The 72,089-nt window shown below is 41.2% G+C and overlaps 1 protein-coding gene and 1 long non-coding RNA gene across 4 annotated transcripts; one reads left to right on the top strand and one right to left on the bottom strand.

Moving 5' to 3' along the window:
• Positions 1 to 653: 653 nt before the first annotated feature.
• LOC140504149 (uncharacterized) lies at positions 654 to 5,522 on the bottom strand. 2 transcript variants are annotated; one of them, XR_011966977.1, is made up of 4 exons: positions 5,426 to 5,522; positions 5,183 to 5,247; positions 2,738 to 2,785; positions 654 to 2,609 (listed from the first exon to the last, which is right to left on the bottom strand). It is a non-coding gene; the product is annotated as an uncharacterized lncRNA (long non-coding RNA). The 2 variants fall into 2 exon arrangements; XR_011966976.1 differs by having other exon boundaries at positions 654 to 2,785.
• Positions 5,523 to 54,044: 48,522 nt separating this feature from the next.
• On the top strand, positions 54,045 to 71,595 carry ERRFI1 (ERBB receptor feedback inhibitor 1). Of its 2 annotated transcripts, none has more exons than XM_072608755.1 (4): positions 54,045 to 54,133; positions 67,462 to 67,654; positions 67,772 to 67,848; positions 68,900 to 71,595. In XM_072608755.1, exons 2-4 carry the CDS (start codon positions 67,533 to 67,535, stop codon positions 70,096 to 70,098), a joined length of 1,398 nt encoding a protein of 465 aa, XP_072464856.1. In that variant the 5' UTR covers positions 54,045 to 54,133; positions 67,462 to 67,532; the 3' UTR covers positions 70,099 to 71,595. The 2 variants fall into 2 exon arrangements, with proteins under 2 accessions (XP_072464856.1, XP_072464857.1); XM_072608756.1 differs by lacking the exon at positions 54,045 to 54,133 and adding an exon at positions 65,516 to 65,641.
• The last annotated feature ends 494 nt before the right edge of the window (positions 71,596 to 72,089 follow it).

The raw sequence follows: 72,089 nt of genomic DNA, 5'->3' as shown, positions 1-72,089 counted from the left end.
TCTCTCAGAGGAGATGCCACAATCCTATATAATTCTAGACACAGAAAACCAATACAAGAATACCACAATCATATATAATTATGTACATAATTAATATAAAGGAAATCAATACAAGGAGGAGATCAGAAGAACCAAACAAGCCATCATGCCTGTGTCTGGGCTTTTCCTTAATTGCAAGAAAAGGCAGACTGGAGTAGTATTGGGGTGGGCCACCCTGGAACTTACTGGTATTGTGTCCAGCATAGACAATGAAATCTGTTCCCCTGTGTTATGGATTCTCACTAGCTACTGTTAAGCTTCATGGCATCTAGGCTGTCGAACTGCAAGAGTTGCCCTTACCTTCTAAATTTTGACTTCCTGCGACAAAGTCCCAAGCAACCTGCCCTAGTTATAGCTCTGATATGACCAAAATTTCCTCTGGAAAGATAGAGAGTTGTATATTATGGTTTGCAAAGTATAGTTTGGAAGTGAGGAACCCCAGATGCTCCCTGGGTCGAAAAACTATCAATGTAGGCAAAGTATAGCAAAGAAAGGGGAGCTTCCCACGTGTCACAAAAGAGAAGGGGAGAGAGAGAGAGAGAGAGAGAGAGAAGGAGGGAGAGAGAGAGAGAGAGAGAGAGAGAGAGAGGGAGGGAGGGAGGGAGGGAGGAAGGGAGGATGGCGAGAGAGACAGTGTGGTGCAATGAATAGACCACTGGATTAGGATTCTTGACCCCAGGGTTCCAACTCCAGTTTTGCTGCTTGCTACCCTGGGTGAGCCCTCTGAGTTTGCCTTTATGGGGAGGGGTTCGGATTAAATTGCCTTTACACAAGAACTAGATGATTTCTAAGGGCTCGTCTAACTTGAAATCTGTGAGCTCTGCTCACAGCAATGAGGAGCTATGACTTGGGAGAGATGAAGTTGGGCGGGCTGAAGCTCTATCCACTGTACCATCCAGCTGCCCTTACCACACTTTGGTAATAGAGGGGATAGATTCCAGATGCAATATGAGACGTCCATTTTTGGACACATCGAATGTGGGGATTTGTTGGGCTTAACTACGTATATTTGTTATGGAAATTTTCTTTTTCTTCTTTTATTTTTCAATTAGAAGTTGGAGACAATTGGAAGGAGAGAGAATAAATTCTTGTGTAAGTAATTAGTTAATTAATTTTAAAAGAAAGTTTTATCTCCTCTATGGAATCTTCCCCACTACTCTGACACCAAGTAATCTCTTCCTTCTGAGTAATGTAGTTATAGTTGTGTAGTATTCTCTAAGACTTGTAGGTGGTGCAGAGGAAAGAGTGGAGTCAGGAAGACCCTGAGTTCAAATTCAGCCCAAGATACATCCTACCTGTGGAACCCTGGGTAAGTCACTTCAGCCTGTTTGCCTCAGTTTCCTCATATGTAAAATAAGCTGGAAAAGGAAAGGAAAAGGAAAACCCCCAAAAGGGGTCACACAACTGAAACCAACCAAAGAAGCATTCTCTAATTCCTTATTAAATGTTAGTATCTAGTTAGATTAATAATCCTTCAGAGTAAGTCCTGTGTCTCTTATTGTTCTAGAATCTCCCACAACATATTAACAGTTGATCAACAAACATTTAAATGCTTATTATGGATAGACACAATGCTCTGAGGTTCTGTCACTTACCACCCAAGTGACCTCAGGTAAGTCACATATCTCTGGGTCTCAGTTCTACTATCTGTAAAATGAAGGTACAATATTAATAAGATGTACAAGTGCTTTACGTATGTTATTTCATGTATTCCTCACCACAACTCTGCAAGGAAGGCACTATTATTATCCCCAACTTACAGATGAAGAAACTGAGGCAGAGAAAAGACTAGATGAGTTGCTCAAGGCACTAGTAATGTCTGAGTCAGGATATGGACTTGGGTATTCCTGACTCCAGATCCAACTGCCTCAAGTATTATTATTCTATAAATATTATTATATCCATTTTACAGATGATGAAACAGAGTCTGAAAGAGGTTAGGTGACTTGCTCTGGGTTGCATGGCTAGGAAGTGTTGGGTGCAGGATTGGCACTCAAGTTTTCTTGACTCCCAGTCTAGAGCTCCATCCACTCCTGCATCTAGCTGGTTATAAAGATGATAAGAAAAGTCACCTCCCCCAGTTTGTTGGCAGATATGGAGAGGTTTGGGTGTGGAACAAACATTGCCAGTAACATCAGGACTTCTTTTTTTTTTTAATGTTGGTTAGTTTTGCTGAACGATTCATTTTTTTGTTGTTGTTTTCATCCTTCTAAGAGATGTTGCTCTGAGGGGAGGAGGGAAGGAGATGGGAGATGTGTAGGTGATGTAAAAACAAAACGTATCAATATCACTTTTTTTTTTAAAAAAAAGAGGGATTTCTTTAATTCACACTGGTGCCTTCCCTTCCCTCATGAAAGCAGAACTCTGCTCATTTTCCCCCTGCCTGCTGCTGTCTGAAGCTCCAGATGTTGTGGTGTCCAGTCAATGGGCAGTGACATCTGGCCAGCTGTTACAGGAGGTGGTTCGCTGTATCCTGCCTATGAGTCACCCATGAGCCAAGCTATGCAATTGGGGAGCAGCGTTGTAGGCGCTGAGATCCGGTGTTTGCCATTAGACCGTGGGAGCAAAGACTAACAAAAATGAATAGAAAACAGCTGGGAAATGAATTCCCTCCTGACCAGCTCAGAAGGGGCTACAGTCAAAGTACTTCCCTTCCTGGAAAGATGGGAGGCCCATGAAGAATGGAGGCTTTTCTTACCTCCAGATTCTTGTCTTCTCCTTTTCTCTTAACCCTTCGGTAACTCATCTGCACCAAAAAAAAAACAAAACAAAAAACAAAAACCCAACAACAACAAAGTTCTGACTTTTAAAAATTATTTAGAAAAATTATTTTAAAAAATGAATAGCTTGTCAAAAATTTTAACTGTAAAAGGTTTAAATTAATTCCTTCCCCCCCCCTTATATAGATCAGATTTAGCTAACAAGACCCAAGAAATATACAGACCATAGCTTTAGAGATGGAAGGAACATTAAGTTAACAAGTACTTATTATACACCGATGTGGTGGCAAGTACTGGAGATACAAAGAAGGAAAAAAATCAGTCCCTGTCTTCCAGGATTTATGGGGCCATCTAAGTCAATCCCTTTATTTTATAGGTGAGGAAACTGAGGCCCACAGAAATTAAATGACTTATCCAAAGATATACAGGACCCTTAGAGCAGGAAAGGACCTCAGAAGTCAGTTAGTCCCCCCCCCCCCCCCCTTTTATAAATAAGGAACCTGAAGCCTGCAGGGACATCTGATAAGGGATTTGCGCAAGATTATCCAGTGTTAAAGGTGGGATTTGAACCCTGAGCTTCTGACTCCTGAGCCTGGGCTCTTCATCAACATTAATTGGTAAATTCCTGGGTATATAGTGTATATGCCTCCAGATTCTTTGCACTGTAGGAAAGTAGCTTCATTCTCTTAAAAATGATTAACTTGTAAAATGAAAATGATTTCCTCATTTGCTGTCAGTTCCAGAATCTCATGTAATAATAATTATGTCACATATGAGATGAGAATGAACTCATTGGTAATTTGGTAGATAGAGTACCAACCCTAGAGTCAGGAGGATCTGAGTTCAAATATGACCTCAGACACTTGCCAGTGTCTGGGCAAGTGACCCTGGGCAAGTCACTTAACCCTGATTGCCTCTGGAGAGAGACAGAGACAGACAGAAAGAGACAGAGAGGATGAAATCATTAAGCTCTCTCACACTGTTGGCTGGAGCTGGAATTCTATAAATCTGGAAGATTGCCACCTAACACTTCCTGGGAGAGAGTATGGGACAGAGGAAAGAGCTTTGGCCTAAGAGTCAAAACACCTGGGTTAAAATTCTGGCCCGGTCATGTCATTTCTCCTCTCTGTACCACACGATTCCCATCTGTAAAATAAGGAGGTTGTGCTAAAGTGCCTCTGAGGTCCTTTCCAGCTCTACAACTTTGATCAAATAAGAGAATGAAGAACAAGCAGTCTTTATTTTCATCTGATGCCAACCCGGATTACTTTAGGAGCAAACAAGCCTCCTAGGGAATGTCTCCTGGAAGCTGTTGCTCCTCAATACACTTTGGGAACTGGGAAATCACTGTCTTGTTTTCTCAGAAGTGTTTTCCATTTCCTGGCTATAAAAGAGAGGATCACTGGTGTCACCTGTTTATTGAAATAGTCCTTAAACACACACACACACACACACACACACACACACACACACAGAGTTTCATTTTAATTCCAACCACACAAGACTTAAGTTCAAACAAACTGAAAAGGGTCCTCAGATGTCAACTGCTCCAACCCCTTCACTTTACAGAAAAGGAAACTGAGGCCCAGGGAAATGAAGTGATTTATCAGATCTTAGATTTAGAGTTAGAAGAGACCTCAGAGGCCATCTGCTAACAGTCTTGAAAAAACAAAGGCCCAGAGAGTGATTTTCCCCATTAGATTGTGAGCAGTTTGAGGACAGGGACTCATTCTTTTTTGGTATCCCCAGCACGTATTACCGAGCTTGGCACATAGTAGGTACTTAATAAATGTTACTGACTGACTCTGACTTGTCCAAGAACCCTGTTGGGTAATGACAGAGTTGCCTGAGGGGTCAAGTAACTTCCTCAAGGTCAGAGATGAACCTTGAATCCAGAGCACTCTCATATTCTTGTTTGAAAAGCCATTTAGTGTAATCAACGCAGGGTATTCAGAGCCCATGGAGTAAGGTGCACAGCCTGGGAGGAAGGGACTGCAGAAATATTAGTATGTACAGTTTACAGATAAGGAAACTGAGTCTGAGAGAGGTGAAGTGACTTGTACATATTCAGGAGGACCATGGATTCAAACAGGGTCTTCTGGCTCTGTGGTCCAGCGGTCCTTCCTCTCACCAAGCTACCTCCCAAAGGGGAGCAAATGATTTAAGAGCTATTACAAAGCAATGGAGAGTTCCAAGAACTAAAGTGCCCAAGAGGCCCCGAGGGAGCCTCCTCATTGGGGTTTGCCACCAGATACTGCCCATCCAACCCTGAGCAAGCTCGTCCTCTCCCAGGTCTGTCCCTGACGCCAGGGACTTTGGGTGCCACATGAAGACCTTGCCACAATGCCTCAACTGCCTTCTCACCCTGAAAGATCCCTCCACCCTGCGGCGTCCTTCTTCTATTAGTGAATTTTTCCCCGTACCTCCATTTGAGGAAGTGCTTAGGTCAGCCAGCCTTCGCTGCTCTTTCAGCTCTGCTGCTGACAACCTGTAAATACCAGTAGGACAATTCCAGTTGGGCAACACAGTTCCTTCCCTTCCTCCCTCCCTCCCTCCCTCCCTTCCTTCCTTCCTTCCTTCCTTCCTTCCTTCCTTCCTTCCTTCCTTCCTTCCTTCCTTCCTTCCTTCCTCTCCCTCTGTCCATTTAGGGAAAATCATACCCTTACCTGCAGGTGGTCTGCCAAAGGAATATAAATTTTGATCACTGAAACCTCACAAGATATCTTGGGATTGGCTGGGTCAATTTCTCTTTTAAGGACCATGCCTTAAACCCAAACCCCTCTGGCTCTCCTTGATTGGCCGACAATAGGTCCCAGTCCAGTCTTATTTAGTTATTGTTTGGGTGCAGAGTAAGCATAAATAACAATGGTTTCTGTTTTGGCCAGAAACCCTGAGAGTCTTCCCCTCCCAGATTGATTGCCTTTTATTGACTAGGTAAAAGAGAGCATTCTTTGCCTCATTCTTTTGATCACTGAATGGGGTTTGCTTCAGACAAACTGAGACCTGGAAACAACCTGAGCTTAAAAAAGGCCAAGGTCTTGCACTGCATCCAGGGCCATCTCCCATCATCCTGATATCTATCTAGCCACTGGACCCCGATGGCTCCCTTGGAGAAAGTAAGGCCTCTTAAATCCAATTCGCTTGCAAGTCATGACATCACTTTCCTGGGGTCATGGTCCTGTTCCAGAAAGGACAAACAACAGCTCTGTTCTGACTCTCGGACCGAGACCAGGAAGGTTCTTCCTCCCCACCCTCTTTTCAGCTCCCTTTTAAGAGCGTTCCTTCCCCATCACAATATAAGCTCCTTGAGGGCAGGAACCGACTGTCTTTTTGCTTGTATTTTTATTCTCAGCAGTTAGCATAGTGTTTGCCATACAATAAATGCTCATTCATTTGTTTGAACCACTTCAAGTAAGTTTATGAGACTCCAAGTTCCAGAGTAAGTCGTGGTCTGCATTGGTAGTGGGAACATAGACATATGCATGAGGGCACACCTCACTGTCTCAAAAAAAGTTGATATTCGCTTCCAAATTAACTACAAAGGACCTATGAAGGAAGACGCCATCTGCATCCACAGAAAAAACTGAGGTACAGAATAATTTTACATATGTATTCATATATATATATACATATACATCTATTTATGGCTGTGATAGCAATCTTGGTGGGGGTGGGGGGAGAAAAAAAGGTTACATGATAATTTCTTGTATAATTAAAAGAAATAGCAAGTTGTACATGTTGACCTGAAAACTTGGTTAGAGAAAAGGCAACATGGCTAAATGCATACATTTTACGATTTAATTAATTAATTGATCAATTCCCTATAGGGAATTTAGCCATGTTGCCTTTTCTCTAACCAAGTTTTCAGGTCAACAGTTATGGCGCCCAAACGTGGATTGGAACTGAGGAACCGAATGGACATTTCCTCATCTCGCCAATGCCAGGGCTCCGGCGCCAGTAGGAACTGTTTTTCCTAGAGTTCTGGGCCTTGACCGCTTCCAAAGGACTCAAAAATTCCCTTTAAAGATAACCGCAGGACAGAGACCACTCTGCGTAAAAACGCCTCTGTATTAATTAGGTCTCCTCTGAAGATCGATCTTGGGTAATCAGCTAGCTATGGGTCAGTCAAAAACTAGAAGTAGAAATCCGGCTGACAAGACCCCTGCTTCTTGTGTGTCAAGCCGTTACCAACCTGATGATCACAGGTATTGCTAGCACTAGTGTCAATCAACTAAAGATAGCCCTAAATTACGTTGGCCACCACAGGGCTCTTTTGGACAAGTTATTTTAAGTTTTAAGGCCAACAAAACAACTAGCCAGCAGCGAGGACGTTTCATCCTGGGCTTGCTGAATTGGCTGAGCGAGAACAAAAGACAGGTAGCCTCTTCCCTGTAGGGCTGGGAGCTGCTTCAGCACCTAGCCGTATCCTGGCAAAAATCCTTTCTTCTTCAAGGGCTCCAGTCTGTCCTTCCCTTCACTCCCTCCGTCCTATTTCTTACCCCCTTTCTTCCCTCCCCTTCCCCTTGAAGGCCTCTGATCTGGGGAAACTGACGACACCTAGATGCAATCTTTCCCCCTCGCCTTCCCCTACCTTAGACCTCAGGAAGGCAGCTTCTGTTCAAGCCTCTGTTGCCTCCCTCCTCCCCTTTCCCCCTCCCCGCTTTCCTGTAAGGGCTCTCTGGTCCTGAAGAGGACAGTTACAATCCACCTAAGAACTAAAGGCCTGAACCTATTCCCATGGGGCCTGTTTCTTTAAGACAGTCAGAAACTTTGGGGCACCAAGACTCCCCACCCCTCCAAAGACCTTAGGGGTGCTCTGAGCAAAGACTGCAGGATTCCCCTTTATTATCACACCTTGGATTCTTGCAACATCCTTTCCTCAGAATGATAATAGCCAATTCATGATGGGGATTTCTAGCAAGCTTCTAATTGCCTTCTCTCTCTGGGTTGTTGTTTTTTTTTTTTTTTTGTGAGCTACATTTGTATTTGTCCTGTTGTCAGTTTGTCTGTTGCTGTATGTCCCTGTCCGTATCATGTGTGCTGTGAATGAGTGTGTTATCTTGTAAGATTTAAGTGCAAGCAGCTGCACTTCAAGGGCTGCAGCTAGGGAAATAAACAAACAAAACTTTGAGACTTTTCCTTGTCATTCTGGTCTGGCCAACCTGGAATTACAATGGAAAGTTAGATCATCTTAGGTAAAATCATTTTAGCAGATTTGTATGTTGTGAAATTAATCAGAAATGTTTCGGGAACTGATCATTTGAAATTACTCCTAAGATTGTGAGTAGCCCACCTTTCTAGGTAAAGCATTCCGCCCACCCTGTCCTAGCACCTGCATATCGCCTTAGGGGCTCAGTAAATTCTGTTGCAGTGGGAGGTTGGGGGAAAACGTGGAAGAATCAGGCCTGTAGCGAGCATTCTCTAAACTCTGCCTGCGAAAGTCACCACTGGGACATCAGTTTCTCTGCTCGTGGTAAGCTTCACTTCTTTGTTCTAGTTGCAAAAAAAAGTATTTTATCTCTGTTTGACCCATTTTCTGATTTGTAAAAATAATTATGCTTGTTGTTATGGGATCAAAATGATAAAATGATTGTAAAATGTTTAACATAATGACTGGTATATGTTACATACAGCATTATTATCTTTCTAATGTAATTGTTACCTTTGAAGTGGTTTTAATTGCTAAAAGTAATAAGATCAATAACTTCTGGAAATGCAGATTATACCATCTGTAGTTATTGTTGCGTTAAAACTGTATTTCTAGGATTGTATTTCTGAATTTCTCTTAGATTGTGAAAATTGAGTGACCACTGTAATCTAGAAATAGTGCTAGACAAAGCAATTTTTAATTTTAATTTTGTTGAAACTAAAAGATGTTGGGAAAATTGTGTAACACCAGTTATGTTACTTTATCAGTCCTGCTAACTTTGTCTTATAATGTTTTGTAATTACCATTTAGAAAACCAGGTATTTTCACCCTTGTCTGTTAAAAAAGTTAAAGCTAAAGAATTTGGCTATCTTCTGTGAAGTTGCAGGATTGTTAACTCAGTTTTTTGGGATTACTGTTTTAATACTGAAATCTAAAATTGTTAAGTGATTCCTGTGTATGGAAAGGAGGGAATGGAGGGAAAACTTTATTTCAATTCCTTCTGTTCATTCAGAATAGTCCTCTCATTTCTGTGGGTAAGATCATCAGTCCTAGTAAAGGAATTTGGTTGGTTAATGCAAATTCTAAACAATGAATATTACTTGTGCAGAAGTTATAATAGAGAGAATTTTTAATAATTGGCTTTTACATCAGGACAAGTTTTAAATCTGAGAAGGAAAGATATTAAATGGAATCCCTTACGTGTGTGTGTTCTGGTAAATCTTTATTGTTTATTGTAACTCCAAGAGAGTGGAAATAACTGTTATCTGACTCTAAGCTGTGATTAGTGAGACTTGCTGTTTAAGGTAAAAGGCATTTGGGACCATAACTATTTTTGGTTTTGAGTTTGAATTTGGGTATAGTTGTCTGCATTAAATCAGTATCTGAGACACATGCTACAAAGGAATATTGCTCACCTGACTAAACACTGAGGGGACAATTCTAAACTCAATCTAGGATGGGCTCCCCCTGGCTCAGTTTCCCTATTGTGTTCCTTTAAAAAGGAATGTTTCTCACCTGTCTATTCCTGAGTCTGGCTATGAAACAGATACTGCATGACTGGAGAATTTCACTCGTATCTGAATTCAAACAGAGTAAAGGATGTTTTATCCTGTCGTATTTGGTATGTCACATGTCCCTGCTTTTCCCTTCTATAGCAAATTTCTGTGGTCAATAACAAGTGACCAGCAAAACATGTGAGCCTTTTGTGTAATCTTACTGGGAAATCTAATATTATTTTTATCTGAAATTAGAATATATGCAGGAATTTATGTAAACTACTTAAGACTCACTTTAAGATGTTCCCATTGTTTAAAAGGATTTTAAAAGCAACAGTGTTTTTCTGTGAGTCAGTCTCATATCTAAGAATACTGTAATAATTAAGAATTCAGTTTGTTATAATACTTTGGAAATGCATATTACTTAAGAACATTTTTGTAACAACTCAGCTTTAATGAATTCCAGTTTTAAAGGTTTATTTTTGTTTGAGAAAAAAAAAAAGAGATATCAAGCATTTTAAAAGTTCCCAACTAGTTTTCTTCATAAGAGTTTAGTGAACATCAGAGTAAATTTTAAACTGTTTTTAAAGAAGGGAAACACTTTTTGAAGAAATATTTTGAAAAATCATGTGTGATTCTTAGAAGGCCTACTAAAACTTCAAAATAATATGCTGTTAAATTAAGCTGTTTTGATCTGAATATGTAGTCATTCTATGGCCTAAATTAGAGTTAAAGTTTGCATTTGAATTTATTATGTAAAAAATTTAATTCCTGAAGTATCTCATTCTTCCAGAGTGAGTATAATTAGGGAAGAATAACAACTTATGAAACAAAGACATAATTCCATCAAACTATAAATTTAACCATTAACCTCTTTGTTTTGTTTAAGCTGGAATGAGATTCCAGTACAGTTATTCTAGCAAAAAGTAATAACTTATGAGCTATCTTGTCTTATGGTTAAAATGCAAAGGTAAATGGAATAATCTGGGTAATAGGGTTGAGAGATTTGGAAAGATAAATTAAGTTCTGATTGAAACTATGATAGGTAGATAAGATTTGGGAATAAATATGGGTTATCCAAACCCCTCTTGCTCCTAGACAGTTGTTCTGGATACTTTTGTGTCAGTTTCAGATGGTTTAAAGAGTGAGGAAGTATTTACCTGAGGGATACCAGCCAATATTGATTTTCTATATAAGACTGGGACTGCAATTTACTATTGTTTGAAGCTCTGATTACAGGAATACTTGTCTAAGTTATCATAAAGCCAATTGACATGTGCTGCAGGCTAATGGTGGATGCTTGGAAAGGTTTTGAAGACGACCTTGGACACGGCCTAGGTAGGATCTTCCTAACTTTATTTCCCAAATGTGCTATTTCCTTTCTGAAAAAGGAAATTCCCCACCTGATTATCTCTAAGCCCTGCTTTCAGCACCTTGTAACCTCATGATTACATGTCAGATAATGACTTATTCCTGGAATCAACCAGAACTAAGGAGATCTTTTCCTTCTGTTAACATTGTCCCTCTTTTCTTTTATAGCAAATCTTTGTAATTAAGAAGTTCTGTAAGTACAATACTAATTCAATAAATGGAAATTGGAACATCTCTGAGTTATTATAATGGGGTGCAGGAATGAATAGCTTACAACTTTAACCTATATTCCTGGCCAAATAAATAAATATAAAATAGAGATAACATCGAGGAAATGATTAGATCAGGTAATAAGACAAAGATGTAATGTGATAGATGTCTAATTAGAGTAGCAAATTTTGAGGAAAAAATATGCAAATGGATATGATTGACTTCTAAAATTTGTCATGCTTTGGATAATAAGATCTCAAATTTCGATTTTTGCATAAAACTGGTACAGGATAGTAGTAAAAGTAAGTGAACTTATATCTTCTCTGTTAAAATATCTGTCCAATAAGTTAAAAGGCACATGAGTTCATTATAGAGTTGAACCCTCACATTTTAAAAGATTCTTATTCCAGGTACAAGATTTAGGTAAAGATAGAAACAGTAAATAATGTGAACCGAAATTTTCTGAATTTTCAAAAATGGAGAACAAATTTTAAGAAATTGTGCTAATTTATATTGTCAGAAGTATCTGGGAACTTCTAGATTTGAACCAGAAAGGCAGAATTCTCTTTTTTTGAACTGTCCCAAGAATAAAACCTATTGTCAAAGAAAAGATATCTAGGTATCAGATAACTACATGAGAAATCTGGGATTCAAAGTTTTGTTTAAATGAAAATTAAGAATGGATTACTGGGATACAAGGAACTTAATGTTAATTAACTTTGAAATAATAATTGCATTGATTTGTATGGTTCATGTTTCATTTTCTTGTTTATATTGGTGACATGTAAATCTCCCTTTCAAAACTAGTCTATTGTGAGCCATCTAAGTTTTAATCTGTACCTGACTTAATGTAAAAATATAATTTGTGAATTGTAAAAAAAACTTCACTGTGCTGTTTGAACCTAGCCCTGCATGGCTGGGAAACTGAACTGTTGCTAAGTGCCTTTAGCCATGTTAACTATGTTGTATTGTTTCATCTCAATTATCAAACCATGTTTTCTGGGAGACCCTGTCAAGTTTTCTGTATAGACTCTTGGATCCATCTGTCACCTCCATTGCTCCTGCTCCTGAGTGGATCATGCCCTCCAATTTTGAAGAGGCCTGAAGAAGATGCCATCAGACATAGACAACTTTCCCAAGAGCCTGGACCAGACTTGCATGAAGAGTAAACTGGTTATTTAGAGGTTTTTTTTCATATCTTTGTTGGTCTACAGGCGAAGCCTTCGGCTTGCCTTTGACCAAAAGGAGGGAATGATAATGTTTAATATAAAATTTTGGAATAATCTCTTTGTTCTCTCTGAAGTAAATTCAGAGAGTGCCTCTTCCTATGTCAGCAAAAGCCAGCCAAGGCTGACTCTCCATTCCTTAGGAGACCTTTAACCTAAGACACTATCTTGAATGGTAAAGAAAATATAGACATCTTAGGTCGTAATTTCTATTGAACTTTGTTTACCCTTCCCTATGTCAGTTATCTGTTTAGGGCAGGAAGCCTGCCACTTACTAGTGGTGGGATTTCCTTCTTTATCACCGAGACATGTGTTTACCCAGCTGGAATCCCAAGGTCTGACCAACATTACTTTGTTAATTGTCTTGTCTTACTAAATTTATGATTTGTTCAACTAGGAGAGTTCCTTTCTCACAGCAAAATGTATATAAGCCAGAAGATTTCTGCACTGGGTAGCCAGAACATCTCTGGCTCCATAATGCATTATGTTACCGTTATCTTTAATAGGGAATTGATCAATTAATTAATTAAATCATAAAATGTATGCATTTAGCCATGTTGCCTTTTCTCTAACCAAGTTTTCAGGTCAACATACAAAATACATTTGCAGTTTCACATACAATCACTTTTTTTCTATTCTACGATGTTATGGAAATGCTTGTTTCATTTCTTAAGTTCAAAGAAAATTTTTGATATTTTGTGTTTCATTTTTCTGTTTGTATATTTACAGTTCAGTTGGGTGATTTATTTTAAAAATTGAATTTAGCTCAATATTAGCTTCTTTAGTTTGTTGACTAAAAATAGGTGTCTAGGTGTTACAGAGTTGGACTTGGAGTCAGTAAGTCAGTCAACAAGCATCCATGAAGTGCCTACTATGAGCCAGGTTCAGTGGGATTCAAGGTGCCTAAAACTAAAAAGACTTAAAGATCATTCAGTCATAGGCTTACACGGCTGTAGAGATATAGAAGAGAAATCAAAGGCCACCAAGTCTAACTCCCTCATTTTACAAATGAGGAAACTGAGGAAAGAGGTGTTAGAGACACTTGCCTAAGGTAATATAAGTATTAAGTAAAAAATTCACAATTTGAATCCAGGCTTTTTCACTCTACAGTCCATGCTCTTTCCACTGTGCATTGCTTCTTATCCCCTTTTTTATATAAATGGAAATCATGACCCCCAAAGAGAAATGACTTACCCAAGGTCATGCTGCCAGACCATAACACAGTTAGAATTTGAACTCTGACCCCCTAACAACAGTGCTTTCCTAAACACTTAGGCAGTTCCTGGCACTGAGTAGGCTCTTAACAAATGTTTGTTGGTCAATTAATTGTTTACTAATGATTAGTCATAGAAGACTTCCCGGAGGTGAGTTTTGAGGAAGTTTTTTTTTTTAAATAAAATTTTACTGCTATTTTTTGCTTTAACACCAGCTACATTTATCCCTCTATTTTCCCCTTCCAGAGAGCCATCCCTTATAATGGAGAATTAAAAAGAGAAGGAAAAAAAGTTCAGCAAAAGAAACCAACACATATAAAAAAAAGTCTGATGTGAAATGCAGTATTCCCCATTCCGAGGTGTTTGCTCATATCTCCTCTTTGGAGCCAAAGGTACTGGTTTTAAACTTTTTATGTTTGCTTTCTTTCCATTGTCATTGATGTAGTCATGACATGACTGTTTCTCTGAGTTCATGTTTCTCTGTATTTGTCACATTGGTCATTTCTTACAGCACAGTAACATTCCATTAATAATAATGGTAATAGCTAACATTTATTAAGCACCTACTATGAGCCGGGAACTGTGCTAAGCACTTTACACTTATTATCTCATTAGATTTTTATAACATGAGTCCTTTTTTAAACATTCATTTTTTAAAATTTTCATTTGCAAGTTCTCTTCCCTCTATGCTCTGCAAGCATTATGATACTTATACGTAGGAAGTCATGCAAAACCTATTTCACATTAGCAATCTGCAAAAAAAAAAGCAAGAAAAATGAAGAAAGTGAAAAAATATGCTTCAATCTGCTCTCAGAGTTCATCCTCCAGAGTCTCTGGAGGTAGATAGCATTTTTCATCTTGAGTCCTTTAGAGTTGTTGTGGATCATTGTATTGAACAGAAAAACCAAGTCTTTCATAGTTGGTTTTTGTTACAATTTTGCTATTACTATGTACAACATTCTCCAGGTTCTGCTCACTATATGTTGCATCAGTTCATATAAGTCTTCCTAGGTTTTTCTGAAACCATCCTGCTCATCATTTCTTATAGAACAATAGTATTCCATCACAATCATATAACACAATTTGTTTAGTCATTTCCCAATTTCCAACTCTTTGCCACCACAAAAAAAGCTGTTATAAATATTTTTGTACATATCGGTCTTTTTCCTTTTCCTTTGATCTCTGTTGGTAAAGACCTACTAGGTATAGACCTAGTATGTGTATTGTAAAGCAGGGTTTCTTAATCTGGTATTTTGTTTTTAACTGGTGATCTGGCTTTTTAAACATTTTGATAACTTCATTTCAATGTAATTGGTTTCCTTATGAATTCTATGTATTTTACATTATACATTTAAAAAACATTCTGAGAAGGGGTCAAGAGGCTTTATCAGTTGACCAAAAGCATTGATACAAAAAGAAAATTCAAGAAACTTTGGTAAAGCTCATTTTTGCCTTACTGCCTTCCAGTTTTCCCAACAATACTTGTCAAATAGAAAGTTTGTTCCTAAATGATTTATGGTGGGAGGTGTACTGGACACTGGATTATTGAATTCAACTATTTCTGATTTGCCTACCCCAATCCCTCTTATTCATTCTTATCCTTATGAATTTGGCTTAGGAGCCAAAGTGCAGTCATGAGTCTATCAAGTCTGATCAAGTCTCAGAGATACCTTTGAGCTAAAATTTTCTGATATCTGGTTCATATCATTGATCACCCATACTTTATGCGTTAATATGGGGAAATCTCAGGCAACTGTATTTATTGCTCTTGGCCTTCCTGGCTTTTGTCTCTCATGAATGAAAGACACTCTTCTTCCAACCTTTCTTCTCTGTAACTTATTAGATAAACACAAATAGTTTTCTTCTTTCCTTTCCCTTTTCTGTTTAAAACCCCAAATATGCCCTTACCAGAGTTTGGTGAACTCTGTATCTTACTGAGAACAAAATATTCCCATAGTTTAAGCCATGGTCTAGAGACCCAGAACACATCCTCAGACATCACCTTCTTAGCCAGTTATTTTGCTTCTCACATCAGTCTTTCTGTTCTGAATTCCCTGTCCTAAATTAGCACAACAGATGAAAATATCATCTGGGCTCCCACAGTCCTCGGTCTTTAACCAAGAACTTCATCATCCCTAGCAAGGCTAAGTTTCTTCTGGTGGTATCATTTGTACCCACATGAATCACCTAAAGTGGACAGTAGTGATGTCAGGTCTGATGATTCCCAGGAAGCCTTCTATTACATCTCAGATCGGCTTTTTCTTGGCATCGTGGGAAGACCTGGGCTTAGCTCTCACTTCTGACTTGTCCTGGCCTTGGGACCCTGGGTAAGTCACTTAACGCTCTCAGTGTTCTAGGCAATTCGCAAAGACTCTTAAGTCGTAGCTGGTCTGAGTTGGGAGAGGGAGTTTCTTGATCTGGTGGCTCCTACTTCCAATGAAGTCATCAGCCTCCTCACTCATCCTTGCCTCTGTGAAGAAGGATAAATGAGGTGTCACCATACTATAAATTTCTCTCGATGAGTCACAAATCCTCATCAAATTTTAATGCCTGTTTTGAATTTCTTGAAAATAACATTTTCTGAGTTTGACTGAAGAAACACAGTTCCTTCTTTATAGACACTTCCCTGATAATTATGCTGCAAAACATTAATTATTGAACCTAAGCTGTTATTGAATCAAGATGTAGCAATTCTGTAATGCCCTAGCCGGGAATGGCTACACTGTTGAATTTTCTCTGAAAGGGTAACACTTTCCTTTACTTCAGGGCAAGCATTTTAGTTTTCACTAAACATTTTCACTAAATAGACTAGATGGTTTTAGCTCAGGAATTTCACTTTATTTAAAATGCATGCAATAGACAGTTATTCCCTCGAGTAAATATGTCAAAGAACAGATTAGGAAGCATGCATGAATAGACACAATATATTTTCATGGGGCAGTGGCAGAAAGCATTGAATTTGGAGTCAAAAGACCTGGGATCAAATCCTGATTTTCCCACTAACCCCCTAAGTAACTTTGGGCAAGTCACAACCTCTCAGGGGGTTTACATTTCTGTAATATGAGGTAGGAGCAAGGGATGGAGTAAATGATCTCTGAGCACTGTATCAGGACTCTTTCCCATGATCTTGTTTTTAAAAATCATGCCTTTCTTTGAGCAGGAGATGCTAAATTAATCATTGTTTAGGAAAGCATTTGAAACAGATTTGATCTTATCTATTTTCCCCCAAACCTTCATGATTTAAGGCATTAAACAACATGGTCATATTTACAGTAAGAACAGAGATAAGAATTGTACAGGGTCATGGGACGGAATTAGTCAAAGAAATGTGTCTTGGTGATGGCCCCTGGATGGTATAATTGTTAGAGCTAAGGACTTGAAGTCAGGAAGACCTGAGTTTGAATGCTGCCTCTGACACTTAATAGTTGTGTGACTCCCCTGGGCAAGTCACTTAACTTCTATTTGCCTCAGTTATCTCATCTTTGAAATGGGGATGGTAATAGCACCTACCTCCTAGGGCTGTTGGGAGGATCGAATGAGATAATATTTGTAAAGTACTTTGCAAACCTTAATATTAGCTATTATTAATATTATTTTGCAAATGGATATTTACTGTTGTTCACTGGTGTCTCACTCTTCATGACTCTATTTGGGGTTTCCTTGACAAAGATACTGGAGTGATTTGCCATTGACTTATCCATGAGAAAATGAGGAAAACAGGATTAAGTGACTTGTCCAAGGTGATACAGGTAGTGTCTGAAGCCAGCTTTGAATTTAGGTCTTCCTGATTTCAGATGTGATACTCCATCCACTGAACCACCTAGCCACCCCTGCAAACAGATATGGAACTCCCTAAAATAGAATGGTAAAAAAGACCTTTTCCTGACAGATAGGAAGGTTTACTTAAAAAGCCATCAATGGGTGTGCGTGTATGTGTGTGTGTGTGTGTGTGTGTGTGTGTAGAAATAAATTCAAACCCATTGAACTAATGAGTTGACCTGAAAGCCTGTTGAATCCAATGAAATACCAATAATGAGGTCCCCAAATCAAATTTTGAAATGCCAAGTACCAGCCACGTGCCATAGGACCACAGATGTGGAGCTGGAAGGACCTCAGAGACCACTGGTCCCCTCATCTATTGTTTAGGTGTCTCCTCCATGGTTCTTTCATGCTGTCTCCTGCACAGGAACGTAAGCTCCTCAAGGCCTTGGCTTCCCCATCTCTTTGCATGGTACCTGGAACATGGTGCTTAATAATGCTTGGTGACTGATTTATCCTAACTCCCTCATTTCACAGATGAGGAAACAAGGGCCCTGCTAACGAGTGGCAGGGCCACCTTCAAACCCAAGTACTCTGGCTCCAAATCTATCAAGTTTTCCCCCATATTAAGTTTTCTTTAGGCTCTGATTCAATGCCTTCTTTGCTACTGCATTTATGGTGTTAAGCTTCTCCCCATAGGATTCATTTACTAAGGATAGTCAAAGTCTACTTAAAGGCTTCTAGGTGGTGCCACAGCACACAGAGGGCTGGGTCTTGAGTCAGGAAGACTCATTTTCCTAAGTTCAAATCTGGCCTCTGACACTTCCTAACTTGGTGACCCTGGGCAAGTCACTTAACCCTGTATGCCTCAGTTACCCCATCTGTAAAAATGAGCTGGAGAAGAAAATGGCAAATTATTCCAGTATCTCTGTCAAGAAAACCTCAAACAGAGTCAGAAATGACTGAAAAACGACTCAAAGATGGTGCTCAGAATAAAGCACTGATCCTGGAGTCAGGAAGACCTGAGTTCAGAGCCTGTCTCAGAGACTTACTAACTGTGTGACCCTAAGCGACAAATCACTTAGTCACTGTCTGTCTCCATTTCCTCATCTATAAAAATGGGGATAATAATAGCGTTTGCCTCCCAGGGTTATTGTGAGGATATAATGGAATAATATCTGTAAATACTTTGCAAACCTTAATGCACTGTATAAATGCACTGTATAAATAGCTATTGTTATATTTCTTGATCAGCCCTGGGATGTCATATATATATATAGGGAATAACTTCCTCTCATGAGGTAAATGGTTTCCTTTTCAGTAAAATATATAGTCTTAGAGAGTTGCATAGGGCACTGAGAACTTGTGATGTATCTAGAGTTAGGCAGTCAGTGTATATCATAGATGGTATTTTCATCTAGGATTTGGAGGTTGTCTGGCTTGCCCATAACCCCAAGTTGTCTCAGTGTGCATGCATAAATAAATGAATGAATGATTTATTAAGCATTTACTATGTGCCAAGCACCTTGCTAAGTGCTGGGGATATAAACACAAGTCAGACAGATGGGGGCCCTTATGTTTCAACAGGTGAAGAGGAAACAAAAAGAACTAAAAGAGAGGAGAGGTCTAGATTCCAGGCAAGATAAGACAAAGGCTTATCAACATCTTCCCTTAATGTCCCTCTATGATAGTTCATTGAACCCGCAATTATTATATTTCTTGAGAACTGTCCATCTCTCATCGCTATGCCTTTGCACTTGCTGTTCCCCACGCCTAGAATGTCTTCCTTCCTTTCTTCTGTCTCTTGGTTTCTTCTGGCATTCTTCAAGTGCAAACTCAAGTCCTCCCTTATTCAGATCTACCCCAGTCCCCCACCCTGTCCCCCACTCAATTCCTTTCTCACATTACCTTTCATTTATATCTCATATATACTTAATTTCACACTATCTCCTCCATTAGAATTTTCAAGAGCAAGGACTATTTTTTTTCTTTCTTTGTATCCCCGGTGCTAAACACAGTACCTGGCACACAATAGGTGCTTCACTTTTACCAGATCCAGGTTCTCTGGTTCTCACACAATTATTGTGTGAAATATTACCATAAAGGAGTTTGAGGAAGGGGAATATCAAAAGGAAGACCTTTGAGTAGGATTTGAACCCAGACCTTTCCCCTCTAGGACCAGGACTCTAACAGCTGCCACACTAATGCAAAAGACTTAAAGAACTAAGTGCAAATGAAAGGACTGAAATGCTCCAGGTCTTGTGTTCCCTGCGCCTGCCTGGGGCATTTACACACTGGGTATTATCCTCTTCAAGAATGTTATCTGCATTTGTCCAGTGGCCACAAAACTTTTCTGGGGTCAACTGGAGGCTTTGCAGGAAGGAAGGGTCAAAGAAACAGCAGGAAAATGCAGTTCATTTCTCTGTCCTTTTTCCATCTAGGCGGTACCACTGTTAGAGAGCATGAAGCACCATACTTCTTTGCCCACCGCATCAAAGGTTACAGTCAAACCAATTGTAGGAAATCCATTCCAAGGTAGCAGCCAGCTGAGGGAGGAGACGAACTCCTGAGGCCCCCAAAGATCCTAAAACTGGCATTCACATAATATTTTAAGGTTTTCAAAGTGCTCCATAGTCATGATCTCCTTAGAGCCCCGTGGAGTTTGTGCCATAGATATCATTTTTCATTTTACAGAAAAGGAACGGAGGTACGCAGAGGTTAGGTAACCTATCCAGGTTTACAAGGCTAGTGAGCGTCTGAGGTTGGAGTCAAACCACACAGGCTGTTGGCTTCTCTCAAATGAAACAAGGAAAAAAATAATCACCTAGAAATTTTTAAAAGGCAGTTAATGTTGAGGGCCATTTTACTTTTTTAAATGCCTTTCCTGTTCTCCCCAGTTATAAGTGCCTTCTTTTCTCTAATTAATTACTCAGACAAACCGAAATCTGGGAAAGATCTTAGCTTAAAAAGGTCCGAGTCTCCTACATCCGGGGCCATTGCTAGCCATCCTACCTTATGACTTGCTACTGGGCTCCAATGGCTCTGGAGGAGAGAGTGAGGTTGGTGACTTTTCACAGCCCTGCCTCACTTAAATCCCATTCACTTCCAAGTCAAGACATCCTTCTCCTGATGTCATTGGTCTTAATAACAAATACCTTCCACCTATGCTGTATCTAACTTTTCTATGTTTCTCCCCTATTAGACCGTAAGCATTGTGAGGGCTAGAAGTGGTTTTATCTTTTTTTGAAAACCCATTTAGCATTTAGTAATTGCTTAACCTATGCTGACCGACTAACACATACCAGATGACCCCATGTGGAATGACACAGACTGATTAGCCCTTATTCCTACTCACAGACTCTACCTGACAAATCAAACTAGCCTCCCTGTGCTATTTCCCATGAATGATCTGTCTCCTACCTCCATGCTTTGGCCAGCTGTCTCTCCCTGTCCTGTCCCACCTCCCAACTGCCTCATTCCTCTCCAGCTCTGCTTCTTGGGAATCCCTAGCTCCCGTAGGGGCCCAGCTCAAATACCATCTCCTTCCTACACTTGGCTTTTCCCAATCCTCCCATTCCCTCTTCCTTATTTCCCAACCAAAAATACTATAGCTTCTTTTTGTATAGAATTTATATGAATTTATCTGAGTACATTTTGCTTTTCTCCTGTAGTAGAATGTAAGATTGTTAAGGTTATGTATTCTTTCATTTTGACAGTCAACTGATGTTTATAAGCACCTACTAGGTGTCAGAGACACTATGCAAAGCACCAGAGAAATGCTTCAGGTAGTCCCCTCCTTCAAAGGAAGTTTTGTCTCTGTAGCCCTGGTCCCAACTCACTTGCAGAGACAGGCCACAGTATATTGGGAGGGGAGTTTCCTCACCTGGGAGTTCCCTGTTCCAATGAGATCATACATGTCCAGGCCCAATTCCCTATCCCTATCCCCAAGGCCTAGACCAGTAACTGGCACATAATAGGCACTTGAATGAATGAATACTAAGCATTTATTAAGCACCAGGCATTGTGATCATGGAACTGAATAATGAGACAGATTTCCCATCACCACCCTTCTGATTCCCATTCCTGAGGCTCCTCTGGGTGCCCATAGTGCCAGGCCCTTCCCTTTTCATGACTGTAATTAGAAATAATCTCCTTAGGAAAACAGGAATCCTGTTGTCTCAGCCTCACAGGGTGAAGTCTGTTCTAAGGCCCAGTGCCTCACTTTCCAGCGTTAAACAAAGTCGACGGTTCATGGGCCACCCCAGGCCTGTCTGTGAGAAAGAGCAGGCTGATCTAAAGCCTTTTTTTTTTTCTCTCTTGGGAACAAAGGAGCAGCCACCCCCCAGGTCCAGCCCAACCTGAAAGACCAGATTTGCTAATTAGAAGTCAGGCGGGAGGTCCCATCCACCCTCCCTCAGCTCCTGACTTTAACCTCTTCCTTCCCTCCAGTCTTAAGGGCTGCTAACCTGCAGTGCACTGCAAAGATGGTTTGACTCCATCAAAAACAAACCAAACCAAACCAAATCTAAATGCTTTCTCCCCACCCATCCCCCCTTTGGCATTCCCAACACTGACCTGTTTCCAGGTGAGTCTCTCCTTCCTGTGTATGAATCAAAGTCAGTGCAGAGACACAGTAACAAGTCTCATGATTCATGGCCACATGAAGTCCCTTGAGTCTGTGCACCTTTTGCTAGATGAACAGGACTTTTTAAGCAGAAGTGTCATTTTTTTCAGTTTTATCAATAAGAAGACAAACAATATTTTTCCATGCAAAGAACTGATAAAGAGGATTGCATTTGAGACTTTGATAACAAAACTCAGCTCTATTATATAATTATAATATATTCTATTATATAATGTTATTATACTATACTATACTATACTATATTATATTAGGCTTGGGGTTTTTTTTTCCATCTCATATGGTAGTTTCAACATTGCCCTGCTAATCTCTGTCCCCTTCAGAAATTTATTGTTTTCTTTTTTTAAAAGAAAATGTATTGATATCTTTAAAATAAAAAAACTTTATGGATGTCTACTGTTCCCTCTGTTTTATTCAGTGTATTTTAGGTGACATTTTGGTGCTCTTTTTTTGCATTAATCCTACTATCTCCTCCCAGTAACTCTCCCCTGCCCCCCAACCCACAGAAACCCCTTTAACATCAATCATTGTCAAGAAAGATAAGTCCACATGTTGGCTGTTTGAAAGTATCCCTCTTATTCTGCATTCTGGGTTATCACTTCTCTTCCAAGAGGTAAGAAGCATCATTTTTCTTCAGTCTATAGGACCCATGACTGGTCATCCAGCCAGAGGAACCCACTACACCAAGAGACATCCCATCACACCTCCCAACACCTCTTACAGATGAATGGATCAATGATAGATATGTAGAGAGATAAGACTGATTAGATTGTGAGTCCCTTGAGGGCAGGGACTGTCTTTTACCTTTCTTTATATCCCCAGCTTAGCGTAGTGCCTAATAGGTCATTGTTGTTTGTCCTTCAATCTGGAAGAGGACCATGACAGCAGGAAGGTGATACCATGACTTTGCAAGTGAATTGGATTTAAGTGAGGCAGGGCTGTACAGAGTCACCAGCCTCACTTTCTCTTCCAGAGCTATCTGTGTGCAGTGATGCGATACAGATCAGAACAGCTGGAGATGGCCCTGGATGCAGTGGGAGACCTTAGTCTTTTCAAGCTAATGTCTATAACAGGTCTCAGTCTGACTGAGACAATGCCCTTTCAGTGATTAAGGCTAGGTAGGAACTGAGACAGAGAATGGTCTTTTTTACCTAGTGATAAAATAAAACCAAGCAAAACAAAAAGCACAAAACAATCTGGGAAGGGAAGGGAAGACTCTCAAGGTTTCTGGCCAAAACAGAAACAATTGCTATTTCCATTTACTCTGAGCCAATCAGGACCCAAACAATAAACAAGTGTGCCTTGACCTGGGACCTATTGTTGGACACATAGGAGGTGCTTAATAAATGCCGGTTGGCTAACTAGACAGAGACTATAGTCAACATTTAAGGTGTGCCAGATGCAAATACAAATACAGGTCAGCAAGACTGCCCTCAAAGAGCTTATATTCTAATGGGAGAAGACAACCTCCTTCCCGTAAAGAAGGGGACTAAAGGGGAGACATACTCATTGCAACATGGCTTGGTGATGACCATGCAGTGAGATGGAAGCTGGGATCCTCCTGGCCAATCAGAGTGCAGGGAGTTCCAGGGGCAGAGTCCAGGGTTTTGCTGGAGCAGAAGTGAAGGTGAAGACCAGAGGAGAGAGAGCATGAGGCTAAAGTTGCTGCTTTGCTCCACTCACTGTTCCTAGCTTGGTTTTCCTAGCCCAAACCTCATCAACCTACCACAAATTTACAGAGTGCTTGGAGATTCACAAATCACTTTATATATGTTACCTCATGTTAATCTCTTCCAACTCTAGAAGGTAAGCCCTATCATGACTATCTCCATTTTATCGATGAGGAAACTGAGGCAGTTAGTGAGTGTCTGAAGCCAGATTTGAACTCAGACTCCCCTCATCCCAAGTCCAGTGCTCTATCCATTGGGATATCTAGCTGCCTGATTCTCCTCCTTCATCTTGCCCATGATAGCTCTTTCAATGCTTGAACACAGGTATCATCATCATCCTCCCCACACCCCACATTCTTCTCTTCCTTAGGATAAACACTCCCTGTTCTTAAAGGGGATCTTCCTATGCCATGAGCTCAAAGCCTTTCAGCATTTCACCATCCTGCTCACTCTCCATTAGACCTTTCCACCCTAGTCAATAATCGATAAACATTTATTAAGTGCCTACTATATTCTGGGCACTGTGCTTAGCATTCGGGATATAAATATGAAAAAAGAAAGTCATTCCCTCTCCTCATGGAGCTTCCAATATAATGGGGAAGGCGATACACAAAAGGAAGCTGAGAGGGAAGAAAGGAGAGGAGAAAGAAGGTAGTTGGTAGGAAGCATGGTGGAGTCCAGCCCAAGGAGTGCGGCTGATGGGAAATGAAGAGATGCCCACTCTTGGAGCTGCCTTTAAATGGAGTCTTTGGTAGGAGTGTTAGCTCTGCCTTCCAACCCTCCAATCAGAGCAGTGGAGGGTACTGCAGAGGTGTGAATACCAAGTTCCTGCAGTCTTGAAGAATGATGAGTTTCCTGAGGGCTTGGGGGAGTCCAGTCCAAGGAGAGCAGCTGCTGGGAGGTGGGGGAAGACCCTTATCAGTTAGCTTACCCTTGGTGGCTTTTTTTGGTTTTTTTGACTAGGTGATTCTCTGCCTCATTTCTTATTAAGCCTTAATCAATGGGTGGGCATTGCCTCAGTCAAACTGAGGCTGTAAAAGACTTATCTTGAAAAGACCAACTTTTCCCACTGCATCCAGGGCCATCTGTATCTGGTCACTGGACTCAGATGACTGCGGAGGTGAAAGTGAGGCTGGCGACTTTGTACAGCCCTCCCTCACTAAAATTCAGTTCACTTGCATGTCATGGCATCACCTTCCTGATGTCACGGTCTTCTTTCAGAATGAAGAACAAACAACTATCCTTGGTGCTCAGAACTATATACAATAATCCAGATGGAGTCTGATCAGGGCAGGGGACAAAAGGATGCTTCTCACCTCCCAGTTCCTAGACACTAAGCCTTTCTGGAGACATCTCAAGATCTCAGTGGGTTTTTTGGCTGTCACAGGACACCGATAACTCATATTGAACTTGTGTGCTTTATAAATCTCAGATCTTTTTCAGATAAACTTTTATCAAACCATGCCTCCAATGTCTTGAAGTTGTGATAAAGATTTTTTGAACCCAAATATAAGACTTTACATGTATCCCTCCAAAATTTCCTCTCCTTTACACTCGGCCCAGTGCTGCAGCCTGCCAACATCTTTTTGGGTAATGGCTCTATCTGCTAGTATGTTTGCTATCCCTCCTAGCTTTGTGTTATCTGCAATTTTGGTGAGCAAGCCATCCAAGCCTTTATCCAAGTGACTGAAAAAAATGTTCAACAAACTCAAGATCAAGTAGAAATCCCTAGGACATTCCACCGAAGACCCCTGATCTATTGACACTGAGCTATTAACTTCTGTTACAGATGGGGTAAGGAACCTATAACCTGAAGGCCACATAGGTCCTTAAGTGTGTCCTTTTGACTAAATTTTTGTTCAGCCTCACTTAATCACCTAGAATGTCACATGTGGCCTTCAGACCATAGGTTTTCCACCCCTGTGTTAGAGCTAGGGTATTTATTTAAACATTTCCAAATCTATCAATTGTTTTATTATCCAGTTCAAATTTTCCATCTTCTCCTAATGCTTTCTCTGCCCTCCCCAAACCCTCCCTTCCTACCCTCAGCTGGGTAATCTCAAATTTATGCTGTTTATAATTTCGATATAATTGTTTGGACATTGTCTTTCCCATTAGCCTTTGAGATCCTTGAGAACAGGAACCATATATTTTTTTTCCCTTTCTTTGTAACCTTAGAACCTAGTACGGTGTCTGGTATATAGTAGGCATTTAACTTAATCTCTGACTTTGCCGAGATCTAGGGTCACTGTATCTATGGCATCCTTAATCTACCAGTTATCTACCAATGAACAGAAATAAGGAGAGTCAGTTCTGACCTGTCCTTTAAGTCATGCTGGTTCTTTGTACTCACTGCTTCACCAATTATAGAATTTTTCCAAGAACAGAAATTAAGTTCACCGGCCGGTAGTTTGCTATTTTCTTTCTATTTTTGAAAATCAGTATATTGGGCTTTCTCCCATTCTCTACACAATCTCACTTTTAAAAATAACATTTACTTAAATATTTTCATTGCTAATTTTGACTTTTACATCACTTTCATTTCTACATAAATCCTTCCCCCCACCCCCAACCAGTTGATAAAGGATAAAAAAGGGAAAAGAAGTGATTCCTCAAGCCAAACAACCTTGTGTAAAGCCATAGGTAATATTGCATACCCATTATCCCATCCCTCTCAAAAGAAGGGAAAGAGACAAATTTCTTCAACTCTTCAGGACTATTAAATATTGCTAATGATGGCTCAGCTATGACATCTCCTACTTCTTTTAGTGGCTGAGGATGAATTTCATTGGGACCAGCTTTTGAGGCAGCAAGATGGCACCATGGATAGAAGATTCCTGGATCAGAAGGCAGGAAGTGTTCAAACTCAGCCTCAGATACTTACTAGTGGTGTGACCCTAGGCAAGACACCACCTGTTCCTCAATTTTCTCAACTGTAAAACAGGAATGATAATAGTACCTATCTCCCAGGGTTGTGCTGTTGTTGGCAACCAGCGTTAAGTGACTTGCCCTGGGTCACACAACTAGTAATTATCTGAGGCTGGATTTGAACTCAAATCCTCCTGACCCCAGAGTCAGTGCTCTAGCCACTGTACCATTGAGCTACCCCCTAGGGTTGTTGTAAGGATCAAGTGAGAAAATATTCATACAGTGCTTAGAAGAGAGTTCAGAACACAGTAGGTACTTAATAAATGCTTATTCCCTTTCCTATTCCCATATGACTTGAATTCATTAAGGACAGCTAGTTTTCTTATGATCTGCTTTTTCACCTTGGACAACAGCTCTTTGTTAGCCATCTTTGGTTCGCCGTTTCTCCTTGGCAGAGAAAAGTGAAAGAAAATAAAAAGTGGGCTGGGTATGAGGATGGAACCATTAAACTTATCTGAGTCAGTTGGCAAAAAGCATTTACTTTGCAGCTGTCTGTTATTAGCTTTATGAAATTAAAAATTAATAAATCCTGTTTTGGCATAAATCGTTGCTGTAGGAGTTCAAGGAATTTGGAGGAGAAAATGGTCTGGATTAAGGTTGTTTAGTTCGACTCCCTTATTTCACAGATTAAGAACCTGAGGCCCAGAAAGGCTGTGATATCTCAAAGGTCATACAGCTAGAAATTAGTTGCAGGACTGGGATACTGGTCTATCAAGGGGCACTCCAGTGTTCTTGGGGCTCTATCACAGTGATTCTAGATCTATACAAAATATCTACAGTATTCATAGCAATGAGTGACCGGATAGATTGTGTCTTCTGAGATAAGCGTACAGTCAGGAAGACCTGAAACCATAAATCTTGTACTTTATCAATTTCTGGAACTGACAACTTAACCTCTTCATGCCTGAGATTCTCTAGAAGCAACTTGAATAATTGCTAACCGAGACTTTGTACCTTTGGGACAAAGCTTTGACAAATCATGGATGCAGATTTCTTTCTCCCTGCCAGGATTCTTTATTTCCTTTTTCTATAAGTTCTTGACTTGTAAATTCCACAATTAAGAACTGACAACTTTCCCCCAAAAGTTCTTTTAGAATAGTGGCTAAATAGTGATTGGTTTGACAATGGACGCCAAGAGGCATTTCACGTGCAACAAAGGTGGGGTGACTGGGGCTTTGGATTAGGTTGTTGAGATTTAGAAGACACCAACAACACTGTTCTGGGATACACTTTATCCCCTAAGAGGCTCCCCATGAGTTCCTCTTTCCCTTTGTCTTTAATACTGCACTCCTCCCTTACCCCAAAGGAGAAAGCTCCCAGTTACAACCCTGAATTTCCTCAAATGAACGCAAGCTTTTGTCAGACAGAACATTTTAGTTTTAACTTAATAACATGGCTGTACTAGGCAGGAGATTTTTTTTTTCATCCTTAATTACCTACTAACCATCCTTTTACTTCAACAAATGTTTATTAAGTGTGTATTGTCTATAGACACCTACAATAAAGACCTACCTACTCCAATGGCTCATCTCAATACAGAGGTGACTCTGAGCTCTCAAAGTCAATGCCAGCAGAAGACTTACATCCTGACTTCCTTAAAGACAGAAATGAAGTCATTTGGTTTGCCATTTCTGTATCCCTAGCTCCTAGCCTTTTACTTGTGGGTGCTTAATAATGGTCCATGAATTGAAAGAAAGCTTTGGCATATGCAGGTTATCAGGGTTTTATAGAGGACTAGAAAGACAGCTGAATATCATAGACAATAGAACACTAAACTTGAAGTAGGAAAGACTCGAGTTCAAATCCTGATTCAGACACTTAACTAACTATTAGAGCCTGGACAACTTGCTTGACTTCTCTTGTCCTCAGTTTTCTCATCTATAAAATGGGGATAATAATAGCCCCTACCTCCCAGAATCAAAGGAGATCACATATGTAAAACATTTTGCAAACCTTAAAGTGTTAATTTCATACAGTACATAATATTATATAAAACATAATAATATACTATATAATAGATAATATAGTAATATATTTTATGACATATTATATTAATATAATCTATTTAATATATAATTACTTAATAAAGATAAAGAACATATTTAATTAATATATAATAAATATTAACTATTGTTCTTATAAAAGACAATTGCTATGAGTAGCAACAGGTGTACCTGGAGTAAATAGTCTGAAATACAAGCTCAATTCAGTTGAGGGGCAGAATGAGACAACTGAGGAGATTACTTCTCTAGTCTGGTCTCAGAAGGTGTTCACCTGACTTATGAGGAGAGATAGTAGTAGGAACCATCATTTACAACTTTCTTTTTTGAACTAATTATTCTGGCTAAGTAGTTACCAAACTCCATTTCTTTCTATGCTGCTGAAGGACTGAATGTGCACCCTCTAAATTTCAGTGCCCTGAAGCAAAGCCCCAATCACCTGCCCTAGTTATAGTTTTGCCTGGCGCAAATTGTCTATTTGTAATTTGGGGAAGCAGTCAAGATAAGTTCAGAGAGACTCAACAACAGAGGATTGCCAAGGGGAATAAATTTTGGGGACCTCAAAGGTGGGGGGTCGCAATACACATTGAGAGAGAGAGTGGAAGACATCTCCTCCTCTAGGACTGAAGTAAGGGTGTACAGAGCACTGTTCAAGGCACTGGAGGACATATTTAAAACTTCAGTGAATCTGGGATCTCACTGATGTGAACATTTCTTCCAATGACACAGATTGTCACTTACCTGTGCCCTCCCATCCTGTCTGACTCTTGTCTATGTCCTTCCATTGGTTTGCCCCACAGGGTCTGTCCAGTGTATACTGGGCAGTTTTCCAGCTTCCTCTGACATCCCAAAGATGCCCAATAGGCACACAGGTTGTCCACTGTTTGTCTCTCCTGACTTAAGCAGCCCAATGCCAACCATATCCCTTGGTTCTTTTTCATATTTCCTTATTTGTTATGTGTAGCCTCTAGTTCCCACTTACCAGGTATCTTTTCCTCCAAGGGATTTTCCATCCTTCAAAGGCTTTCATGTTACATAAGTTACAGCCTCCCTTATCACTTGTGCTACTGACTCTTTTGGGTTATTCCTTAAATGGTTGACCTTCTGGTATTGTTAAAAGGCTAGCCCAATCCAAACCACTGCTGTCCTAACTTCCTGATAGCACCCACCAGTCACATTCAGACAAAAGGTTATAGTAGCAAGCAGAAAATTTCAAATTTCCTGAGTATGATGTACCTTTCACATTTCTTCTCTGGTTTATCAGGCCACCATTTCCTAATCTGCCAAAAGAAGGGGTTGTACTAGATGGACACCCGAAGTCTATTATTTTGTGCACAATCTGGATTTTAGATTTTATCCTAGAAGCAACAGGGAACCATGGAGGCTTCTTGGGCAAGGGAGTGACAGACCTGTTTTTGTTTTGTTTTTTTCCCAAAATTTATTAATCTATTTGCTTTTGGTTTTCAACATTCACATCTATAAGTTCCAAATTTTCTCCCCTTCCCTACCCCCTCCCTTCCTAAAACACCATGCAATTAATCTTATATGGGCTCTTCACATACATTCCTGTTAAACACATGTTCACATTACAGACCCAGTTTTTTTTTAAGAATGAAACTATATTAAAAACACAAATTATTTTGTGTTTCTAGAATAATGAGAATTATATCTAGAATTCTAGAATAATATTTCTAGAATATTCTAGAATACTAAGAATTATAGAATTATAAGAATTCTGGAATAATAAGAATCTATAGATCTAGCACTAATTTATATCACTTAAAAAAATTGTTAGCCCCCCTTTTACCCTATCACTGCCGCAAGGATTAGGTTAGAGCACCTCCATGAAGCTGGGGATGGACACATACACTGTCTCTATCCTTTATTTTTTAAATTAATTTTTTTTATATTTAGTATTTTGTTTTTCCCCAGTTACACATAAAAATAATTTTAAAATTTGTTTTTAAAACTTTGAGTTTCAAATTCTCTCCCATCCTCCCTCCCCAATCCCCCTCATCAAGAAGACAAGTAATTCACTACAGGTTATACAAATGTGGTCATACAAAACATATCCATAATAGTCATATGTGAAAGAAAACAAAGGGAAAAAACTCCAGAAAAATCAAGTTAAAAAAATATTTTTCAATCTCTATTTAGATACCATTCAGTTCTTTCTCTGGGGATGGATAGTATTTTTCATCATAAGCTGACCCCTTCCTTTAGAATATGCATGATGAGACTAGGTATCCTTCCCCACCAAACAGACTCATGCATATACAGCTCCAAGGTAAGATCCAACCCCTGCTCCAATGACAAAGTTAACAAGGGGTCAAAATAAAGATTTTTTTTTAAAAGAAGAAATGAAATTATCTAAGTTAGCACTAGAAATATAGATTCTTATTGATATTACTCTCTGGAGTGCAGTGGATAGCCAGGAATACCTGGGTTCAGATCTGGCCTTAGATGTCTACTAGCTGTGTGACCCTGGGCAAGTCACTTAACCTCACTCAGCCTCAGTTGCCTCACCTGTAAAATGAGGAGGTTAGCCTCAATGGCTTCTAATGTGCCTTCTAGCTCTAAATCAATGATTCTGTGAAAATAATTGATCTTAATATGGCTTTTTTCATTCTCAAAAATCAGGTCTGATGGTGTCACTCCCTTGCTCAAGAACCTTACAGGACTCACTCTGACTGCTAGGATAAATGTAAATTAAGTTTATGAATAAAATTACAGAATCAGAGCCAGACGTAAACTTAGAAGTCATCTAGTACAATTCCCATATTTACAGATGAGGAAAGTAAGAGAATGCTACAGATTGCTATATCTTAATTTTTTTGAATGGCAATGGGTAGGGAAGGACAGGGGAAGATGTATTCAGTTATACTTTGAAATTTTTTTTCATTTATAATTCATGAAACAAAGAGAAAGTATTATCTTACACAGTAATAATGTAAGTTGCTGTGATCTGAAAGAAGTGGTACAGTGGACAGAGTGCCCGGCCTGGAGACAGGAAGATTCATCTTCCTGAGTTCAAATCTGCCTCAGACACTTACTAGCTGGGTGACCCTGGGCAAGTCACTTACTTAACCCTGTTTGCCTCAGTTTCCTCATCTGTCAAATGAGCGGGAGAAGGAAATAGCAAACCACTCCCATATCTCTGTTAAGAAAACCACAAATGGTGTCATGAAGAGTTGAACATGACTGAACAAAAACTAGACATGATGGAGAGATTTTTATGCTTCTATCATCTCTACAGGATTAAATACTCATTTTAAATTCAGAAAGATAAATCAATAACTTGGTTAAATCATTTGGTGGGTAATGAGATATACTTTTTCTTCATTCAAACTGTAACTTGGGCTCCAATTTGAGATTAAAGAGTTATTAGAATATTTTTGGAAGACCGGTTACATTATGGAACCAATAAAAATGTATTTAAAATCAATCATGAAAGTCTTTGAAAAGAAAAGATACCCTTGGAGAGAGGAAAAAGCAGCATCTGAAATCTCTATATTAAATATTGCACCAACGGCCCACTGGAGAGTCATGTGACATTCTCCAGTTCTCCAAAGACAGGATACAGAACCCAGCTGAAATTGTATGTCCTGACCTCCCCAGCCATAAGGTTGAATTATAACCCAATTAGCTGGAGAGAATGGGGTTTTGTCTCCATTGCTTCCCCAGAGAGGCAAAGGTAAAGCTGGAATTATAATTTGCTGGACAACCCTGTCTGAGAGTGTCTCTCCCACCAGTCCCTGAAGCAAATGCTCCATATGTAAAGGATCTCCTTGGATGGAAATGGAAGATGTCAAAGCTGAAAATACAAAGAGTTCTTTTTTTTTTTACTCCAAGCTAAAAGACCACGATGATACTTCAGTGACACTGTGATCCCAATAACATCCCCACTGGAGCAAACATAGTTATAAAAGTCTTACATCCTGCCTAGAGAGCCTTCCTGTCTGAATATTTTGACAAGAGAGACCTTTGTATTCCTAACGATCACTTTTCTCTCATTTTAGCACCTGGCCATCAAAGGCATAGCAGAGCTATTAGGGAAAGAACATTGGAGCTGGAGGCAGAGGACCTGGGTTAGAATCTTGGCTTTGTTGAGTGTCCTGTCTTGGGCAAGTCATTAAACTTCTTACCTGTAAAAGAAAGGGGATGGATGGTTCAGGTGAGCCCAAAGGTCCTTTCCAGTTCTAAATCTATGGTCTTTATGGGAGAGTAGAAAGAGCAGTCCATCTAGAGGCAGAGCTGCAAATCTTGCCCTGGACATTTACTACCCTTGTGACCTTGAGCAAGTCAGCTGACCTCAGGCCTCAGTTTCCTTTTAAATAACATGATAGGGTTGAACTAAATGGCCTCTGAGGTCCCTTCCTTCTCTCTACCTCCAATCCTGTCCTATGATCTTATGACCTTTTCCTAGGACCCTAGTCTTGTCTCCCTCCCTTCCATTCCAGGGGATCCTAAACATCTTTTTGTATCTCAGGGACCACAGATCTAGGGTTTTGTGAACCTGGATAGGTAAAAAAAGACATCTTTCTTTCCACTACCCTTCAGTTTACTTCATAATGTTATGTACTTTATTTTCTATATTTTAAAATATTATTTTGAAAAAGCATCTATAGACTTCACCAGCCTGCTAAAGAGGTCCATGACCCAAAAAGGTTAAGCACCCCTCATGTCCTGAGCCCCCTTTGGCAGTCTGGCTCCTACAGGATCCTCAGAATATTTTAAAATAATTTAAGGAAATGCTAAATTTCAATTAGTGAAAATAAGGATGTAATATATTCCCCATTCAAATTCATGTTTTTAAATGCATAAAATAAAATACATAATATTGCAAAATACAGAGTGTAATTTTGGTGGCACAGAGTTAAAATCCAACCTCAGACACATACTAGCTCTATGACCCTGGACAAGTCAATTCACCTGTGTTTGTCTTAGTTTCCTCATTTATAAAATGATGATAATAATACTTCCACAATCTACTTCACAGAGTTACTGTGAGGTTAATGTTTTATGACCATAGTAAGGACTCTTTCTACCTCTCTCCTTCCCTCACTTCTTTTTCTTCCTCCATTCCTCCCTTTCTCTACCCTTCCCTCTCTTTTTCTTTCTTTCATTTGTTTATTTTTTCTTTCTTCCTTTCTTTCTCTCTTCTTTCTTTTCCCTTTTTTTCTTCCTGCATTTCTTTCTTCTTTTCTTTTTCCCTTTCTCTTTCTCTCTTACTTTCTCTTTTACTCTTTCTTACTTTCTCTTTCACCCTTCCTTCCTTCTTTCTTTTCTTCCTTTCTTTTCCTCTTTTCTTCCTTACTACCTTTCCTCCTTTTCCTTTTCTTTTTCCCTTTCTTTCTCTCCTTTTTCCATTTCCCCTCCTTCTTCTTTGTCCTTTCATCTTTCTTTTTTCTTCTTTCTTTTCTTCTTTCCTTCCATTATTACTTCATTCATTCATTTGCAGAGATGTCATTGAACAGTGAGAAGAATGCTCACTGACTCTGGAGTAAGGGAATCTGGGTTCGAGTACTGCCTTAGACTCTTACCCTCTGTGTGATATTGGGCAAATCATTTAGCCTTCCTCCGTTTCCAGTGTAAAATGAGGGGGTTGAACCAGGTGGTCTCTGAGGTTCCCCTCCATCCCTAGTTCTATGTTCCTAGGATCTTTCTGTTCATATGTGTCTCTGACACATCCTTTATACCTTTTTGTAATTCCCCAGTAGCAATGTGTTACAGCTTACTCAGTTGTCCACGAATCTCTCCACTACCCCTTGGGGTGACCTTCGGTTTTACTTCTTTGGAGTGATATTCTATGACTCACAGCCATGCCGCAGTTCCCCAAACATCAACTGAGCACCTACTATGTACAAGGTAATCCACTAACCACTGTCATCCCTTCTGGTATGATCTATAAAAGGGGAATAGTAATATTTCCATATTTCCCTCCACCCAGGCTTGTTATGAGAAGAGAGCTTTGTAACCTTAAAGGAGGTCTAGAAACGTGTTACTGTTTTTTTTCCTTTTCACCTCTATCTCCAACATAAAGAAGTCAAGTCATTTAGTCTCATTTTTAATGTGCCCGGAAAAAATATAAACAGTGGAACATCATTAAAATACGAAAATGATAGCAGGACATTAGACCTAAGCTTGTATGTATACATGTACACTTATCTCTCCTGGTTTAAGATAAGGACAGGAATTGCTTCATTTCTATCTTTGCATCCCCAGTGCTGAATGCAATATCCGGCCACATAGTAAGTGCTTCAATACATTTTGATTGATTAACTGACCACTGGGGGAAATAACCCTAGATTTGGAATCTGAGGGCTTGGGTTCAAATCTTAGATCTGTCACTTCCTTCTGTGAAATGGTGTCATTGGACTAATTGGTCTTAAAGTTCCTTTCCAGATATCAATCAATCAACAAGCATTTACTAAGTACCTACTATGTGCAGACATTTTGCCAGGTGTTGGGGATACAAAGGCAAAATGAAATAGTCCCTGCCGTCACGAAGCTTATAATTTTTCAGAGAAGACAAATATGTATCTCTAGATACAGACAAAATAGATACAAGATGTCAGGGCGGGGGGGAGAAGAAAGGTATTGTCTTATAACTTATATCATATATATATGTTATATACAGCTTATAAGTTATGTATAACTTATAACTTAAAAAGTAGTCTCTAAAGTAAAGGTTTTTAAATAAAATGTAAAATGGCAGAAAATCCATTTTAACTGAAACTCAGATTCTGAGACCCAAGCCGCGAATAAGTGGGTGTTTGGCAGAGGCTGGGATTTCCTGATTCATCCCTGTTTGATGAAACCTCAAGCTATAACATTCTGTTATGTCACTAAGATTCACAGGCTGCCAAACCTCATCCTAGACATTTATGTGGGTTTTCCCGAATACCCCTCAGCAACTTAAATTCTAGATGTTATTGCCAGAGAAAAGGAATAGGGAGAACAGGAAATGTAATGTGACTAACCGCTAGCAATTGCAAAACTTTTTTCATGGGTATTTTCCATGTCTGGGAACCGTACATTAGCTGGGACCCATCATGTGCCCATAGGCATCCTAAGATCGGTGACTTGCAGGCGAGAGGAGAATTACAGTCATTGTGGTAAATGAACTTTTTAGCAGTGACTTTTATACATTAGTAGTTTTTGCCACACAAAATTGAAATCATGTGTTAGTTAAGGTCAGAGTTAAGTTATGTGTTTTACTGGTAGACCAGTCATCCAGTCCAAGAAAAATGTTTGGCCTTTAGCTATTTGGAAAATCAAAGAAGGAAAAATCACTGTGAGTTGTGAAAACCATAGGAGGTGGCATGACATAGAGGATAGAAAACAGTCCCTGAAGCCAGGAAGACCTGGGTTCAAGTCCCATCTCTGACACATACTGACTACGTGACCCAGGACAAAAATCCCTTAAGCTCTCAGTGGCCCAGGCCACTCTTGATAACTTACATAGACTTGTGGATCCCTATATCCCTTCCATCCCTATATCTGGGGATGGAATTTATATATCTGGATTTTTCTCCATGATGATAAAAGTGCACGTCTCCCCACTTCACCCCACCAAAAAGAAAGGAAGAAAGGAAGAAAGAAAGAAAGAAAGAAAGAAAGAAAGAAAGAAAGAAAGAAAGAAAGAAAGAAAGAAAAAGAAAGAGAGAAAGGAAGGAAGGAAGAAAGAAAGGAAGGAAGGAAGAAAGAAAGGAAGAAAGAAAGAAGAAAGAAAGCTCTGCAGTTAGTCATGAACACCTAGTTTTAAATGCTGCCTCTGACATATCCTGATTGTATGACCCTGGGCAAATCCCTTAACCTCTGTGGGTCCCAGACTAGTCTCTGAAACTCTGGAGTTAATGTGCATCAGGGGAGGGAATTTCCATATTGAGAGTTCTGTTCTAATGATAAAAACAACAGAGAAAAGGAAGAGAAGTGTAGCAAAGGGATGGGAAAGGAAGAGGAGGGGAAGAAGAAAGGAAATGGCTAAAGAATTTTAAAATATCTGAAATTGAGGGTTATTGAAATAATAACCAATATAAATATAGATTAATAATTGACATTTTATGTAGAGTTTTAGGGTTGATAAAGTGTTTTACACTCATGATCTCATTTGAGCCTCCCAACACCCTTGTGAGGTAGACCCTACAAATATTACTATCCCCATTTGACAAATGGGGAAACTGAGACTCAGAGACACAGGATTCAGACCCAGCTCCTCCCAATTCCAAGACCACCCACACTAATCAGATCTTTAGGAAAACTGTCTATATTTAAAACACAGTACAGGATAGTCGGATCGTAGATCCAGAGCTGAAAGGAAATACAGTGGTCATGTAACCCAACTGTCTCATTTTACAGATTTTTTTCTTGGAGTTTTTCATGATAGATCAGTTTCTCTATTAATTTTTTAGATTAGATATAAGAATGCACTCCAAAGGGGTGGGCAGCAGGAAGATTTCAAAGCTGGATATCAATGAATATGCAAATGATAATAATATTAATAATGACTGATAATAACATAGCTGCTTTAGAGAATTAAATAAGACAATTCTCTAAAGCAGCTATAAAAGGCTGTATGTGTGTGTGTGTGTGTGTGTGTGTGTGTGTGTGTGTGTGTGTGTGTGTGTGTGTAATCTTTCCAACCTATGGATCTCTGGGTGTGGTTTACCATATTGATCTACAAGTATTATTAACTACCCACTATGTGCCATGCACCACACCAGGCTCTGGCCATGAAAAGACAAAAATGAAATAGTCTCTGCCCTCAAAAGGATTACATTCTATCCAGGGAGACAATCCACAAGCACATGGAGTGTATACAAAATAGATACAGTATAAACATGACAGAGTCTGGTGGAGGAAGAGGAAACTAGCCTCTGGAAAGAATCAGAAATGGGCTCCTGTGACAGGGGTTGTTTGATCTGAGCTTTGAAGAAAGATAAGGATTCCATGAGGGAAAAGAGGGAAGCAACATTCCAGACAGCAGGGATAGCTCATGCAAAGGCATAGTGATTGGGGATGGAGAGTAAGGAATACTATGTAAAAGGGAGTTCTGTGTAATAATCCTAGAAAGATAGGTTGGAATGATGTTGCGAAAGACTTTAAATATCTTTTTTTTTAAGCAATTAGGCAAATTTACCTTAATGCCACTTCACAGAAAAGCATAACTTGTAATAGATTTTAACCCAAGAATGTGTAAGTAAGGTAAGTCTTTGTTCTCTGTCTCTCTTTGTATGATTCAAAGGAAATAACACTGGAACTGGAATCATAAGAATCTGGGTTCAAATTCTGGCTCTGCCTCTTACTACCGGTGTCCATATCTCTAAGCCTCAGTTTCCTTATCTGTAAAGAGAACAGAGGGGACTAAATGGTCTCTAAGTTCTCTCTCACCTTTAAGACTATGATGCTGTATGAGAGGCAACATTCAGGACCTGGAAAATGCCACCTCCTCGAGACCCTACTTTGACTCGGGGCCCCAACATTCAAAACCCAAGTATTTCCCTAAGACCTATGCCACCACCCTCCAGAAGCCAAGAGAGAGCCAGATGGAAATTCCATGGACAACTCTCCGATTAAGATGCACTAATTGGGCATCAAGTTTCCTCTGCAAATATTCCTTCCCAGCATCACAAATGAGGTATCATGTGGGCGGCGGATGTGAGACCAGGAGGAAACTCATTCCTTCTGCACAAATAAATCATTAAGATTCACTTCTTATTGGTTCCTGGAAATTATAAAACATGGGATGTGGAAAATCAAACTTAGCAACTGTTCAAAAAGCCCGATGTAGCTCATTGGAACGAGGACATCCATCGGCATCATCAAGCAGACTTGTCATTTCAATACTGCTTTGGGAAATAATTCTAGAAAATTAAGAGCTCCCTCTCTGTCACAAACACACATACACCCTTGTAGGTACTTAGTGAACATTTACTCAATATACTAAATACTAAATATTATACTAAATACTAAATATTTACTCAATAGATCTCAAGTAAGATTTAGCTGTTTAAATATGAGTATGCCAAACTGAAATTCAAATTTTAGAAAATCATTCTGATTTGTATAGTATCCCCCCCCCAATCTAAAATCATGATAGAGGATACTGGAAGAGTTCTAAATGTGGAATCCAAGGATCTGAGTTTAAATCCTGACTAGACTATGCCATTTTGCAAGTGGAAAAACTGAGACACATTGACAAGAAGCCTTACAGAAATAAATCTGTGCCTCAGAGAAATGCTAAGGATTTGGGCTGAACCCCCTAGCAATTCTTGCCTACTGTGAATTTATCTGGCTGTGGGAAGCTTCTATTTGCATTTCTGAGAACATAAATGAACTCAGTTGAGCAAACATTTCTTAAAGGCCTATGTGGATTAGATACTGATTCAGTATCTCATCCAGGTATTGGAGATCCAAAGATGCAAAAATACACAGTCCCTGCCTCTGAGGACAAATGATTACATTCTAAGTTAGAAAATTACATTTAAATCATTTAATCTTAAATGATTTTGCAAGCACTTAAGGACCAAAACAGCAGCTGTTTAATGGGAGTCTAACGAGAAAGATGACAAATATACATATGTACACACAAATATATACAAACATATATGTATATACATATATACACACACAAACAAGATATTGTAATGTAATATAAATATCTTGTTTGTATATATTTATCATCTCTCCCATTACACTGTGAGTTCCTGGAAGGCAAGGACTATCTTTTGTCTCTTTTTGTATCCCCAGTACTTAGCATAATGCCTAACCTATAGGAGGTGCTTAATAAATGTTTTTTGATTGATTGAGACTATTTTAAGAAGGATGTCTTATCAGAAGCTACAGAAAGCTCCTCCTTCTTGACCCTACCCACCCACCATATGCTTCCCCCAAGAATTAGTGATGCCTGGAATTTCACTATTAGGAATTCCTTCTTCTAGCTTAGTTTCATTCTCAAAAACTCCATTGGCTGTGTTCTCATCAATGTGGGTGTTCTCTCCAACAATGCAGATCCCAACTCATCATACTTGGCCAGCCTGGGTGACTCTTGCTTACGTCTTCCCATAAGTTAGCCACAGGATTTGGCCCAATGTGCTGTAGGCCTTTCTCAGATCTCGTGACCTCTGAAGGATAAACAAAGGAGCACGCAGGCTGCAACATATTATAAACAAGGAGATGTTCTACCTCACTTACTTCAAAGCTCATCTGTGGTGCTGCCCCCTGCACAAGCTTTTCCTGATTTATTTAGTTTTTAGTTTTCTACTCCACTACTAATTACTCTGTATTTAATTTGTGTGTGTATATATATATGTATGTACATTTATGTGTGTATGTATATGTGTGTATATGTATTTTATCTATATACATATGTTATATATATATATATATATGTATTTTAAATTATCTTCTCTGTGTATGAGATGGTTACCCTTTGTAGAACGTAAGCCTCTTGAGCTCAGGGTCTGCTTCACTTCTGTCTTTGTATCCCATAGTATGTGGCCCATAGTAGGCATCTAGTAAATACTTGTTGAACTTACAAACTTTTAAATGCAATATAAATGGGAACTATGACTCTAATTAATCTGTTTCTAATATTTCAAAGTCCTCCTGAGACAACATAATAACGTCAATCTATTCTCCATGTAGCTGCCAAAAGCTCTCATCCTTCTTGCAATTGCCATCTTTCTCAGGCTCAGATATGACTATACTACTTCCCTTTCCCCCCCAAAAAAGTCTCAGTGATTCCCTACTACTTCAACAATCAAATACAAACTCCTAAAGCTGGTGTTCAAAGCCCTCCACAATCTAGCCTCAATCTACCTTTCTATTTTTTTTTTTTGACAAGGCAATCAAGGTTAAGTGACTTATCCAGGGTCATGCAGCTGGTACTTGTCAAGAGTATAAGACTGGATTTGAACTCAGTGATATATCTACTGTACCACCATGCTATACCTACCTTTCTATTCTTATTTCATATTACCCTCCTTTACATACTGTTAACACATATTGAATTGAATTGGCTATTTAAGGAGGGCAACCTCCATTTAGATTTCTTCAATAATCAGCTATGATTCTGGGCCTTCACTTTTTAATTCTTAAGAGAACAATTCAGAGAATTATGAAAAAACTTATATGAACTGATACAGAGTGAGGTAAGCAAAACCAGGAAGACAGTCTACAAAATGACTGATTATATGCAATGACTGGGGGGAGGGGGAGAGTGAAAATAAACATTGTATAATTAGAATGACCAAGCTTGACCAGAAGAATTTAGCAATTATATCTGCCTTCCTTCTTTGCAGAGGCAGATCAGTGTTGGGGAATATTGCATAAACCCCAAGACAGTTGAAATGATGATTGGTTTACGGAACTGATTTTTTTTTTCTTTTTATTTTTTTTTTTGATAGCTGACTGAGTAGGAGAAGAGAGAGAGATATTTAAAAGGCTATCAATTAAAAAATTTTAAGTTAAATTAACTGTGCCAAAAGGAAATTACTAATTGTTATCCTAAGTCTTGAACTTTCAAAACTACAGTGCTCTCTTATTCATAGATATTAGAAAACAAAAGATGCCTTGGAGACATTTTTTAACTGTCTCCCCACATCCCATCAGTTATCAAGTATTATATATCTTCCTTCCACAGTACTTCTCTCCCCCAAACTTATATCACCTCTCCCCTGGATGATTTGAACAACCTTTTAACTGGTCTTTGTTTCAAGTCTCTCCCCACTCAAATCTTGGAGCTTCACAGCTGCCAAATCAGCCTTTCTAAGGTGCAGGTCTGACCATGTTGCTCCTCCTCCACTCAAAAGCCTTCAATGGCTCCCTATTGCCTCCAGAATAAAATGTAAACTGACATTTAAGGCCCTCTACAGTCTGACTCCTATCTGCCTTTCTAGACTTATTTCACAATTCCCTCCAAATACTCCACATTCCACCCTAGTTGATCGACTAGTTGTTTCTCAAACAGCCTGTTATATCAGATATCCTTCATGCCTGAAATATACAATCACCTGATCTCTGCCTGCCAAAAATCCTCTCCCTTCAAGGCCCAGTTAGGTCACCATGAAGCTTTCCCTTATCCTTGTAGTTCATTGTGTTCTCTTCTCCCTCAAATTTCTCAGAGTACTATGTCTAGTTCTCTCCTTCCACCCCACCCCCCACACTCTATCTCCTTAGGAGATAAGTTCCATGAAAGGCAGAGACATCGTGGGTATCTTACATATAATAGACACTTAACAAATGATTTTTGATTTCATGATACCTTAGAGATTTGTAATCAGAAGAATCCAAAATGACTTACCTTGGGTAAATCATTTAACCCCTCTGGACCTCAGTTTCTTCCTCTGCAAAATGAGGGGGTTGGACAAAAGAGTGACTGGGGTCCCTTGCAGCTCTAGATTTATGATCTTATGACCTCTCGAGGCCTCAGTTACTTTGTCTGTAAAATGAGGTTAGACTGAACGGCTCTGACGTCCCTTATGGCTCTAAGTCTATGATTCTATGAACTTATTCATTATGAAGCTGCTTTCTTTTTTGCAGAATTGTAGTACTACTGACCATTTCAAGTACCATATTCAAAAAGTGAAATGAGGCAAGGTCACATATCCTTAATCTATTATTAAAATATAGAATTAATGCTGCCATATATAAAGCTGGCTTCAGACACATTTTTCTTCAGTTTTTAGTAGCCATTTTGAATTTCTAAAAGACAATATAGCTTATCTTAAATTTCTCTTCTAAAAAAAACCTGGTCTTTCTTCATACTTCCCCAAGATATAAGGATATACTTGCACTAAGGTATCAGCAAATTCAGGATGAAGTTAAAGGGAGAGAGGACATAGCATCTTTCAAAGCATTCTTCCTTCACCTGACTTTTCATATTTTTTGCATGCATGTATCTAGATCTATGGATGTTCTATTTGATTTACTTCCCTACGGGACTGAAATCTCTAATTACAAAAGTCTTTAACGAAAAGTTTCAGGTTCAACATTTTAAATTTTTTTTTTTTTTTTTTTTTTTTTTTTTTTTTGTGGCAAGGGGAGAGAGCACACCCTACTGGCCAGCTAATATGAAATATGGGATTGAAAACGGGAAAATTCCTGAAAATATTAAAATTCAAGACAAATGCAGGTTAAAGTTGAAAAGAAACTTGGCACAAATTATACTTTAAGAAATGTCTTAAAGTTAAGTAATTCCATTTATGGAATCTTTGCCTCCCTCGGTTGATTAGAAGTTTGGGTCATGCCAGAGGAGGAATGAACAAAGGATTGTGAGTCAATGAAACTTTTATAGGATCCTAGCTCAAGAACTGGAAGGGACCTCAGAGGCCAAATGGCCCAACCTCCTCATGTTACAGAGAAGGGAACAGAGGCCCATGAAGGTGAAGGTCATCCAACAAACAAGTGGCAGAGAAGGGATTTGAACACATCCTCTGCTTCCAAAGCCAGCACCCTGCTCACTATACCTTGCAATCTCCAATTTTAAACACATTGCAAAATGCAAGAGACCTTTGAAATGGTCTGTTGCAAGCCCTTCAATCTGTAGATGAGGAAGACGCGGGTCAGAGAGCTGAAATAACCTCCCTAAGGATTGTTGTCATCGTTGTTCAGTCATTTCAGGCATGTCCAACTCTTCATGACCCCATTTGAGATTTTCTTGGTAGAGATACTGGACTGATTTGCTGTTTCCTTCTCCAGCTTATCTTATAGGTGAGGAAACTGAGGCAAGCAGGGTGAAGTGAGTTGCTCAGGGATGCACAGCTAGTAAGGGTCTGAGACCATGTTGGAACTCAGGAAGATAAGTCTTCCTGACTCCACTCCCAGAGCTCTATCCTCTGTCCCTAAGGACAGAGAGATAGTACACAGTGGACCAAGGATCTGTTTCTAACTCTTATGTTAACATTCTGTGTGATCTTAAGTAAGTTGCTTCTCTCTGTGCCTGTTTCTTCATCTATAAAATGAAAAGAGTGGACCAGAAGGTCACTTACTATCTATGTGTTTTTGTACAAATCAGTTCATCCCTTCAGGTCTCAATATTCTCATCTGTTCAATGAGGAAATAAAAACTGATCATCTCTTAAAGGCCCTTCCAACCCTCCATTTATGGGCCCATGATCCTACCCCTTTGATCTTGAACAGATCTCGGATCTGGACCTCACCTATAAAATGGGGTGGTTGGAACAGACAAACTGTAAGGTTCCCTCCAGCTCTAAATCAATGGCTCATGGGGAAGGCATATCTCCTAGGAGAGTAGCTGTCTTTATAGGAATCACAGGATTTAGAGCTACAAAGGAATTTTAGGTCATCATAGTTTTAGAGTAGGAAGGGACCTCAGAGGTAATCTAATCCAACCTCCCCATTTTACAGGTTAGGAAACTGAGCCTCAGAGAACAGAAGTGATTGGACCCAAGTTAGTAAGCATCAGAGTCAGAATCTAAACCCAAGATTTTTCTAGTATACCACAACTTCTCAGAGATTTGCACCAGGTAGGAGAAGACACAGGGAAATCTACCTAGGAACATAACATCTCTAAATTTTGAGGCCTGGGATGTATTATGAGATGCTTGAGGTTTTGGAAGTAAAGACCACTAAAGGGTTTGTCAGTGATGAATCTGTGGCGCAAGACCAATCAATAAAAGCTCTGTGTCAGAAGCAGGGGGACCTTTGGAGTCAGAGATCTTGGATCTGTAGTGGCTTTCCTCCTTTCTAATTTCCCTGTTTCTTTCATGGGTATTACCATTCCATCAGTCATCTCGGCTTAAAACCGTGGCAACATCTTTGATATTTCCTTTCCCTGGCCTCCCATATCCAGTCATCACTAAGTCCTGCTGACTAATACTGCCTCCAAATTGGTCCCTTCCTTTCCATTTCCTCAGCCACCACCCTAGTTCTGGTCCCCATTACCACACTTGCCTAGAATATTTTAGTAGCATTCTAACTGATCTTCCCACCTTCATTCTTTCCCCTACATATTTTTGCTGAAATGACCTTCTAAAAGCATAGCCTCGATTAAGTCACTCCCCTTCTCAAAAAACCTTCAGTAGTCCTCTGTTGGCTCCAAAATGAAGGGTGAATGGTGAAAGATAGACTGGTCGGTGTTCACCAAACATACCCCATGTTCTCATCCTCCCTCTTCTCTCCTCCTAGAAAGGATCCCATGCTTATCTTTGCCTGTCAGAATAGGATTCATCCTTCAAAACTCAACTCAGGTGGCATCTCCTTCATGAAGCCTTTCTTAATTTCATCTCCTTCCTCTTAATCCAGATATGATATTCACACCATGTAAATTCCCACAGCCTTTTGTTCATACCTATATTCTACTCTTTCTTTATGTTATAAATATTTCATTTCTGTCTCATAAAATCCCAGGCTTCTTTTGGAACTCAGATGATCCCATCACTTATTGGTGCTCTCAACCTCTTGGAACAACTTGTTGTTAATTACTTTCTATACCTATAATCATAGTTTCAAGACACCTTAAAGATCGTGTATTCCAACTCCTTAACTTTACAGGTAGGGAAACTGAGGCACAAAAAGAGCAAAGAGTTACCCTATGGTTATACAGCAAGCTAGTGAAAGAGCTAGGAGCAGACCATGCCTACCCCTTCTTCTACTTACATCTAGATAGGATTTAAACCTAGGTCCCTTGACTCTTGCCCTTTAGAATATGAGCTCTCAAATGCCTGGTCCAGGCCCTTGAACTTATAGGCATTTAATATATGTTTAATTTTATTGAATTTGTGTACTTGTCTTCTTACCCCCCTTTCAATATACAGTAAACTTCTTGAGATCACAGATTGTATCTTATTTACCGGCAAAAACTCTTTGGTGCCTAGACAGTGCTCTTTGCATATAGTAGACGTCCAATAAGTATTTGCTGAATTCAGTTGTGCTGAATATGCTATGCATATTCAGTATATACATAGTATATACTATGTAAAACTAAGTTTTACATGCCCTAATGAAGCCTTTGCAACAATGTGAAATGATATATTTTTTTTTATTTACGATAAAGACCCATGGAACTAATTTTGAAAAGACAGCAAAGGAGGTTCAATGTCCTTCAGAAAAAAGGCCCTCTCTTTGCCAAGTGTCTGGGCTAGGTTCTCATCCCTGTCCTGACTCCAAGGGCAGCCTCCCTTAGGCTGCTTCTTTTGATTTCAAAGAGGCTTCAGTAAGTCGGGTAAGAGCAGAAGTAGAAATCTGGTCCATTATCATGGAAATTAAGTCTTTTAGCAGCTATTTTTAGTTTTCTGTGTTCCTATCAGAAAAAAAACCTCTCAGCTAATATTGTTTTTCTCTTGGAAATAGACCTCTATGAATAGTGTGACAGTTTCTTTTTAAACTGAATTTAACCTCTTTTTAAAGATCCTGAACCAAATTAGAAATAGGAAACTAAGAACATTTCCCCACAACTTCCAGCCTGGCCTCTTCCTCTTTGTTCCTGAATAGTTTTTGTTCTGAACTGCTAAAGTGAGGAGGGGAACCTCCATAAAGTCCATTGGTGCTTGTATAGGACCAGAGATTTAGATTTGGAAGAGATAACTGGATGAATGCTTCAAGTGAAGTATATTCCTTATAAGCTCATCCCCAAGATATCCCATAGAACCAAATATTAGCACATTAGATAAAAGAAATGTACAGCCTTCTCCCAGTAAGGTCTTCAGATGACCTACCTAGTCACTGGAGCAACTAGGTAGTACAATGGATAGAGACTGGGGTCAGGAACACCTAAGTTCAAATCTAGCCTCTGACACTTACTAGCTCTGTGACCCTAGGCTAGTCACTTCACCCTGTTTGCCTCAGTTTCCTCATCTGTAAAATGAACTGGAGAAGAAAATGGCAAACCATTCTAGTATCTTTGCCAAGAAAACCTCAGGTGGAGTCATGAAGAATCAGACGTAACTGAAAAAGGACAAAAAACAGTATCTGGTCATTTGCCATTACAATAGAATACTATTCAAAGCATGATACTATAGAAGAGTATTACCTCTGCAGTTCAGGGACCTGGGCTCAAACATTACCTCTGACGTTGATTATCTGTGTGATTTTAGGTGAAGGGAAGGGGAAAAACATTTCCATAGTGCCTACTATGAGCCAGGCACTTTACAAATATTATTTCTTATGATCCTCTCAACAATCCTTTGAGATGGATGCTATTATTATCCCCATTTTACAATTGAGGAATCTGAGGCAAAGATAAGTTAAGTAACTTGCCCAGGGTCACACAGCTAGGTCTGGGACCAGATCTGAATTCAGGTTTTCCTAATTTCAGCTCCAGCGCACCATCCACCATGATACCGAGTTGCCCCTTAGAAAATTTTCTTTTCTTTGGGCTTCAGTTTCCTCATCTGCAAAATGAAGGAAGCTGGGTGGTGCAGCGGATAGATCGCCAGGCCTGGAGTCAGGAACTTGTTAAGTTATTTTTCAGTTGTGTCCAGCTCTCCGTGACCCCATTTGGGATTTTCTTGACAAAGATCCTGGAGTGGTTTGCCATTTCCTTCTCCAGCTCATTTGACAGATGAGGAAACTGAGGTAAACAGGGTGATGTGATTAGCCCAGGGTCACACAGCTAGGATGTATCTGAGCCCAGATTTGAATTCGGGTCATCCTGACACCTGGTCCAGTACTCTGTCTCCCATGATACCAAGCTGCCACTTAGACAATTTACTTTTCTTTGGCCCCAGTTTCCTCATCTGTGAAATGAGGAGATTAAATCTCTGAGGTTCCTTCCATCTCTGTCTCTATGAGTCTATGAAAGGTGAAATTCAGGAAGCTATCAGAAACAGTGAATTTCCGAGAGCCCTATCTTGAAACCAGCATGAATAAACCAGTTTGCTCCTTTTTTTTTTTTTTGCATGTTAGAATTAGATAAAGGGGGAGACATTAAGTTCATTGAGTGCAGTTGTCTTCACTCCAGTAATGTTCTTTTGGATTTTCAGTGGCTTAGCAAGACATTGCAACCTCCAACTGTATGTATGGCAAATATCCCGTCCATCTTCTTTCTGTAAAGAAGGGGCGTGTTTGAAGGTTGCTCTGGTGATTATCACTGTGTTGTGAATAGGGGAGAATAAAATCCTGCCAAGGCGGCCAAATCACAAGTTACAACAGCATTGCAGAGACTTGGAATAGCTCAAGTTTCCTGCTGAAACTTGAGGTTTCCTCTATGTCCCCATTCAGTAAAAGTTAGACTTGTATGGGCTGAAAAGGTGTCCCCTGGCAGGTCCTGAATCGGATCCCTTTTTTGTCCACTGAGAGCAGCGTATGGGTATACAGTAAGCGTGGAAGACAAAAGCTAGTCATGGAATGTTTTTTTTTGTAAGTAGAAGAGGGGGCAGGAATTGGGCAGAGCTTCTGCTGTCATCTCAAGCTATTTGGTAAGGAAACAGCTGGTAACTAGCGGTAATATTAGTTTTTACAAAAAGATGGGCAACATTTTGCAGAGAAGAGAAGGCCTTCCTACCTCAAGTCAGGAATAGGCTTGGGTTCAAGTCCTGTGAGAGCCTGAATGAATCTTTTAACTTTTAACTTCTCCAGGCACTCTATAATCTCAATTCACTGCCTCAGTCAAACTGAGACCTATTAAAAACCTTAGCTTAAAAAGGCCAAGATCTCCCACTGCATCCAGGGCCATCTCCAGTTGTCCTGGTCTATATCTGGTCACTGAACCCAGATGGCTCTGGAGGAGAAAGTGAGTCTGGTGAGTTTGGGCAGCCCTCCCTCACTTAAATTCAATTCACTTGCAAGTTATGGCATCACCTTCCTGATGTCATGGTGAACCAAGGACAAACAAAAACAAGCCCTTTAAAATTTAGCCCCCTCTCACTTTTCCAGTCTTCTTATACCTTATTCCCTACCACATACTCTTAAATCTAGTAACACTGACCACTTACCTCTTTCAGGAACAAGACCCTCCATCTCTGGGCTCAGGGCATTCTCTCTGGTTGTCCTCCATGTCTCAAATGATCTTTCACCCCTTCTGCTCCAACTATAGACATCTCTGGCTTCCTTTAAGTCTCAACTAAAATTCCACCGTCAATGGGAAGTCTTCCCCAACCCCTCTTAATTCCAGTGCCTTCCTTCTATTATTTCCTATTTATCTTTTATACGGTTTGCTTTCTATATGTTTGTTCGCATGTTGTCTCCCCATTAGACTACAAACTTCCTGAGGACAGGGACTGTCTTTTGCCACTTTTTGTATGCTCAGCATTTAGCACAGTGCCTGACACATAATAAATGTTAATTGAATTAAGTTGAGCTTCTCTCTGGGCCTCAGTTTCCACTTCTGTAAAATGAAGGGATTGGACTGAGTGCTCTCTTCTAGCTCTAAATTTACATATTACAGGATCCCTCCTATGTGCCAGGCACTGTGCTGAGCTCTTACAAACATTATCTCATTTGATTTGAGGAATAGGAGTTTCCTCAGGGAGACTTGCAAGCACTAATGCAAGTACTGGCCTGGGCTAGAAAGGAACAGGAATATAATGAATAATTGAATAGTGGCAAAGAGGTAAATCCCAAGTATTCTACTTTTCTGTAGAATTACATTTAGTCCTTATGAACCAATCCCGATAGAACAAAAACTCCTTGAAGGCAGGCACTAGTGGGTTCTGTCTCTTGTATCCCCAGAGTTTCTTTCCAGCATCTTCTCCTAGAATTTCTTTTCCTGATCCCTTTAAGTTGATAGAGTTCTCTCCCTCTCCAAATTATACCTATTTACTCTCTCCCCACCCCACCCCACCCCCAGCCACAAGCTCCTACATATTTCCTTTAATGTCCTCAAATCAGCACACACAGTTGCTAAATAAATATTTGTTCAGCTGATCCATCTAGATGGGGAAGATCAGAGAAAGAGCAGAGTTCAAGTCCTGCCACTGACCAAGTGTGACCCAGGGAAGATCACTTCTCAGTGCTCTGGGCAACCGTCTGGAGGCTATAAATTGGCAGAGAAAGTGCGGATCTGCCTTAGTAGAAGTAGGCATTCTGGGCAAGGGGCAGGAAACCTGTGGCTTTGAGGCGTAGATCCAGGGCTTCTCTGGACCAGCCTCTATACAAGCATAAAACCTGGGTGCTCAAGAGGGAGAAATCAGAGATTCAGAGATAAAAGAGACTTTTGAGGTCACCTAGTCTACTCCTTTCATTCTAGAGATGAGGAAACTGAGGCTTGGACAGGGTTACATAGGTGATAAGTAGCAGAGAAAGAATTTGAACTCAGCTCCTCTGACTCCATGGTAACAGTCATGATAACACCCTTTCTGGCTGAATATTTATGCTGTCAGCGACCCCAAAATAGGGAATGTTCACAGAATGTTTAACCTAAGGGCTGAAAATAGTAATTAATTAAATTTGAAACTCTAAAAGTCAGTGATAGGTTAAGGGGAAAATAAATGTCAGTGATCTTGTAGAATGGAAAGTCAACATTTCATTCTCTATATGAAACAAGAAGAAATTGTGCCATGCTAAATGCTTAACTTCCTGTGTCGACCTGGATCTGGCATCATTCAGGCCAAGGGCAGGAGGCTGTCTAGAGTCTTGGATCCACACACCCATTATGATATTCTTAGCTATTTCAGAGAATTTGATCCACTCAGAACTGGAGGGCATTTCGTCTGTTTATTTTCCTTCCCTCCACCCCTTACTTTTGATCGTCTTGATTTGTTATCATGGGTGCTATTTATTTTACGGTTAAACAATAAGCTTCCGTTGCATCACCAGAGGACAGAGCGAATGTGGTCAAACATGACCTTACTTGGGTTTCATCACCACCCTCTATCTCTTGGCTCCTGGCATTTCTATGGCTATCCCTCCCCTCCATTCCCACTCCCATCCCCCTGTATTCCTCATCTCTGCCTCCTGGTTTACCATGTCCTTCTCCAGCTAATTTTACAGATGAGGAAACTGAGGCAGAGTGAAGTGAGTTGCCCAGGGTCACATAGCTGGTAAGTGTCTGAGGCTGGATTTGAACTCATGAAGATGAGTCTCCCTGATTCCAAGCCCAGTACTTCGTCCACAATGACACCTAGCCCCATTTTACAGAGGAGGAAACTAAAAACAAGAAGTCTAAATGACTTGCTTAGGGTCACACAGCTGAGGCTGGGTTTGAACTCAGGTTTTTCCTGATTGGAGGTTCATTGCTCTATCCACTGTGCTACCTGAGTAAACACAACCAAATGTGGGTTATTTAATATAGGAAAGGAATCTTTCTTGTGGTATCAAACCAACGCAACAGAAATATCCCATTGGTTGTCCCAGTAATTAATAGTAAATAAATACAAGATTAAGGACTTGGGTAAGAAGCATTTTTGGATTCAAGATGTTATATTCAATTCTAGTTTCTGAGACTTACCCACCCCACCTCAGTGTTCTCATTTGCAAAATGGGAGCGATAGTTATAGAGGCTACCTACCTGATACCATTATGGAGTTCTGATGAAACAATGCCTTGTAAACCATAAAGAGCTATATAAATGCCAAATATGATTCTGTTGTCTCTGGTGGGGTTAGGAAAAATTAATTACAGTCATGTAGCACTTTCAAGTTTGCAAAGGAGTCCCTTTCCAATGGATAAGGTACTAGCCTCCAACTCAGGTAGAATTGGGCTCGTATCTTACCTTTATGTACTTACCAGCTGTGCCACCAGGGTGGAATCCACTTGACTTCTAATGGCCTCAGTTTCCCCATCTGCAAATTAAGGGAGTTATTCCCCTTGACATCTAAGGTCCTGATGATCAAATGATCCATTTTGCAGATTGGTCTTTTCATTTTGCAGTTGTGTCAAACTCTTCATGATCCATTTGGGGTTTTCTTGGTAGAGATACTGGAGAAGTGTGCCGTTTCCTTCTCTAGCTCATTTTACAGATGAGGAAAGATGAGGCAAACATGGTTAAGTGACTAGCCCAGGATCACACAGCTAGTAATCGTCTGAGACTGGGTTTGAAAATAGGTCTTCCTGACTCCATGCCTGGTGGTACTCTACCCGCTTCACCACCTAGCTACCCATATATCAATCTATCAACATGCATTTATTAAGCACTTAATGTATGCTGGGCACTATACTAGCTGCCGGGGATAAAAATGCAATAAATGAAACAATTCCCACTCCAAAGTCATCTCTGTTCTAATGGGAAAGGAAACAAGGAAATACAGAGCTCAACGTGATGTTATTATTTCTGATCTCCCAACTTCTCCTACAAAAATCACCTTACATCTATGAGGTATTACTATAAGAATTGTCTTCCCTGATGGAAAGTAAGTTCCTTGAGGACAGGGATTGCTTCATTTTTGTCATTTACTTGCCCTTTCTATGTATGCCTAGCACATAACCTGGCACTTAGTAGGTGATCTTTAAAATGCCTGGAGGTTGATTGATGAGGCAACCCAGATTAAGTGACTTTTTTTCATCAATCTCAAATACTAGTGAGTTTCTGAGGCTGATCCCAGGTCTACTGAGCCCTAGAACCCAAAACCCATTTAAAATTGTGAGACTTTTTGTATCCCCCTGGAGAATGGACACTACTTGAGGGCAGGGACTCTTAAAAAGAAAATAAAACTTTGAAACCTCAGGCCTAATAGGAGACCTTGCATATAGTGGGTGCTTAATGTATGTTTTTTTGAATCAAAACAATCAGTAGGTTTCCTTCATCTTCAGGAAAGATCCAAGCATCTTCCCCAGTGGGTGAATGGCATTGGAGTGAGTGAACTGACCACAGACTTCCCCCAAAGGCTGTTGAGGTTCAGCTAAGCTGGGAACCCCAAAGGAGGGCGTTCACTGAATGGGTGGGGTGGGGGCTTCACTCAATCACCACTTTCTTCTGCCCTCACCAATCCTGGAAGGACCAGAACTCCTTTTTCAAGGGGAATAGTCTTTTCTTGGTAATGAGGGTTGGCGACGGAGAGGTGGGAAAAGGGGGGAGAGGGTGTTGTTCCCTTGTCAGTCTGGGCCAATGTAACCCATGAAGAAGACTGCCCACCCCCTGAAGAACATGTCAAAGTTCTTGCTGGCCACAGGCCAAAGGCCAAAACTACAAGCATCGATCAAGCAACTATTATATACCAGGCATTCCCTCAGTAGAAAGGATAAAAACAAAAATCGTTCTTCATCTCAAGAGCTTACACTGTGGGGAATACAAAGTATCAAACATAAAGAATACCGGGTGGGGGGGGGGACAGGACTGGGAAGGACACTAGTCACTCGGGGACGGGGTTGGAGGGATCAGGAAAGGTCTCTTCTAGGAATGTACGTGTGAGCCGAGCCTTGAAATGAGATGACAAGGGAGAACATTCCCAGAATGGTAGACAGCTCCTTCAAAGGCAGGAAGGGAGAGCCAGACTTGGAGGAGTCAAGAAGGCTAGGGTTCATTCAGATCTTGCTTCAGGAACCCTGGGCGAATCATGACTATCTCCGGGCCTCGTTTTCCTCATCTGTAAAAGGGGGTAACTGGCCTGCGCAGACTCTTCCATCCAGTAACACTGGCCTCCTAGATGTTTCATGAAAACAAGACATTCCGGGCATTTTCTCTGGCTCTGCTCCGTGCCTGGGACGCTCTCCTTCCTCTGGCTGGGATTACTAATGCCCCAAGCTTCCTTTAAGTCCCTGCTAAAATCCCACCTAATACCGACCTCAGCCCGAGGCCTTCCTACTGACCCCCCAGGCTTTTTTTAAGGCCCTGCTAAAATCCCACCTAACACAGGAAGCCTTCCCCAACCCTTTTTCATTGCCATGCCTTCCCTCTCCTATCCATTTTCTATCCATCCCGTATACAATCTGCTTGTTTGCAAGCTCAGGGAGGGCCGGGGCGTGTTTTGCTTCCTTTGGGGTCCGCAGAGCTTGGCTCAGTGCCTAGAACATAAGAAGGGCTTAATAAATGTTGATTGATGGGTCTACCGTAACGTCCCTTCCAGTTCTAGAGCTATGAGCCTAAGTGAGGGGTAACTGCAGGGGGCTCGTCTGGCTGATGCGGGGCCAAGGAGGTGCTCGGCTGGTCAGATGGGGAAGATTGTATTTTATCCCAGAGGGAATAGGGAGCCAGCGCAGGTTCTTGAGAGAGGAGGGGGCCTGACGACCAGGCTGGGCAATGCATCTGCACCCCGAGCCTGCAAGGTCCCCCCCGCCCAAGTCGGCTCCCTTGGGATTCCAGGGCTCCCATCCTCCACTCCTCTGGAGCCGTCAGTGCCTCCTCAAAACAACGGGAGGTGCGGGGAAACGCAGGGAAATTCCACGAGACGTTTCCGCGGAAGACTCGGGCCCCGGGGCTTCCCCAGGCTGGGTTGGCCTAGGGAGTCCCTCCCCCAGCTCCTCCGCTGGCCGGGGAGGGCGGCCCGAGCAGAGCCCGCGCGCAGCAGTCGCTGCCGCAGCCCCGAGACAAAGGCGCATATGCGCCGACCCCACCGTGCGCGGGCCCCGCGGCATCGCCGCTTTAAGCCGCAGCTCCAGCGGCGGCGGGGGAGAGGGGAGGAGCCCGGCTACGCGAGGACGTCACGGCACCGCCCCCCAGCCCCCGCCTCCTCGCTATATAAAGCGCTCGGCGGCGCCGGCGCTCAGAAGCCTACAATCGACGGGGACTGGTTCTCGGGGCTGGCTGGCGGCGTCTGCGCTTGCGCAATGTCACGGCCCTTCTGTCCGCGGCGCTGAGCCAGCCGGGACGGACATGCGCGGGACTGAGGTTGGCGGCCGTGCGGCGGCGGCGGCCGCCGCGGCTCCGCTGAGGTGAGGGGGGCCTCGGGCTGAGATCGGGGCCAGAGAGCGGCGGGGGCGGCGGGGGCGGCCCGGCTCCTCAGCCCCGGGAAGGAGGAGGGACGCTGGGCCTGGCTGCGGCGACTTCCCTCCAGATGTGCAGGGGGGGGGGTCTCCATCCAGATGTGCGAGATGAAGGAGGCGCAGGGCCCCCCCCGCGCCGGGGGCCTGGGAGGAGGTGGGGGCGCGCCAGGGGGGAGCCGGCCCCGCCGAGGCTGCGGAGCCCGGGGCGCCTTCCCCGGCGGCTCCCCTCGGGTGCCATTGACCATTGTTCTGGTGCAGCCGGTGCAGCCTTGCGCAGCCCTGCACCGGCACCCCCCGGAGCTGGGGAGCGGCCCGGCCCCCCTCCCCCTCCAGGCGGGGTACCCCGGGCATCCCCGGGCGGCGGAGCCGGGCCCCCCCCGCGCCCCCTGCCTTGGCTGCGGCAGCCGGGGGGTGGTGCCAGCTCCGGGTGCCCTCCGTGCGTGGCTAGCGGGCCCGGGGCTGCTGCGGGGGTGCGGGGGCTTTTTGAGTCAGAACTGTTTTATTTATAGCACCATACACTGTTAAAATGCCTCCTAGCCCATAAATCCACCTTGAGAGCTTTGGTGGGAGGCCGCTAGTAGGCATCGGTAATTGCCTGCGCCTGACCGATCCTGATGGGGTTCGAGGTCAGCCCCAGGAGTCTGCTCACATTGCCTGTGCTGGTGAGGCGCTGATGATTAGTATTTTTTACCCTGATGGTGCATCCTCTAGTCTTTCAGTGGCTTTGTTTCATTCTTTTCCGTAGAGGTTCCTAAGCATTTCCCAGGCATTGTGATTCAGAAGAAATAGAGTTAGGGAGCTCTTACAATGTAGGTGGACGATTCTGGGTGGATTGTGTATTTGCCATGTCTATGTAGAAAACAGTGTCTTGAGGTCCATAACCCTGTACAAATTAGGTGACTGCTAGGATTGGTGCAGTACTGGGGCTTGCTAAGCCTTTATTACTATTTCATCCTTGCTTGAAAGAAACAAGTCTCTTACTTGATAACATATGAATAGATTGTTAGTCATAAACTTGAGTGTAGTCAGAAAAGAGACTGTAGCTTTAAAGGAGGTGTGTTGGTGACTTTAGGTACACCTGTAACACAGGTAGAGCAGGACTGGTTTCTAGGCAACTGTCAGGGGTGAAGAAAGGTGAGGTTAAAATTCTTTTTTTTTTTTCCCTCTCACTTCAGGAGAGCAAGTAGCTAGCTAGCTTTAAGCTTTGGTAATTCTGCCATCAGAAAGTAGTCAGCATAAGTATTTTTGTAGTCTGAAGCCCTTTATCCCACCAGACGCCTTGGTACTTTTCTTTATTGCCTTTCTGTTTACATTTCTGCGATAATGCAATTTTAGGCAGAAATTACTCTTAAGCAGGACATGCACATTGCCCTCCCTGAAGCCAGAATGTCATTTTTTTTCAGCTTCAACTACCAGATCTGGCAGGAGACCAAAGCCAGAGGAGCTGGCTGCATTTAACATGCTGATTCTCGTTTGGTTACCAGTATGCTACTAACCCAAGATCATTCCCAGATAATAGCAAATTTGAACACACATAAATACGGTCTTTATCATGTGTCTTTGACATTAGTATTCAGGACCCATCATTCAGCTCAATTCATGCATGCATTTATTTTTAATTGTGTCCAAGAGGAAGGGATTGGAGGTGTTGGACCAACAAATTATATAATTTATCAGATCTTCTGGATGGTGAACTCCCTGAGGCCCAGGACTATGTCTTCTTGGTCTTTTGAGTCCTGCACAGTGCCTAGCTTAGTGCCTTCTAAAAGTAGATAATTAATATTTTTTAAATGAAATTGTCCATGAAGCAGTGAGTCTCAGAAGAGGAAGGAGGATACCTGACTGACCCCAAGACAAATACATATCCCTTTATTTGCTGAGCTAGTCTTAAGAGGTTTCAGACCCTTCTTCAGTATTTGAACATGATAGGTAAAAACAACTGGCTTTGGCCAGCACTTTTTCTGGTCACAGAAGGCATGGATTACTTGCGTGAAGTCTAATCATACCCGTAGAAAACCTCTGTCTTAACAGACTTGACTTTTGTATGAAAATGCTATTATTATTTCAGAGAAGTTAAACTGGGCTGATGCTTCCTTCCTTTCTGGTCACACTAATAGTAGCTTTAAAGGTGAAATTACAGGTGCAAATTAACATGCTTGAAATGGACTCGATTGTCTACATGCCGGCAGGTTGCTTTAGAGGGTGAACCTGAACTGAGGGGAGGAAAGGTGGTGCCAAGGGTAATTCCAGGAATTGGAATGTCATCAGCTTAGTATCTACACCAAAGAAACAACACTTCTGTTAATCCAAATCGTTTGGAAGGATGCTCCATCATCGGAATTAGTCTAACACACTTCAGCAGGGAGGTTTGGCAGGCTTTCACAAAAGCTAATGAATAACTCCCTAGATAAACACAGTCTCCTTGTGTTCTTCTGGCATTAATCACATAACATAAATATAGGCTTTTAGCAGCAGGTCAAACAGGTGACTTCACGGTCCTGAATGCAAGTTATTGGCCTCCTCAGGATGGACCTACAGGCTTTATGAAACAGTGGAAAGTATGCAGGATTAGGGTTTGAATCTCGGTTCTGCCTCAGTTTCCTCATCTGGTGGGTTGACTCCATGGCCAGCACTAAATCTATGACCCTGTGATTCCAGGGGGAAATCTAAGTGCGGGGAACATACCAGATATCAAGAGGAAAGAGTTAAAAAAGAAGTCTTACAATTTGTGGGTAATTATGACTGAAATAGTTGATGGTATGAATTAGAGTAAAAACAGGTCAGTAAAGTTTGGGGTTGGGATTGAGGTTGTTTTGTTGTTTGTTGTCATTGTTTTTGGCCAGAGGATCACAAAGCTGATTGCCTACATGAGCAAATTATTCTTGGAGCATTAAAGAAGTAAAATTCAGAGCAAAATTCATGTATAAATAGAACTTAGGAACAAACGATAACCACAAAAAGGGTTTTATCATATCCTCTACAGAAAAGAGAAGGGAAGGAGCATTATATAGTACCTGCTGTGTGCCAGGCACTGTGCTGAGCACTTTATAATGATGGTCTCATTTGATCCTCACAACCATCCTGCTAAGCACGTGCTATTATTATCCTCTTTCTACAGACAAGGAAACTTGAGGCAGGTTAAGTGACATGCCCAGGATCACACAGCTAGTTAGGGTATAAGACTAGATTTGAACTCAGGTCTTAGGGAAGGCAGGTATCATGGGATAGAGCCTTGGGCCCTCCAGTGTCTTTCTCAGGAAAACCCCAAATGGGGTCCCAAAGAGTCAGACATGAATGAAATCACTGAACAACAGCCTTCTGACTCCAGGCCCAGCACCTAATTCTGTGCCCTCTCTCTGTACAGGGCTCATCACAGATCATTCCAAACCAGTATGTGTCTCTGCTTTCCAAGAGCTCAGCGTCTGAAACAAACATTACTTTATGGATTGGTCCTTAATGTTCTATGTTGCTGGGGAGGGGAGATATCTCAGCCAGTCATCACATAACCTCTCTCTAATTCCTTTTACCATCTACAGCTAGAACTTTATAAGGATAAATGATGACCCAGATCCTTAGAAGGTACTTTATAAATACAAGGCCTGCGTTACAGTGGTAAGAACACAGGACGGGAGAGGCAGAAAAGCTGGATTTTGTGGCTCTTCTGCTACCTGGAGTAGTTGTGAATGTCAGATGAAATCATGCAGCTGACCTTGGTTTGGGCACCTTACCCTTTGGATTTTGGTCTTTGGAGGTTTTACTGAAGTAAAATTACAATAGGTGAAGCAGATTTCTGTCTCCTTTGTAGAGCTGGTGCCTCTGTAGTAACTTGGTGGGGATAGGTGGTACATGGAACAGAGGAAACCCAAATCCCTTACCATTTGTGGGTTTACACTAGGTCTCATACACTCATTCCTCTGGCACTGTTACGCTGATGGTTCTGAAACATGGAGTGTGCCAGGGCACCTATTAACATTAGTCCAAGGCCACTGGAGCAGGATTGCCCTGTAGTGATCTTCACATCCACAGGTCACTAAATTTTTTTGTCATTAAAAATGTGCTTAGAGGAAATTGTCAAGGAGTATACAGTATACACACACATACACACATATACACAAAAAAGGCTTTAGACTATGTGATGCTAAATTTAATTTAGGTTGGTGTAAACAAATGTTAGCATTTCTTTGAATTTGATGCACTTAGATGAGTTACCCTGACCCAGTTGCTCAGCTTCTCTGAGTCTGGGTGACCCTCTCCTTTAAAATGAATTCCAGAACAAGGCTGCAGTCTGCTTTGCTCTTCCACTGCAGCAGTTATGGGCACCGTTCTTCAACAGAATCTAATCGTTGTGTCATCCTTGAGATGCAGTAGAATTGGGATCGGGAGGGGACAGTCATGTCCTTAATGGACACAAGCACAACCTAACACATGCCTGGGGCTCTAGGGGACTCTAATCCTTCCTTAAATTTGCCCCAGTGTGTTTCCTCAGCTCTCTGGAAGGCTTACATCAATTAGTTCTCTCGATGTGGTGGGGAACAGTAGAGCATGCAGGCTGTCTTATTGGTCATCCCTTGCTGTCCCTATATGACTGTACTAGTTCATTCTTTTTTCCTCCCAGTCATTCATTTGGGGGGGGGGGCATTGTATCTTATTAATTCCGTTTCAGATATCTGCCTGTTCTCTCTGCAGTGACCCATCATCCCTTGTAATGAGAATTTTCAAAAGAGAAAGGGATAAAGAAACCAGCCAGCACATCACTGATATCCTCTAATATCCTCCTGCACCCACATGCAGTTTTTGCTTGCAGTGCAGTGATCAGGCCTTCCTCAGGGCATGTGCACTTTGCCTTTGCCCTTTGGGGGACTCTTCTGCTTCATCAGAGTCTGTAGTATTCCCTGACCTGCAGCCAGATTTGGGACCTCCTCGATAGAATGCTGGTGGCAAAAAGATGAGCCTTTGTCTCAGGGTGAAGCTTGGGATCCTTCAAAAGAATTTGGCCAAACTTAAGTCCGCACTGTGGGGCCAAGTTAGAATGAAATCCTTTGGATATGTCTTAGAAGGAAACTTTAGTAGATAAGGATCCAGGGTGAGGAGGTAGGTCTTTAATGCATTCGGCAGAACTTCAGAAGAAAAATGTTTGCAGTAAGGGAGACTGGATTTGAACTCAGATTGTCTGGCTGGTGTTCTATCCAGTGCACACTTAGCTGCTGCCATCTTTCTTCTCAGTAAATGTAAAGTATCTTTTGGGTGACCTTAAGTTCCAAAGAATGCAATCTCTGTTAGGTCTTACTAAGATTGAAGAGTCTTACAGAATTCAGATAACAACCTCCTACCTTTCAAGGACCTTTTACAAAGCTGCAGAGCAGAGGAGTTCAGGAATCTACACATAGCTAAGGAATCACAGAACCTGGAAGAGCAGTTGAGTAGTTTTGTATCAATAATCAACAATTCAGATTAAATAATAAATTAAACCAGTGCCTTGGCAATGGGTGAGGGGGTTGGTAAGTTTGTGCAGCACATGCTGGTATAATCCCTAACATAATTCCAAAGGATTTCTTACATTACCATCCAAGCCCATTTTGATTGGGTCATTCATAGTGCCCTTTTCTGCATCTGTTCATTTTATGCTGACTGACTTAAGTGGCTGCTGTGTGTATGTATGTGTATGTGTGTGTGTGCGTGCGCGCGTGCGTGCACAAAATATCATACTAGATGAGCTGGATAAGATAAAAAGGATAAAGCCCAGTCCCTGCCCACAAGGAGTTTACAATCTAGTGATTAAATAGGTTTTAAAAGGCCTCTCTGCTGTGAATAAAAGGAAAGCTAATTATCTCAATTATTTCTGTCCTTTGTATGTGTAGATAATCTTTTGGCCAAGCCTATCTATGTGTAGAGTGATTACTGAAAGCCATAGAACATAAAACTATTACTTAATGGTTTGATTAGGGTGGTCAAACCAAGAGGTTTTTTTTTTTTATGAAGAAAAAATATCTAATTATAGCAGACATTCATATGATACTTTGAAATTTTCAGAACTCTTTATATGTATTTTCCTTTAAGCTTAACAATTTTGTGAGGTGTGGGCACTCATGTTATTTATCCCCATTTTACAGATGAAGAAACAAGCTAGAGAAGTTATCTATAGACGTGCTAGTTAGTGACCAATTTGAGCCCAGGTCTCCCTGACCAACACAATCTAGAATACCTCTCCAAACAAAATGCCAATAAAATTCTAAGTTTAAATCTCAGAATTATCATAGAAACTATATATGTGATCTGATGATTAACAGCATCAGACTTGGGTTAATTCTGCTTCCAAGTTCTTGCCCTGATGTAGCCTCTTGTCCTAGGCAAGTGGTTTGGCCTTCTTTCTTTGCCTCAATTTTTTTTTCCATCTGTAAACTTGGGATAACACCATATAGTAACACTTCAAAACCTCTGAATAGTAGCAAAAGTGCAAATTATCACCATTTCAGACATTGTGCGACCATCAGATGTAAAGACTTGTATATTTCAGGTGTTTGTGATTTCATCTATCTGGGTCAGGGGTGGGGAACCTGTGGCCTTTGAGGCCACATGTGGCCTTGTAGGTCCTCAAGGGCATCCCTGAAGTCAAAGGATTCCCCATCCCTGATCTGAGTGCTTCTTTCTCTGACAGATCCGGGTTCCTATAGGCCTTCCTTAGATGGCCTTCATGAGTTGCTGTGGAACCAAAAGGATTTTATCAAGGCTGATCCTTGGATCATACAAGTGCTTGTTGCTCATCACTGGTCTAGACTTAAACCTTCTAGCCAGAAGAAGGCTTCCCTGGCAGATCTTCCACCCTAGGATACGGCATCAGATGAGAAGGATGCAAATCCTGTATAATGCATTTCAAGCTGACTGCTACATAGGAGACTTCTCTAGTAATTTAGCTATTCCCATATGTCATTTCTCCAAGGCTCCCAGTGGCCTCCTATTGAAACCAGGCTTCTTAACCATTTTTGTGTCCTGGACACCTTGGGCAGTGGCTCCTGAATCCTGCAGATCCTTCTTAGAATCATGTTTTTACATGCATTGAGCAAAATACAGAGAATTTCAAAGGAAATCAATTACTTAGAAACACATTTATCCAAATACTTTTAAAAACCAAGTTTATGGACCTCCGGTTAAAAATCCTTACATTAAAAGAAAATCTCAATGGAAGCCTAAATTCAGAGCTTTTGAGTAAAGGCTGTATGCAAGTGATACCCTTACCTTCTGTAAGCCAGGTTCTGGTTAGAACAGATGTGATCAAAGAGCCTCCGCCTGGGTGTCAGAGCAGCTCTTGTGTCCTGACTGCAGCTCGCTAGCCAGGGTGACCATCCGAATGACCTAACCCTGCTGAGCCACAGTTTCTTCGTCTGCAGAATGAGAAGAGTAATCTCTCTTCCTACATGACTGGGTTTTTCTGAGGGAAATGTTTTGCAAGTTGTAAAGTACTCTATAAATGAGGTATTGAATATCCTTTCTTACTTAAAAAAAATAAACTTCTAAGCTCTTGGACTGTACAGACAGACCTTCAATTCAGTAACAGTTTTTAGAGGTCAAATATGAATAACAAGTACTGGTTGGACCTGGCATCTCCTAAAATTAAATAGTGGTTCAACCTTCATAAATCTCTTCGAATCAAAACCCCATGGAATTTGTCATGTCCAAAGCCACATCAGTTCTTTTCTGTACAAGCTCCTTCCATGCTATGATACTTTAAGTATAATACATGATCTCATGTAGGTACTGAAGTAGTTTTGTAGATCAATGTTTAAAAAGTCTGAGGAGATCATTTTTCACTCTGAAGAAACAGAAATCAGGTTCTAAAACCAGATTGAAAAGGGGAAATTACATCACACTTTCAAATAAGGAAACACCAGGCAGAAGTGGATGAGTTGTAGGACAAAAATGTGCCCCTCCCCCTCCCAATTGCTTCTGAGATTCATTAATGAGATCAGGTGGCCAGGTGAGCAAATCTAGGTTAATGTCTTAAAGTAATGTTAGTTCCTTCTTCAGTAGGGGGCTTCCTAAACACTATAAACTTAAACTAGATCTTTTTCAAGTGGGTGTGTAGTAGCAAGCTTAAATTTGCTGTTTTCTAATGGTAAAATTACTTGAAAGAGACAGCTTGGTATAATGGAGAGAACATAGTATTTAGAGACAGAATAGTTGGGATTGGATCTCTGCTCTTCCACTTACTACCTCTTTGACCCTGAGCAAGTCACTTACAGATGCCAGACCTCAGTTTCCTCCTGTGAAATGGAAGACTTTGATTGGATCACCACCGGGAAATCTTGTAGCTCAATATCTGAAGTTAGGAGACTCTGGGTTTTGACTCCCGACTCTCCGACTTTCTCTTCTGCCCAGGGGTAGAGTCATTCTACCTCCTTCCCATCCTCTTCTGCCTTTGCTGATATAATAGTCTTGCCCCAAGAAAACACACTGTCTCACACCTCTGTCAGTTGAAACCTTGTTTCTTAATTTTGGAAATGACTTGATTGTTACATGATGTTAATTTCTCTCTCTATTCCTTACCCCCTTCGGCCTTAAAGAGCCATCCCCCATATCAAAGACTCACAGGTCAAACACTCAGAATCCGAGAGTGCATGTAATGTTATGCACCCACAGCCCCTCACCTCTACAAAGAGGAGAAGAAGGTACACTTCTTTCCAGGACTAACCACACTGTAGTACTTTTTCTTTTTATCTTGCCATCCCATACAGTTTCCTGGTTCTCCTTGTTTCACTGTGTATCAGTTCTGTGTCTTCCTAGTCTTCTCTTTATTCATCCTGTTCATTCAAATTGATTCCATCATATTCATGAACTTGAGTTTGTAGCCCCTCCCCAGATGCAGGCCTGGGCCTTTAAACCTGACCCCTCCCTGAAGCTTTCTCCTTCTATATCCCGGGGTGGAAGAGAGCACTTGGACCTCACCAGCACTAATTCCCTAATTTGCATTGCAGTTCTGAGTCTCCACAGCTCGCTTCTCCAGATTAGATTGTAAACTTCTTGAAAGCGGGATGGTATTTTATTCATCTTGGCTGCCATCCCCAGTGTTTAGCTACATCTTTACATATCCTAGTGGCATAATAGATGTTTGGATTGATAGAACGAAAGCCCTTTATAAACTGCAAAGCATTCATAGTAATTCCTTTTTATTTATTATTACTAGGAAGCAAAAGATTGGGAAGCCCTGAAATTCATTTAGCAGGAAATGACCTTTGTTGCACCTTCTGGTTTCTCTAAATAAACCGATGATTCAGCTATGGAAATGGTAGATTCTGTATACACCATTTAAAGTCATTATATTTGACTCAGTCTACAAAAATATTCCGTTTTTAGAATTTGGAAAATCAACTTAAAAATATAATCAGTAGGTGAGTTTCATGCATGATAGCAATCAGATTCAACACTCCCTAGAATTGTTGCCCTTTCTTACTTGATAGCCCCCCCTTTTCTGATGCTAGTCATTAATATCAACTTAAAACCAGTCTTTCCATCCAGACTTTCTCTGGGTTCTAGCAACATCTGGGGCTCCAACAGCCATTCATCTAAACCATTGAGCCTTAGTATAGTAATTATTTTTAAAAGAGGCAAGAATGGGGAGCAAATTTTCTTTTAATTTGGCCATAATTATATGGTGCCTCCTCATGTAGGCCTTTTTGATCATGTAACGATGGCAGAGCATGGTGTGGTAAAAGCACTTCTAAGTTCAGAGTCAGATCCCCATGGTGCCATTGGATTCCTGTGTATGACCAGCGGTGAGACCCTTGACCTCTAAGGGGCCACCACTGCCTCCAGCACAGAGCCCCTTTCAGCTGACTGCTTATGAAGTATAATACTGAGAGAGCATTACCTTGGGACCTGCTGGATTTTTGATACCCCAGTGCAGGTTCAGGGGCTTCTTGGAAGCCAGAGTTTTTGTGGCCTGGGTTATTTGGACCTGGCCTTAGATGATACTGCCCAGCACTTCTTAATCTAATCATTTTTGGTATTTCAGAGCAGTAGAATGGCACACGTGTTTTTTTTTAGGTGTTAATTTCCCTGCAGAGATTTTTTTTTTTCTTAATTCCCTTTGCTTCCCAGTGAATTCTAAAGCAGAACTAAATTTGAAATGGAACCATTTAGGAACCCACTTTGGTGAATGTTATTTAAACAAACTGCTTGAGGTTGGTTTTTACTGAACTTGAGATTCACCTTATTGATTCCAACGTCAGACTATAAGCTTTGGTGGGAGGCTGGTCACTCATCTTCATGAAGGTTTCCTGGTCTCATTTGGTGCAGGGGAAGAAGCACTCACTGCTGCGAAGACTTGAGCCCTTGAGTTTGCATCCCAGCCCTCCTGCTAAGTGACCTGGAAGTTCCCTTAACCCCCTTGAGCCTTGGGTTCTGCACCTGTCAAACAGGAGCTTTGGATCAGGTGGTCCCTGATGTCTTCTCCATCATTCTATGATATATTTATTTAATTCCTACTACATGCTCAGTGCCACAGAAGGATTTTTTTTTTAATATGAGATACGGCCCTGACCGTGGGGAGCTTATAATCTATGATGAACACAAATTAAACTGTTTGCCTCTTCACAAGTGGCACATTGCCCTTTTGAATCCACCATCCAAGGCTATTTTTCATTTGAGGAGAACATGCAATTATATTGCCTTCCTCACGTCTGCCATTCGAGCAAGTAGGAAGTTCGGACAGTTTCATAACACAGCCCATTCACAATTCCCCATTGAAATTTAGAGGCAGGTCAACCTTCTATGAATACACAAAGGCACTATTGTGGTTAGGAGGGAGCTGGCTCAGTGAATACAATTCTTTTATATATAAAAAAAATTTTTTTTCCCTTCAGAAAGCTAACAAGTAGGTGATGGAAACAATGATTGAAAAATAACTTTTCCTAGAATGTGTAAATAGTTTTAAGTGTCCATTGAAATGTAAGCCTAAAATTCCAAGGCAATTTCCGAACAGGGAATAGTTACACAATCATTCTGTTGAAAGCTAAGATTTAGATGGCATTAGGAGGCTGACCCAGTAATTACGAGGAGTGCTTGTTGGCGGCCATACAGGTGGGGGTTGGGCCTCCTCAGATGGCCTGGGGCTTTTTCCTGTAATCTGAATGAGTGATCTTCATACGGGTGCTTTCAAACTACTTAAATACCATATTCTCCTTCCTATCTTGCCTTTCGTTTTTATATTACCACAGATACTTTCCCTATGGTCTTGCCAGCTCTCTTAGTAGGCTTAGAAGAACCACCATTTGACTGCTTGGGACCAATGTGCTGACAGCTGGGCCGAGGAGAGAGAGAGGGAGATGCAAACTGATGACTTTTTCCCCCCTGGCTTTCTCCAGCCTTATTTGACTCAAGAAATAGTAAATGGAGAGAAAACACATTTGCTCGGAATCCACAAGCCAGTATTAATACACATACCTAGCCCAGCCGAATTCCGGGGTAATTTTGCTTTAATAAACGAAGTGACATTTATTGGGCCCTGAAATGGGGGAGGAAATACATGCCTTGTTCTGAAATAGGTTTCCAGCACGCCACTCAGATGATTACCTTGCATAGCAACGAGCTCACACAAATTTGACTTCGGAAGAGGAACATCGATGCTTCATTGTGGTCTTGTGTTTAAATAGAGCAAGACACTTCGCTAGCTCACCATTGATTTCTGTTGAGCTATTCTGGTCTATGACCTATAGAACACCAATGTACATGCAGTCCTTCAGACATGAAATAAAGATGTGAGAGTATTTTTAAGGCCTTTAGGTGAATAATTACACGTTAGGTGCTCAGTAAAGTTTGTGCTCCATAAGGAGATGGATTTATGCTTCTTACTGAAAGGATAAATCCACCTTCCAGGTAACTGGGGAACTTTGAACAAATGATTTGGGGAATGGGGAGCCATGGGAGGATAGGACAAATTTGAAAGGGCAGAGTAGGACCCCAGAGTAAGTAAGGGGGTAGCCTTAAGTTCGGAAACTCCTGGATTAGACAAAGTTTACTTACATCCTATGTAACTCATGCCTTAGAGCTAGGCAAGGCCTGAATTATCCAGCATTCCACCAAGGAGAATGTGAAGAATGTACTTTTACATCTGTGTGGTTTTTTTAAAGTGGGGGAGGGGAGCAAGGAGTAGGTCACTGAATAGTATAGCTCTTCTGAAGCCTGCAAACTTGCAGAACTTGATTTTCATAGGATCATGGAAATGAGGCAGTCTACAGAAATAGCCACTGGTATCTTAGGAAAGGGGCAGCTGGGTGACACAGTGAATACAGCACCAGACCTGGAGTCAGGAAACCCTCTCTTCCTGAGTTCAAATCCAGTCTTCAAATCCAGTCTCAGACACTTACTTAGTTGTGTGATCTTGGACAAGTCAGTTCATCCTGCTTGCCTCAGTTTCCTCATCTGTAAAATGAGCTGGACAAAGAAATAGCAAGCCATTCTAGTAGTATCTTTGCAAAGAAAACTCCAAATGGAGTCACAGAGAGTCAGATGTAACTGAACAACAACAGTCTTAAGTAAGGAAATATCTGGATAGCTTACATCTTTCTGTCCCATGGCCCAAACAAATATCGAATCAAAACAAATGCTCTCATATAGGTCATCCTGGTGCCGTACCTTAGAATCAGTCTTATGTGTGTAATTTAAACATCAGGATTTAGTGATAGATCTGTGCCTGGGGAGTCCAGTGCCACAGTAGGGGAAGTGGAGGCCCATGGAGGTTGCAGGACTTGCACAGGGTCACACAGTTACAAGGGTCTGGGCATTTGGATGAAAGTCCTACTGACCAGTGCTCCTTTTGATGATGTGGAGGTGAAAGACCTTTTCCAGATGGGCTTTCCCTGAAGGGGAGGAGGAGAAGGGTGGGAAGGACTTTTCACTCCTTCAGGCACAGGGGGTTGATCTACCAGAAGGTTAGACAGAGGCTCGCGGTGAGGGTGACTGCCATGCCACCATCTGCCCATCCGCCCTTGCAGACAGGTCTGCTTGTGTTGGCACCAGCTCCCTTCACTTGTTCCTCTCCCCCCTCTGCTGAAATATTTTAAGCCTTGGCCTGGGGTCTCCCAACATGGTCTTTACCACACTCCAGTAACTTTGGTTGTTATATCAGTCCTGGAGAATACTTCTTGTTTGGGATTTCTTGGGCATTTAGCTAACCACCTTGTCCCTGAAGGAGTAAATGTTTTCCCCTGAAAGATTCAGCACTCTTTCATTGGGGATTCCTTCCTTTATGGTAGTCCTTTCCTCACTTCTCTTTTTTCCCCAAGGGAATGAAAGCTGCCGGCTAACTGAAAATCTCTGAGCTGCTGAAGCGTGTAGGCATCGAGAACAAGGCACGATGTCATCAGCAGGAGTCGCTGCTCAGGAAATCAGAGTTCCATTGAAGACTGGATTTCTGCGGAATGGCCAAGCCATGGGAAACCTGAAGACTTGCTGGGGAAGCCGCAAAGGGTTTGAGAAGTAAGTCAGTGGGGAGAGAGCCTCCTCCTAATGGGCCTGCCTGATCCCAGCTTGACCTTGGCATGAGCGCTCCCATTGCTTTTTTGTGACTAATTGAGTCGTGCTTTTCTTTTTCAGCAACTTTTTAAATATTGACCCAATAACCATGGCCTACAACCTGAATTCCACCACCCAGCAGCACCTGACAACCTTTGGTATGTATTTCTCATGAAAGTTTCAGTCAAGTGGAATTAAGCATTTGGGGGTGAAGCTTGTGGTGAGGAGTGTTTCGTCCTATGGCACCATGTCAAAAAAATGAACAAGTCTGAAACATTTGAAATAATTGCCTGACCTCTAGTGGCAACAGCTGGGTGGAAACAGATGGCTTTTTTCTTTTTCTTTTTTTTTTTTGAAGAAATGAGAAACATTTATTAGATGCTCACTATGTGTCAAATATTGTACTGAATACCAGAGAGAAAAACGTAAAGACCTTGATCTCCAGGAACTCACATTCCAATTGAGGGGACCCAACACCTTTAGCAGGCCTCACAGACGTAGCTTTTTAATCGCTGCAGCCACTGATTTTATTAACCTGAGTCCAAAGCATGGTCAGCTAGAGTCAGGATTTCAGTTCTGATCCCAGCGATGAGGTTGACTTACCTGGAGTCTCCCCATCTTTCCCGTGGGGAAGGTGCTGGCCCACACCATGGCCATGTTTGGAGACAGGTTAGTCTCTTCTGTTAGGAAGAGTCAGATATAGAGCGCACTGAATGAACATCCCAGTCTGCAGATTTTGTCAAGAGCTGCTTATCGGGCTGGGCCCAGGAATTCCCTGTTGCAACCCTTAGGATGGAGCAGCCAAGTCCTCTCCTTATCTCCCTCGTGCCCTGTGTGCCTTGTGCTGTCACCCTCCTGAAATGGCGAGGCTTGGTGCCATGCGGCATTCACGTAGATCATATGCTGCTCGTCTTCTGTGAATTGTGCACACGTCACACCTTTTGCCTGAGATGTGTGGGTGTGCACTGTGCTCATGTCCAAGAGGAGATAGAGAAGATAATTTGTTCTTTGAACCAGTTCATGCCCATGAACAATGTTCTGTAATTACCCCCATCATTGGCTGAGTGTTCTCAGGGTTACACCAGGGAAGTATTTCACTAATAGAGGTGTTTGGTTAGGCAGAGAGCTGCCCAAGGTGCAGATAGCTGAGGCTGCACCACGCACAGTGGGAAAACGAGATCTTGTATTAACATCTCCTGTTTATTCTAGGGCACATTTCAAAACCTGTCCCAGTGAATGGCCATTGCTTCGCCGAAAACTGTTTCCGGGCTCCATCTCAGATGAAGTCTGCCTTGCCACCTCTCATTCTATCCCCCAGTGAACACTTCGGAAAGAATGAAGAGGACCATGTTGTTTGTGGTGTTAAGAAACTCTCTGTGAATGGGGTCTGTGCTGCTTCTAGGAGTCCCCCTCTCACACCCGTAAAAAACGGGCCTTCTCTGTTTTCCTCAGTGACTTCTGGTGAGCGGGGTTCCAGGCCCCTACCCCCCCTGCCTATCTCGGAGGACTTTTCTCCAGATGACACAGACTGTGAGGTAGAATTTATAACGAGTTCAGACACAGACTTCCTCTTAGAAGACTGTTCACTTTCTGTCTTTAAATACGGGGTTCCAGGCAGACGGAGCTTCCGTGGATGCGGGCAGATCAATTATGCATATTTTGATGCCCCAGCTACAGAAGATGGCAGGCCAACATCTGACCAAAATGAAAATGTACAAAACTCAACTCCTGTTCTTCAGCAGTCCCACCGGAAATTACGACGGTCCCATTCAGGACCAGCTGGATCCTTTAACAAGCCAGTCTCGAGGCTGTCCAGCCACTTACATCGAGCTTCTCCTAACTCAGATGAAGATAAACCAGAAGTCCCCCCCAGGGTTCCTATACCTCCCAGGCCAGTGAAGCCAGACTACAGAAGGTGGTCAGCGGAAGTTACTTCCAGCACATATAGTGATGAAGACAGGCCTCCCAAAGTGCCTCCGAGAGAACCTTTATCACGGAGTAACTCCCGAACGCCAAGTCCTAAAAGCCTTCCGTCTTACCTCAATGGGGTCATGCCCCCTACTCAGAGCTTTGCCCCTGATCCCAAATATGTCAGCAGCAAAGCGTTGCAAAGACAGAACAGTGAAGGATCTGCTAGCAAAGGTCCTTGCATTCTGCCCATCATTGAAAATGGAAAGAAGGTGAGTTCAACACATTATTACCTACTACCTGAGAGACCACCGTATTTGGACAAATACGAGAAATTCTTTAGGGAAACAGAAGAAAACAGTGCTGCAGCTGCCCCCATTCAGCCGCCGTCCGGTGACTGCCGGACAGCTACAGTGACTGAAAAGCTGGACTCCAAAGCTAAAGTGGACCTTGAGGGCCAGGGGAAACGCAAGCATTTATCCTATGTGGTTTCTCCCTAAACTCTGGGAATATCATTCAGCAACGCGCAGAGTGAGCCAGATGAGCTCTCTGTGACATCCTTCGTTCCTGTGAGGTCTGCCGAAGGCCTCATGAAGTAAACAGCTGAAGTCTCTCTGTCTTGAAGAGAAAGTGGTAAATCAACTGTAAGGTGTTGTTATGAGTATCCCATAATTTTCTTTTGGAGAGAAGTCTTTCTATTCAAGTTTATATAATTTAAAGATGTGATGTTGGGGGGAGGGGAAACATATCTATATATATCTATATATATATCTATATATATCTATATAGGAACTTGTGGTATAACCATAGTTACAGGTTAACCAGTTAGTTACTATCTTAGAGTAATATATATATATATTCAGAGTAATAAAAAAAATTCAAGCTGGAGAAATGAGACTGTGCTGCCAGACTGAAAACTAAGCAAGTGAAAAGACAGTATTGTTTCATTCAGAACCACACAAGGTTCTGTTTTAGTGGGACTGGGGGCTTTGACATTTGATTTTTTTTCTTTTTTTTTTTTTTTTTGAGTTTGACTTTTCCACAAAACCTGGGCCTGCATTAGCACGGAGCATGTCCTAGCCCATTTAAAAAATCATCACAAAGTCTGATGGGCTTCTAAGAGTTCATCCAAGAAACATGTGACTACCTTTACATATCTCACACTTGGAAAAAATGAAAAGAAAGCAGAATGAGTAGGTAACAGTTATGTAGAATGAGACTTTTTTTCTTCATGGTGCCTTCTAAGTTCTTTTTACCCACTAAGACAGCACATTACAAAAAAAAAATGCCAATTTCTCTTCCCCAAGGCAGAAGGATGAATTAGCCTCTCCCCACTGGAAAGGCACCAAGGTGTTCACACTGTCAATTAATAGTCAATAACGAAACAGTGACTAAGATAGGAAATCTCATCTCATTTACGGGTGGGTGGGTTTTTGTTTTTTGTTTTTGTTTTTCTAAACTTCAGACTGTATTAATAACCAGAAATACAACACAAGCTGGCCTTGTGTTGCTGGTTTCTATTCAGTATTTTCTGGAGGTGGTTTTGCTTTTTTAAGTGAAACACTTTCACTGACCAACAGCACAGATCGTCTTAATACAAGAGGTCACTTAGTCCTCTTTTCCACCCTTGACACTAAAACCCTGAGCACAAGATCTGATTCACTGCTTCCCAGTCTGCGCCCATTGCTTGTGTTCACCTTTCTCCCATGCTCGCGGTGTATTTATCCTCTCTGGAAAAGCACAGAAGGAAAGGTGCTCACGATGTTCTCCTGAGAGTCAGAACAAGCTGTTTACAGTTTAAACTGCTGAATGACATTTGAGCTATTTAGAGCTTATTATATTTTAGTACAGACTAAATGAAGGTGAAAACACGATAGAAAATGCACTGATTTCTGCATCATGTGTACAGTATTGGACAAAGGATTTTATTCATTTTGTTGCATTATTTTGAATAATATGTCTTTTCATTTTAATAAAGTTATAATACTTATTTATGACACCATTTGTCATGTTTCTTGCTTCCGGGTTATCTGAATTTTCTCTTGTAAATTTTGATCCATTTTTACACCCACAGGGTGATACTTGGGATGTATTTCCTTCTCAAGGAGCTAGTAAAGGGAAAGGAACCTTAGAAACTACCAGGGGAACTAGCCTGAATATTGGATTCACCTTTAATAGTTAACCTTGTGTTATCAGTAGATACAACTAACTTGAAGTGGTTCCAATCTCTCTGTCTTAAGCTGTTAACACACTGAATGTCCTAGGAAGATTTTGTCTAGAGCTTAATTCCCAGCAAGGGTCTAAATTTAGCTCCAGGGAAATGGATTGTTGTGGATCCTTGGGAGATAAGTTTTGCCCCTTACAAGGCAGGCTCAGCGAAGGCTGATTAGGTCTGAAAACTTTGAAAAGAACTTGGAAGTAATTCTGGTCTTAAGGGGTCTGTTGCCTGTTACCCAGAATCACCTGGTACATTATAATATAGTTTTACCTT

The sequence above is a fragment of the Notamacropus eugenii genome, chromosome 5, assembly GCF_028372415.1.
Source record: "Notamacropus eugenii isolate mMacEug1 chromosome 5, mMacEug1.pri_v2, whole genome shotgun sequence".
Taxonomy (NCBI): Eukaryota; Metazoa; Chordata; class Mammalia; order Diprotodontia; family Macropodidae; genus Notamacropus; species Notamacropus eugenii.
The sequence above is the reverse complement of the archived record's forward strand: the minus strand, read 5'-3'. Positions and strand labels throughout refer to the sequence as shown.

Excerpts from the sequence above, each read along its gene's own strand:
- ERRFI1 (XM_072608755.1), top strand. The coding sequence starts at position 67,533 with ATGTCATCAGCAGGAGTCGCTGCTCAGGAAATCAGAGTTCCATTGAAG. Across the intron at positions 67,655-67,771 it reads AGCCGCAAAGGGTTTGAGAA|CAACTTTTTAAATATTGACC; the intron begins GTAAGTCAGTGG and ends TTTCTTTTTCAG. Across the intron at positions 67,849-68,899 it reads GCAGCACCTGACAACCTTTG|GGCACATTTCAAAACCTGTC; the intron begins GTATGTATTTCT and ends TGTTTATTCTAG.